The 66042-nt window shown below is 45.3% G+C and overlaps 2 protein-coding genes across 2 annotated transcripts; both read right to left on the reverse strand.

Moving 5' to 3' along the window:
* Positions 1–15199: 15199 nt before the first annotated feature.
* Positions 15200–23616, reverse strand: LOC106543654 (uncharacterized). The gene is made up of 3 exons (XM_087711223.1): positions 22758–23616; positions 19967–20096; positions 15200–17500 (listed from the first exon to the last, which is right to left on the reverse strand). The coding sequence occupies exons 1-3, from the start codon at positions 23472–23474 to the stop codon at positions 16068–16070; spliced, it is 2280 nt and encodes a 759-aa protein (XP_087567349.1). The 5' UTR covers positions 23475–23616; the 3' UTR covers positions 15200–16067.
* An 8865-nt stretch (positions 23617–32481) lies between these two features.
* On the reverse strand, positions 32482–59461 carry LOC148046983 (uncharacterized). Its single transcript, XM_087711781.1, is given in 5 exon segments — positions 32482–33965; positions 33968–34520; positions 49576–51469; positions 58041–58269; positions 59338–59461. Coding segments are annotated over 3 exon segments (3105 nt in total). The 5' UTR covers positions 51379–51469; positions 58041–58269; positions 59338–59461; the 3' UTR covers positions 32482–33216.
* Between the last annotated feature and the right edge of the window lie 6581 nt (positions 59462–66042).

Consider the following 66042-nt stretch of genomic DNA (forward strand, 5'->3'; position numbering starts at 1 on the left):
TGATCTGCGTATAAAAGCTATGCAATTATATTTCCTTTTCTGCTCTGAATACAATTTTGATTTTTCTTCTGGATTTTTTTTTTAGGTTTAAAATGTTTAATTAAACCTATGAAAAGAAATGATTTTGAGATATTTTGCTTACATTTGTATATGTTTTAACCTATCTCATTAAGTTTGTTTTATTTTGAAGCTGTTTTGTTTTACTTTTAAAGCTGTTCTTCCTACCTCCCTCTTTGATGTCGGAGTCTAAAGTGCTCCATCCTATGTCACTGTTTCTTTCTTTGTTTGTTTCTGATATCTGCCTTTGGAGAATTTGCTTCCAACTGAATGGAATCTGATATTTTGGAGTGTTGACTAACACTCCAATTTCTTCTTCATTTTTTATACTTATACTTTTTTGGAGCTGTTCTTCTTCCCTCTCTCTTTTATGCTTGGGAGCATTTTTAAACACCCCACCCTATGCTATTTTGTCTGTCTGCTTGTTTGTTTGCAACACAAGTTATTGTCCTTTTTAGAATTATTAGACATGAGTTGGAAATTACAATATGTTCTGGAACGGCAGTCACTGCGTCCTCGTGCCTACCACTCGTCATCATAAGCCTGCAAATATCATGGTCCACCACACTATCCCGGTTCCACTACAAAACCGCGTTCGACTAAACCGCGCTCGATGAAACCGCATAGCTGACGTCATCAACAGGGCGACAACAGCGCGGAGACAGAAGCACGCTGTAAACGCTAAACCTAAAATTAACCCCTAAACCTAAACCTAACCCCCCTAAACCTAATCCTAAACCTAACCCTAAACCTAATCCTAACCCTAAACCTAACCCTTAACCTAACCCTAACCCTTAACCTAACCCTAACCCTAAACCTAACCCTTACCTTAAGTTGAATCGGCTTGCTTTCAAAGCACTATTTAAAGCGCCCTTCTTTCTCCCAGCTCGCTGTTGTTGCCCTGTTGATGACGTCAGCGACGCGGTTTAATCGGGCGCGGCTTAGTCGAGCGCGGTTTTGTCGTGCCACGCACTATCCCTGCTGAATATGCACCCCCCATTCCTCATGATGGATACATTCCAAGTAAGAGTGTTTTCTTCACTTACTGTCACCTTGCAGTCTGGAATTAAACTGAAACAACCTAGTAACTCACTTGTAAATATAACTAGACGGAGTGGGTTATGTGTTGCAGTGCATAGCTGTGTCGGAACACGGATACAACAGCCGTAATGATTAACCATAGCATTAATCAGATCAGTAAAACAAACTGTTTTCCTCTATCAGTAAAACAAACTGTTTAAAACAAACTGTTTACCTCTAAGCATTAAGCAGATCAGTAATCACAGACTCTTAACTGTTTAACTCTCAAACATTAATTAAGGATTAGAAGTTTGCATGCTGGTAAAATATTTATTGACTATGGGTATTCTTTAGGTCTACATGGAAGTACATGAGTTACCATATACCATAAACTTGTACAACCATGATTGGTCCACATAGACCATGTGAATCCACCCTTTTCCTTGTGTATGCTCAATAAAAGAGGCCTCCGGATTCTATTCCGTGTCGGCCCATCCCGAGAGAGACCTGCCTCCGAGTCTTCTTTCATCATTGGCCTCATGGGCGACCCGCTGAGAAATCGCAGTTATGGACGGATGTGGTAACTCTTAATTTGCATGCTCCAGCTGGGTCATAGGGTTTGCCTATGTGCCTAGCCAATGGTTTGAAGCATGGGAACAGGGTGAATAGAATTATACGGACCCTGCCAATGCTTGCAATAACAACTAATGGAACTTCTAGTGCTCCAACTTTTAAAACAACAATATCCCAGAATACCTTTGCTTTACATGATTGGTTAACAAAAGGATGTCTCTGTGGAAAAAACTATCTCACAAATTCTGTTTACAGATCGATGACCAAGGAAAAGCTATGGAGGAAATTACTACTCGGATTAGGAAACCTGCTCATGTCTCTCTACGAACTCGGACTAGTGTTATCAAGTTTGACTGGTTTGCTAATATGTTCTCTAACTGGAAAAGGATTGGATTTTTTATCTTGTTGGCCTTTGGAGGTCTCCTTTCCTTTCTTTGCCTCATCCCTCTTTCCCAGGGTATACTTCAGTCTACCGTTTCTGGTATGACGGTCATTGCCTCCTCGGTGAACTCTGCCCCTCCTGGTTACCCAGCTAATATTTTGGTTCTTAGCACCATCCCTAAGGAATATGCTCCCCTACTTCATCGCCGACAGGTAGAAACCTGTCCAATAATAAAAAGGGAGGAATGAAGGAGTATATGAACCAATATGAATCAATATTGGCTTCTGCTTATATTATTGTATACTGTCAGAAATTAGTTGTTTTCTAGCATAGCAAATTGTAACAATATAGCAGTAGACTTATATACCGCTTCATAGGCCTTTCAGGCCTCTCTAAGCGGTTTACAGAGTCAGCATATTGCCCCCAACAATCTGGGTCCTCATTTTACCCACCTCGGAAGGATGGAAGGCTGAGTCAACCCTGAGCCGGTGAGATTTGAACCGCTGACCTGCTGATCTAGCAGTAGCCTGCAGTGCTGCATTTAACCACTGCGCCACCTTGGCTCTTGGCTCTAACCTTAACACTGGACTGCAAACGTTACCTCACTGCCGTGACCCGACAAATGTGCGAACGTCAAAAGCGCGCCGACAAAACCGCAGCGCTAAAACCGCGATGTCAAAAGCGCGCCGACAACAGTGCGCCGACAAAACCGCGCCAACAGAAGCGCGATTTAAGTTAAGGTAAGGTTTAGGGTTAGGTTTAGGGTTAGGTTTAGGGTTAGGTTTAGGGTTAGGTTTAGAGTTTGGTTTAGGGTTAGGGTTACAGCACGCTTCTGTCGGCGCGCTGTTGTCAGCGCGCTTCAGCGCTCATTCGTCGGTGCGGTTTTGTCGGCGCGGTTTTGTCACTGCGGACCGCGGTTTAGTCAGGCGCGCTTTTGTCGTTCGCGCATTTGTGGTGGAACCCCTCACTGCTGTGTCTCGCTTCTATTCTTGGCTTCAAAGCTTGGCACATTTTTGAGAGCTAGTAGAAGAAATTGTTACACGGGAATATCAAACTGTATAGATAAAGGAACCAAACTAGGGAGTTTTCCTGGCTCATCAATCCTTAAAGCATTTTTCCGAAAAACAACTTGGCCAAAGGGGGCAGCCATCCCCTACACAAGGCTATAGGGATACTCCATAGATAAGGTAGACAGAGACAGAAGCTTGAACAAAAGAACGCTTTAAAAATCACACCTTGGTAACAATTCTTTGTCTCTGATTGTGTAAGCTTTGTTTCTATCTGCCTAAAATGTCTGGAATCTTACACTATTCTATTCTATTCTATTCTATTCTATTCTATTCTACTCTACTCTACTCTATTCTATTGAAGCCTTTTCTTATATCTTATATCATTTGAAGCCTTTTCTTATATTCTTATATCATTTCAACTGGCCCAATTGGGCAACCAATCATAATTTAATCAGACCTAACCCTGAACAGGCAGATCTCTTTGAACAGCACTCTGTGCTTGTGGATTATTATCTAAAGCAATATCAGTTTTGTTTCACACTGATCGTCCTGCAGATTAAATGAGGAGGTTCTTTTTTTATTTATCTCCCTTAATTAAGAATTTCAGAGGCACCCTGTGCTTTAGATGGGAGCCTCTGGACACCATGTTCCCTAACAGACAATTAGCTTTACACAATTTTTGAAATGAATGCAACAGAATAACAGAGTTGGAAGGGACCTTGGAGGTCTTCTAGTCCAACCCCCTGCTTAGGCAGGAAACCCTACACCACTTCAGACATATGGTTATCCAACATCTTACAAACTTCCAGAGTTGGAGCATTCACAATTTCTGGAGGCAAGATGATCCACTGATTAATTGTTCTGTCACGAAATGTCTCCTCAGTGCTACGTTGCTTCTCTCCTTGATTAGTTTCCACCCATTGCTTCTTGTCCTGCCTTCAGGTGTTTTGGGGAATAACTTGACTCCCTCCTCTTTGTGGCAGCCCCTGAGATATTGGGGCACTAATATTACATCACGTCTAGTCCTTCTTTTCATTAAACTAGACATACCCAGTTCCTGCAACTGTTCTTCATATGTTTTAGCCTCCAGTCCCCTCATCATCTTTGTTGCTCTTCTCTGCACTTTTTTTTTACATTGTGGTGACCAAAACTGGATGCAGTCCTCCAAGTGTGGCCTTACCAAGGCATTATTATCAAGTGGTATTAACACTTCACGTGATCTTGATTCTAGCTTTCTATTTATGCAGCCTAAAATGACAACAGCATCAAGATTTCATGCCAAGCAGATTTTGCCATTTGGATTGTAATTTGGTAGTTTTGCTTTTGATGGTCACCAAAAGATTAGTTCGCCTAAAATTGTATAAAATCGCCATGATAACAGTGTTCCAGTATTGTTCTGACCTAGGCTTCCCGAGAAAGCATAAATCAGTGTCTTAGTCCCCAAAACCCTCTTTTTATTTTTACGGCTGTGAATTATGGTCATTCACAGTCCACAAGGCTTCACAAACAGTCTGTGAAGATTCCGACAGATGTCTGCTCGAGTTGCCACAGTCTTTCAGGGGAACGTTGATAAACACCCACCTTATTTCCCTTGAAATGCTGCCAGAGACCTAATTGCCAAATGCAGAGCAAGGCCAAACTTAGCACAGAGTCAAACAGAACTTTTCAAAGCTTGAACCAACCAGATGAACTAATTGCTTCCTGCAAAAGTTCACGTTCCGTTTGATCTTCTTTTATGTCTTATGGGAGGATGGCAATCATCTCCAAGCTTTGCTCCCAAGTGTTTTCTTAATTGTTCTTGCCTTCTGGTATCTCTGCGCATGCACACGTTGGGAACAGGCTCCCGCTGTTCTTCTGCTTTGCTGATGTCAGACTCTAGAGGCAGCAAATAACCAGAGGGCCTCGGTCCCCTCTCTGCCTCCAACGCAGAGCCCTTGTCTGAGCCTTCCCCAGACTCCAGGACTGGCCCATGTTCCTCCCCAACTTCCTCATTGTCCGACTCTAATGCCAGCTCTGCAATCCACCAGTGGACCAGAACAAGTATCTCAGGGGCTGCCACAAAGAAGAGGGAGTCAAGCTATTCCCCAAAGCACCTGAAGGCAGGACAAGAAGCAATGGGTGGAAACTTATCAAGGAGAGAAGCAACTTAGAACTGAGGAGACATTTCCTAACAGTGTGAACAATTTATCAGTGGAACAACTTGCCTTCAGAAGTTGTGAATGCTCCAACACTGGACGTTTTAAAAAAGTGATCGCACAACCAATCTGAAATGATATTGGGCAGCGGTCCCCAATTTTTGCAGCTTGGCAGCCCAGCTGGGAAGGTTGCGAATAGGCCACAGGTTTCCTACATGAGCTGGTGGGGGGTAGAAGACCTCCAAAGTCCCTTCCAATTCTGTTGTTGTTGCTATTATTATTAAAACCCAGAGCCCTGAATGCAGTCCTTTGCCCTTTCTTGATGAGGAGACTTTTGTAGATGAGACAAATTGCAACACCATATGTATATTGTGCATAATTTAAATGAGCTTCCAAGCTCCGTAAAGGTGCAGCTTGGACAGAAAGTTCGGTTGAGTTCAGCCTAAACATGTTAAGAGCAGAAATGGAAACACAAAGGCCTCTGATGCAACCGAAGAAGCAGGTTAATAGAATGGAATAACAGAGTTGGAAGGGACCTTGGAGGTCTTCTAGTCCAACCCCCACAACTTCTGGAGGCAACCTGTTCCACTGATTAATTGTTCTGTCAGGAAATTTCGCCTTAATTCTAAGTTGCTTCTCTCCTTGATTAGTTTCCACCCATTGCTTCTTGTTCTAACCTCAGGTGCCGTGGAGAATAGTTTGACTCCCTCTTCTTTATCTGCTGGGACAAGAAATGGGAGCTAAGGATTCGAACTGCCAAACTCGATCGACAAGCTCAGCATCTTAGCCATTGAGCCACTGCGTCCCCCCTAAAGTGTGAATACCACTTTATAAGGCCTTGGTAAGACCACACTTGGAATACGGCATTCAGTTTTGGTCGCCACGATGTAGAAAAGAATGTGGAGACTCTAAAAAGAGTGCAGAGAAGAGAAACAAAGATGATTAGGGGACTGGAGGCTAAAATGTATAAACAACGGTTGCAGGAACTGGGTATGTCTAGTTTAATAGAAAGAAGGACTAGGGGAGACATGATAGCAGTGTTCCAATAGCTCAGGGGCTGCCACAAAGAAGAGAGAGTCAAGCTATTCTCCAAGGCACCTGAGGGCAGAAGAAGCAATGGGTGGAAACTAATCAAGGAGAGAAGCAACTTAGAAGGAAGGAGAAATTTCCTGACAGTTAGAATAATTAGTGGAACAGCTTGCCTCCAGAAGTTGTGAATGCCCCAACACTGGAAGTCTTTAAGAAGATGTTGGATAGCCATTTGTCTGAAACGGTATAGGGTTTCCTGCTTAGGCAGGGGGTTGGACTAGAAGACAGCCAGTGTGGGGCTGGCAAAGCGCATGGAGGGACTAGGAAGAGAGTTAAAGAGGGGAAAGAAGGAAAGGCTGTTTCTACGGCTTCAGTGGCTTTCACTGGCAGTAAGTGAGGAGCGTCTGTCTTGGATAAGAATGGCCACAGCGATGGCTGCGGAAAATCCAGCCAGCAGGCAGGTGTTTTCCTCCCTGTTTTCACACAAAGGAGAGTCCCTTCCTTTTCCTAACCTCCCACCTTCGCACCCTGGCCAAAATTGCAGTCCATGATTTGGCTTTCCTCTGCCCAACAATTCCTCCTCCTGTGAACTTATCTTAGCTGGATGCCACGAAAGGCGTATACTTTATCTGCTCTAGGCAGTGGAGGGCAAGTGCCCAGCTGGGCCCTCGAGCTCCCAGGGCCCCGAGGCCCCACAGCCAGTTGTGAAATTCCAATTTTTTTCACTACTGGTTCTCTGGGCGTGGCATGGCTTGGTGGGCATGGCAGGGGAAGGTTACTGCAAAATCGACATTGCTGGGGCCAGCTAGAGGTGGCATTGGCCGGTTCTCTGAACTATTCAAAGTTTCTGCTACCGGTTCCACAGAACCTGTCAGAACCTGCTGAATTTCACCCCTGCCCACAGCGCAGCCCCTCTTCCCTGAAGGGGTGTCCCGCTGCACTTAACCTTCTCAAGGTTGCTGTTCTCGCTCTCCTTGACCAGGTTGCTCATGGTGTGCGCAGGAGAGGAAACTACGTGGCTCCCTCCCACTCCCGCTCCACGCAAGGAGACCTGGCTTCGTAACCCAAGCATCCTCAGTGATAGGATCGGAGACCACCAGGAGAGTTCAGGAGGAGCAGCCAAGGGGATGGTGAAAGGAGTAGCAGGGCTCCTGGTGGCCAAGTGCTAAGGCAGTGTTTCTCAACCTTGGGTGACTTTTAAGTCCTGTGGACTTCAACTCCCAGAATTCCCCAGCCTGGCTGGGGAATTCTGGGAGTTGAAGTCCACAGGACTTAAAAGTCACCAAGGTTGAGAAACACTGTGCTAAGGCAAGACTTCCCTCAGACTCTCCCTCCCTCCTTCTCATTATAACCTTCCTTCCTTTTCCTTCCCCCTTCATTCTTCTTTCTTCCTTCCCCCTCTTCTTTTCCCCTTCCTTGGTATCTTCCCATCTTTTTCTGTCTTTCCCTTTCTCCTCCCTTCTTGGATGCTCAAATGCAAAGGTGGGGGGATTTCTCCTTTTGTTTTGCTTTTAGTTTCTTTTGCTAGCCCTCCACCAATGAAAATGGAGCTTGGGGGGGAGGGTTCAGCCGCTACTGCCTCCTGCAGCCCTCTGCTAGTGAGAATGGAGCTCAGCGCCTGGGGGGACCGCATGCAATCCTCTGAAGCTGTTTTCACTGGCAGAGGCAATGCGGGCCGGTCCTTCGCTGTTTCCAGGATAGCTCCGTGGGCCTTGAGTTTGGCACCTCTGATCTAGAAGAGTTGATGACCCTCTTCTTTCCTTCTTCTTCTTCTGGCATTTGGGCAATGTAATCAGTCAACAAGACCGTGAGGGACTTTTGGGAACGGAAGATAATCCAGGGTAGGAAGAGCAATGAGATAACTATCTCAACAGCACTGATGATGTTATCTAGTTTGGTAATGAAATGTCTGCAAGAAACCCACAGAGCTCAGAGAGCACTAAGGACCCCCACATCTGAGTTTCAATGCTGATAATTGGATGTATTTACTAGGCTCATTTACAAATTCCCTTCCAACTTTTTTACTCACGAAACAGCTCTGTGCAAGAGTCCCATCTTAAAATCCCCGCTTACCAAGGAGCAAATTGTTTTATCATCCTAAAGGTAAAGGTTCCCCTCGCACATGTGTGCTAGTCGTTCCCAACTCTAGGGGGGCGGTGCTCATCTCCGTTTAAAAGCCAAAGAGCCAGCGCTGTCTGAAGACGTCTCCGTGGTCATGTGGCCGGCGTGATTGAACTCCGAAGGTGCAGGAAACGCTGTTACCTTCCTGTTAGGTAAGCTCCCTGTTGGGAGAGCGAGTGCATTCAGAGAAGCGTTGTGTTGGAGAACACACAAACCAGCATACAGAGACACTGCAGTTTAAATAGGCTTTTACTTTCGTGGAAAGAGAGGTATCAGAGTCCATCAAACAGTCCAAGTCATACACGGATAAGACAGTCAGTCATCAACGTCTTTCAGTTAAGGGATAATCCAAATGTCATAGTCCATAATCATACAAACAGCCTGGTACTCAAAGTTTGCTAGCAGTTGCAAAACTTACAATAGTGTGCTCACGGCACTTTCTAACAGCCAGCTTCCAAAACACTCAGATCAGATCAGCCCAGCATCTAACCGAACAGAGAGCTAACAGTCATTCTGGCTCCCTCTTATGGCTGATTGAGGAAAAGAGCAACCAATCACATTTTACAGTATGATTTAAAGAAACAGGTATAGCATTGTTACATGATTTATATATTGCCAATTCAACCGTTAGATTATATTCCTAACACTTCCCACCAAAGGTGGTTCCTATTTTTCTACTTGCATTTTTATGTGCTTTCAAACAGTTAAGTTGGCAGCAGCTGGGACAAGTAACGGGAGCTCATTTCTGTTACGCAGCACTAGGGATTCAAATCGCTGAACTGATGATCTTTCTGATCGACAAGCTCAATGTGTTAGCCACAGAACCATGGCGTCCTAGATCGTATCATCCTAGGGTAGCCTGAAATAAACAAGTCTTCTTGGAGTGGTGCCTTTGTTTTGCCATTTGCCAAGGAAAATACCATATTTTTCAGAGTATAAGACACACTTACTCCGTGCCCCCCCCAAAAAGTGTGTGGAAATGTCTGTGTGTCTTATACTCCGTCTTATATTGCAGTGGGGGGAGGGGCAGTTGGCATGGCAGTGATCAGCTGTTCGAGAACAGGTTATGGTGGCGGCAAACGGGCTGTACCAAACAGGCCACACCGACGGGCCACAGCAGTGGCAAACAGGCCAGAAGAATACCAGATGGATGCTGGGAGGCAGATTCCCCCCCCCCTTGTTTTCCTCCCCAAAAGCTAGGTGCATCTTATAGTCCAGAGCATTTTACAGTCCGAAAAATACGGTACTTTTAAAATAAAAGTCTTTGTTCAAGGTTACTGGAGAAGGCTCTAAGGCAGTGGTTCTCAACCTGTGGGTCGGGACCCCTTTGGGGGTTGAATGATCCTTTCACAGGGATCGCCCAAGACCATCGGAAAACACATATTTTCGATGGTCTTAGGAACCGAGACACCAATTTTATGGTTGGGGGTCACCACAATATGAGGAACTGTATTAAAGGGCCGCGGCATTGGGAAGGTTGAGAACCACTGCTCTAAGGGATATACCACTGATCCATTCAGCAAGGCAAAATCAGACTTTGGGTTGCATTGGAAAAGGGAGAGGGAACAAAGGGAAAAAAAAATCCAGTCATAGAAACATAAAACTGAGCAATTAAATGGCTTGAGTTAGTCAAATCACACGGTTGTTTTTAGGAAACCCCAGGAACAGGAGTCAAACAGAACAAAATAGACTAGGGATTTCCAAAGTTGGCAACTCTTTAAGACTTGTGGACTTCAATTCCCAGAATTCCATGCTGGCTGAGTGCCAGGTTTGGAGACCCCCTGATATACGCCGCTGAGCAGGACAGACTCCTATATTGCAATGGAGATCCCATAATTTTAAAGACACGTGATCCCCACCACGAAGTCTTGCCGCATTTTCTTTCTTCCGTTTGATTGAGACCCTGTTCGCCCACCTCCAGTTGACAAACAGATTCACAGAATTGGAAGGGACCTTGTGGGTCATCTAGTCCAACCCCCCACCCCCCACCCAAGCAGGAAACTCTACACCATTTCTGACAGAGGGCAGCCCAGTCTCTCCTTGAAAGCTTCCAATGATGAAGCTCCCACAACTTCCAAAGGCAACTTCTGTTATATTGGTTGATTGTTCTCACTGTCAAGAGAATTTCTCCTTATTTCTAGGTTGAATCTCTCCTTGTTCACTTTCCATTCATTATTCATTGTCTGGCCTTCGGGTGCTTTGGAACATGTCTTGATCCCCTTCCTCTCTGTGGCAGCCCTTCAAATATTGGAAGACTGCTATCATGTCTCCCCTGGTCCTTCTCTTCACTAGACTACCCATGCCCAGTTCCTGCAACCGTTCTTCATATGTTTTAGTCTCAAGTCCCCTCATCGTCCTGGTTGCTCTTCTCTGCACTTCTGGAGTCTCAACATCTTTTTTATAGTGTGGTGATCAAAAACCATGTTTCGGACACCCCCTCCCTCCCCTTCAACAGAAGACAGAAACAGATTTCACAAATGAAAAGGTTATGTGTCAAAAACCACAAGCACCATAAAGTAGATGGAACTGCGAATGACATTTTTATTTTGGAGACCTCTTAACCGGACAAAGCCACCCCCCTCTCTTTTCATAGGGCTGCTTACTACTTCCAAAATTTAAGAGTCCCGTATTTTTCGGAGTATAAGACACACCTTTTTCCCCGCAAAAAAGAGGGTGAAAATCTGGATGTGTCCTATAAACTGAATACAGCATTTCGGGCCTCCCGAAAACCCACCTCCTTCACCAAAATGGCCATGCAAAGCCTTTAGGAGGCTTCCAGAGTGCTGGGGAGGGCAGAAATAAGTGAAAAATGGGCCCTTTTTTGCTCATTTTTGTCCCCCAGCCCCCAGGAGCACTCTACAAGCCCCCTTAAGGCTATGCATGCTTTTTTTTTTTAACAAAAAAACAGACCTCTCAAAAATTTTCAGGTCTGCAGAGTACAAAAACTTTTTTTAAAATTTCCCTCTTCAAAATCTCAGTGCGCCTTATACTCTGAAAAATACAGTAATTCAGAATTCAGTTCCCAGAATTCTCCAGTAGCATGGCCATTAACAAAACTTCTGAGACTCTGGACTTCGATTCCCAGAATTCTTCTGTCAGTGTGGCCCGTTGCTAAGAATTTGGGGACTATAGATTTCTATAGAGTAGAAGTGCCCTCCCTCCCGCCCACCATCTGGGAGATATCAAATCAAATTGGGAGTTCCAGATTGCACCTGGAATGTAATTGAATACCTCACTTTTAAATCATGCCTCTAATCTAGAACCTGTAAGGATTTTATTTTCTTTTTAACCAACTTTCTTCATCTGTTGTTATTTAAAAAAAAAAAAAAAACCTAAGATTTTCTCCTTGTTAACATTAAAAATACGTTTTAGGACACTAAAACAATTTCAGTCAAATGAGAACTATGATATGTTGAAAGTAAGACTCGTTAAGAACTTTGACATTTGATGTGAATGTAAGTAATGATTGTGGAAGAAATGCAGGAAAGCTAATTGTAACCAATTGACACACTTTCTACAAGATGCAATGGAAGATGGTTATTTTTGTGTGTGTGTTGTTTGTTTAATAAAAATGTTTTAAAAAATTGTAAAAAATAAAAATACGATTTCTTATTTTTACCCAAATGCCAAGAAGAGAGTGGATCTGTTCAGTGGGGAAAACACTGGAAGCTAACTTCACGTTATGCTGCAGCCTGATTTTTTTTGATGCGACCACAATCGAGCCCAAAATTCCCATCGTTAAGTGAGACGCTTGTTAAGGGAGATTTGCCCTCGTTTTAATGACCCTTCTTGCCATAGTTAAGTGAATCGCTGCAGTTGGTATGCAAGTTCCTGAGCCGAGGGGGCGCAGTGGTTAGAGTGCTGTACTGCAGCCACTTCAGCTGACTGTTATCTGCAGTTTGGCTGTTCAAATCTCACCGGCTCAGGGTTGACTCAGCCTTCCATCCTTCCGAGGTGGGTGAAATGAGGACCCAGATTGTTGTTGGGGGCAATATGCTGACTCTGTAAACCGCTTAGAGAGGGCTGAAAGCCCTATGAAGCGGTATATAAGTCTAACTGCTATTATTGCTATTGCTATGGTTGTTAAATGAATCCAGCTTCCCCTTTGCTTGTCAGAAGGTCATAAAAGGGGAACACGTCCCATGTCCCCCCCGGACTCCGTAACCATCATAAATACGAGTCAATTGCCAAGCATCTGAATTTTGATCGCGCTACCATGGGGATGCTACAAAAATAGTCGCAAGTCACTTTTTTCAGTGCCGTTGTAACGCCAGTCACTAAATGAACTGTTGTAAGTCGAAAACTACCTACAAGTGGCCCATTTTGTACACTAGGCCAAGATCAAACCAAAGAAACTGCTGTCTGGCTCAACAATATATTGTGACTCCAATCAGAGAAGAACAAAAGTCCGATTAGGTAGGCCAACACACCAGGACTGAACCACATATGGGTTCCTGCACTTACGACCACAATTGGGACTGCAGCAGTCACTAAGCGAGGTGCCACATGTTTTTTTTTTGCAACCTTCATCAAGACTTTTCTTGCCATAGCCATTAAATGAACCGCTGCAGTGGTTAAAATTAGTGACACGGTTGTTAAGTGAATCGGGCTTCCCCCCCATGGACTTGGCTTGTCCGGAGGTGGCCAAAGGGGATCGCACGACACTCACCCCTGCCCCAGGGACACTGCAACCATCATACCTATGAGTCATTGTCGAGCATCCCAATGCAGAGCATGATGTGCCTGTGAGGATGCTGGAAGGTTGTAAGGGTGGAAAATGGCTATGTCATTTTTTTTCCAGGGCTGTCGTAACTTCAAATGGTCAGTAAGTGAACTGTTGTAAGTCGAGGACCACCTGTAACTCAGGCAGCATCCCCACAGCCACCTGGTCAAAATTCAGGCACTTGGTGACCACATGTGTAAAGGGTAGTTGCAGCATCCCAGGGCCACCTTTAAATCATACTGTAAAATGTGATTGGTTGCTGTTTCCTCAATCGTCCATAAGAGGGAGCCAGAATGACTGTTAGCTCTCTGTTCGGTTAAATGCTGGGCTGATCTGATCTGAGTGCTGTGAGCTATTGTAAGTTTTGCAACTGTTAACAAACTTTTGAGTTCTGAACTGATTGTATGATTATGGACTATGTTATTTGGATTATCCCTTAACTGAAAGACATTGATGACTGATTGTCTTATCCGCGTATGACTTGGACTGTTTGATGGACTCTGATACCTCTATTTCCATGAAAGTAAAAGCCTATTTAAACTTCAGTGTCTCTGTATGCTGCTTTGTGTGTTCTCCAACACAACTCTCACAACGCTTCTCTGAACGTACTCGCTCTCCCAACGGGGAGCTTACCTAACACTTTTTGTTACCTTCTTAGTAAAGTCAATGGAGGAAACCGGACGTTTGATTCTCTTTTAACAAATGCAGGGATTTTGCTTAACAACCTGGGAGGTGGGGGTGGGGGTCATAAAATCAGATACAGTACCCTTAACAGTTGTCTTGCTTAGCAACGGGAATTGTGGTCCCAATTGTGGTCGTAAGTCAAGGCCTACCTGTACGCCAATGCACTCAATCATATAACAGCTCCAGTCCCTGCAACTGGCCACGGTCAACTTTGAAGAGTTCGAATCTTTGGGTCTGGGAGTCATAGAAACCCTCTCGATTGGTAGAAAACCATTTCTGAAATATCTAAAGCAGTGTTTCTCAACCTTGGCCACTTGAAGATGTCTGGACTTCAATTCCCAGAATTCCCCAGCCAGCGAATGCTGGCTGGGGAATTCTGGGAGTTGAAGTCCAGACATCTTCAAGTGACCAAGGTTGAGAGACACTGATCTACAGAGATTCTCAGCCACCCCAGGTCCTGGTTGTACCAAAGGTGCTTTTTTTTTTCCCCAACAGGCAACTTGGACTTTCTGTTTTTTCTTTGAAGTCATTTCGCTTCTCATCCAAGAAGCTTCTTCAGCTCTGACTGGATGGTGGGGAATGGAAGGATTGAATAGAATAGAACAGAACAGAATAACGATTTGGAAAGGACCTTGGAGGTATTCTAGTCCAACCCCCTTTGCCTCCAGTCCTTCAACCCTAGGGAGGGTTGAAGGGGCTGAACGGAAAGGAGGGGAGGCCCAAAGGACAATACAATAGCAGAGTTGGAAGGAACCTTGGAGGTCTTCTAGTCCAACCCCCTGTCTAGGCAGGAAACCCTATACCGTTTCAGACAAATGGTGATGCAACATCTTCTTAAAGACTTGCAGTGTTGGGGCATTCACAACTTCTGGAGGCAAGCTGTTCCACTGATTAATTGTTCTAACTGTCAGGAATTTTCTCCTCAGTTCTAAGTTGCTTCTCTCCTTGATTAGTTTCCACCCATTGCTTCTTGTTTTACCCTCAGGTGCCTTGGAAAATAGTTTTGAATTCCCTCTTCTTTGTGGCAACCCCTGAGATATTGGAACACTGCTATCATGTCTCCTAGTCCTTCTTTTCATTAAACTAAACATAACTAAACAATAGTTTGACTCCCTCTTCTTTGTGGCAGCCCCTGAGATATTGATATTCCTTGCAGACAGCTACTCATAAATCCTCCCCTTCCCCACCATCCGGTCAGAGTTGAAGAAGCTTCTTCGAAGAGAAGCGAAACCTCTTCAAAGAAAAACCAGAAAGTCCATTTGCCTGTTGCAAAAAGCACCTTTGGGACATTTCTCAAATACTTCCCATACTTCTCCCTGTTCCTCCTTTTCTCTGGAGAGCCAGAGCTACAGGCAGGCCTGTTAAGTCAGCCAAATCAATCTTTCCAAACTTTCTAAAATTGGAGTCCTGTCTTCTTTTTTGAGGGGGGAAGGGAGGGATAGAACCCCTCTTCCCAAATAAGGTGGTGCAGTGGTTAAATGCAGCACTGCAGGCTACTGCTAGATCAGCAGGTCAGCGGTTCAAATCTCACCGGCTCAGGGTTGACTCAGCCTTCCATCCTTCCGAGGTGGGTAAAATGAGGACCCAGATTGTTGGGGGCAATATGCTGACTCTTTGTAAACCGCTTAGAGAGGCCTGAAAGGCCTATGAAGCGGTATATAAGTCTACTGCTATAATTCTGTAAATGTTAAGCCTTCAGATGATGAACCTGCGTCTACCCGCTCCTTTCAATTATTTCCCTACTTGAAAACTGCGGCAGCCCTTGACGTCAAAACCGAGATCGCGTGCTCTTCTGCTTCCCGTAAACTAGAATTCCCTCCTCTTCCAAGCGGAATTTCCTCCTCTAGTTCTAATAGGTTCTCCGGGAACTAAAAAGCCAACCGATCGGATCTTGGATCTCAAAATAAAAACGGAAGTCCTCCTTTACCGTAGACATTTTCATTCTACCCCACACGTGGCAGATTCTCCCTTTCTGGAAAAAAAGAGAAGATTCCCCCAGCCCCGCAGTGCAGGTGCGAAGGGGATTCTGAACAGAAGGGGTGTGATCATCTATCTACCCCTCTGATCAACTTCTCCAGGCATCACACCATCAGCATCTCCCCCAAACCTCACGTACTTTGGTCTGGGTAAATTGGTGGACACAAACACACACCTGCCAGTTCATTGTAGCATCAGTGTTGAGAAAGGAAACCCTTTGTTAGTGCACAATTGCTGAAAATGCGCCCCTTCTAGAGAAGAGGTGGAACTGCCGCCGAAATACGGAAGCCGCCGACATCTCCCTGGGAAAAGGAAGAGCCCACTAAGAATCCACAGAGGTCCACTTGAGGAGGATCTCAGGAATTGCCTTCTGTGTGGATTCGCTGGTGACTAATGAGGTTTGAGCTCTGAGTAAAGCTTTTCCCACAGTCCAGACACCGGTACGGCTTCTCTCCCGTGTGAGTCCGTTCGTGCGCCACCAGACTGGAACTGCCCCGGAAACTTTTCCCGCAGACGGAGCACTGGAACGGTTTCTCCCCGGTATGGATTCGCTGGTGAGTAATGAGGTGGGATTTGTAACTGAAGCTTCTCTCGCACACCACGCACTGGAATGGCTTTTCCCCCGTGTGGATCCTCCGGTGTGCGCTGAGGCGCGAGCTGACACTAAAGCTTTTCCCACACTCCCCGCACTGGTACGGTTTTTCGCCCGTGTGGATTCTCTCATGGCTCACCACCTCAGAGCTACGGAGAAAACTCTTCCCGCAAAAGGAGCAGCGGAAGGGTTTCTCTCCCGTGTGCGCCCTCTCGTGGGCCAGGAGATCGGAGCTCTCGCTGAACGTTTTCCCGCAGTCCAAGCAGACAAAAGGTCTTTCTCCCGTGTGGCTCCTTTGGTGCTTCCGGAGCCGAGAGCTAACGCTGAAGGTCTTCCCGCACTCGGCGCACTCGTATGGCTTTTCCCCCGTGTGGATTCTCTGGTGGCTGTTGAGGTACGAGCTCTGGCTGAAGCTTTTCCCGCACTCCAAGCACTTGTAAGGTTTTTCTCCCGTGTGGATCCGGTGGTGGGTAATGAGGTTGGAGATGTCGCTGAAGCTTTTCTCGCACACCGAGCACTGGTACGGCTTGTCCCCCGTGTGGATCCGCTGGTGACTCACGAGACCCGAATTGCGCCGGAAACTTTTGCTGCAGTACAGACATTTGTAGGGTTTCTCTCCCGTGTGGGTCCGCTCGTGAGCGATCAGCCCGGACTTCACGCTGAAACTCTTGGCACAATGGGAACACTTGTAGGGCTTCTCACCCGTGTGGGTTCTCCGGTGGGCGATGAGACTGGAGCTGACGCTGAAGCTTCGTCCGCACTCCGAGCAGGTGTAAGGTTTCTCGCCCGTGTGGGTCCTCTCGTGGACGATCAGGCGCGAACGAAGACTGAAACACTTTCCGCACACCGAGCATTTGTGGACTTTTTCCCCTGCGTGATCAGAACCCTGGCTGAAAGTTTCTTTGCATATGATGATCTTGACAGCTGGTTCGTCATCGGCGTTTTTCTTTTCTGTTGGGGCGACGCTGAGATGTTTGTAACCCTCCACCAAAGAAATGGAGTTTTGAACCCTCTTCCTTGGAGGTTTTCTCAAGCCAGCATGTTCTGGCTTCTGCTGGCTTTCAGAGATGGCTCCTTGCTCATCTGAAATGGGAAGAAAATCCGGGGTGCCTCCCTCGGATGCCTCGGGCAGCATCTCAGGTTCTCGCCTTGCCTGCTGGGGGATCCCAGCGTCGTTTTCACTCGCGCAGAGATCATCTAAAAGGAACCCCAATAAATTTGGACCAATGTTAGTATAAAATTGTTCTAGTTCTGTTCTTTCAAACCAAAAGGGCAAATGAGGAAATAGCAACAGCACTTACATTCAGGGGTGACTTCAAAAATTTCAGCAAGGGGTTCTCTGCCCGGTTGCTGGGTGGGCGTGGACATTGTGGGCGTGGCCTAGTCGGTCTCCTGTACCATTGGGGGGGGGGGCATTTTTGCCTTCCCCAGGGTCTGGAGGCTTTCTGTTTTCCCCCTCCCCGAGCCTTTCAATCAATAGGATAATATGAGCCTGGTTTATAGGTCATATGGCTGTAACTTTGTTGCTTTATCCTTATGATTTATATTGATTGTTTCCTAATATGATTTGATTGCTTATTTGTATCCTATGATGATCATTAGGTGTTGTACCTTATGATTCTTGACGAATGTATCTTGTCTTTTTATGTACACTGATAGCATATGCACCAAAGACAAATTCCTTGTATGTCCAATCACACTTGGCCAATAAATAATTCTATTTCTATTCTATTCCTATTTCATTCTATTCTATTCATATCTCATTCCATCTATTTTGTTCTATTCCATTCCTATTTCATACTATTCTATTCAATTCTTATTCTATTTCTATTCTATTCCTATTTCATTCTAATTCTATTTCTATTTCATCCTCTTCTATTCTAATTCTATTCTATCCCTATTTCATTCTCTTCTTTTCTATTCTCACTCTATTCTATTCCTATTCTAGTCTGATGGATTGATTTCCCAGCTGCAATTCTGGGAAAGGTGGAAATAAAGAGAAGAAGAGAGACACCGGCAGTGAAGGAGATGGATTCAATTACAGAGGTGATGTTGGCCCCAGTTATCATTGACAATGTGAATAATAAAATATCTCAACGTTAAGCCTCTTTTTTTTAATGGAGACATTTTTTTTTGCAAACTGGTTGGCAAATTCACCACCATCAGGGTGGTGTTGACTCTTTTAACAATCACACAGAAGGATTTCCTCCATGATCTTCTCGCTCAACCTGATCCTTCAAGTCAGGGGTAAAATCAACTTACCTTCGCTACCCGTTTGCAAATATGAGTGTACGGGCCACCTCCGTGCATGCACAGGACTGTCCGTGCATGCGCAGAGCATCAAAAACGGACGTGATGACGTCCGGGAGGGTGCATAGAGCCCGCTACTGAGAGCGCCTGCAAAGGTAAGTAGAACAGCGATGGGGTGAGTAGAATCCGCTATGCCACGCGATTTAGATTAGCTAGAAAACAGGAAATCCTTCTTTTCTAGCTAATATAAATCGTGCGTCGAAGTTGATGGTCAGAAATACTGGTTCGTCCGAACCGTTAGCATTTTTTAACTACTGGTTCGGGTGAACTGGTCTGAACCAGTAGCATTTCACCCCTGCTTCAGCTCTTCCAATGGTGCTTCATCACCACTGTAACCGAGCCCATCCTGTTTGGTGCTGGTTGCCTCCCCTCTTCTCTTTCCTTCCATCTTCACAGGCTTCTGGGAGTTCTGAACAGACATCACGTGTCCAGAATAGAATAATTTGAGCCCTTTGTGCCTCAAATGAGAACCATTTTTCCTGTCTGCCTGATGAGGCCTTCGTTTACTCCCAAAGCTTACCTTTAATTGAATTGGACTATTGTTAATTGGCACGAGTTCTCCATGTTCAAGAGGAAGATATTATGATAAGTGTTATGATAAGTAATAATTGGATATGAATATTGAATGGTACCCATGAAAGGAAGATTAGAAATCCTTTTGGATTATATACAAAAGTTAATAAAAAAGAATTACGTTAGATACAGTTAAGTTTTGATTATTAGGGGGAAAATTTTATGATACAGGATATAGTCAAATAAAGGAGGGATAATGACAACCTATATATATGTATGAGTATAATATAAGGAAACTAGATGAAAATTGCCAACAGCGATTTGGAAAGGAGGATTAGAAAACTTTGTTATTAAATATTATGGATGTTTAGCTAGAATAGGACATAAGGATTCAGTGTTATTGGAGGATTTTAGAAATATTAAATGAAATGCCAGTATGTGGTTATGTATTAAATCTTGGTATATTTTATGATGAAGGATGTTTAAACAATTATAGTCAGATGAAAATGGAGGTATGATGATGGTAGCATGTATAAATATCTGAGTTAAAATACTTGAGTTAATATGAATTATGCTTGATGACTTCAAAAGAGATGCATGAAAAACTTTTGTCACCAACTGATACACTTTCTACAGTATGTAAAGAAAGAAGATTTTATGTGTTGTGTTTGTTTTGAAAAGAAAAATAAATTCAATATTTTTTTTTAAAAAAAGAGGAAGATATTCCCAGCCTAAATGAATGAAATGGAATTTGGGTGCAGGAGAATCTCCCGTCAGAAGGTTCTGAGGCGAAGCGATGCGCTTCAGGGGACTTTGAATGCCACGCGGGTTGTGTCTCACCTAAAGACGAGTTCTCCAGAGGCTGCTCCTGTTTAACCTCCAAACACCGTTGACTCTGCTCGATGTCTGGCAAGGTTTGGTCGCTGGCCTTTGGGGAGCTCGCCCCCGTCTCCTCAAACAACTCAGGCACCTGGAAAAAGCAGGAGAAATCCCATTCAAGGATGAGGAGACCAGAGTTGACTGGAAACGTTCCATAATTGTGACCGATGACATTTCCCCCCCCATAACTTAAAAATCATTGAGAGCAATTATTCCTCCAACTTGGCAACTTTTAAAACAGGTGGACTTCAACTCCCAGAATTCCTCAACCCACCGGCTGTATGGGGAATTCTGGGAGTTGAAGTCTACGTCTTAATGTTGCCAAACTTTTTTAAAAAAAACACTGATCTAGAGAAATAAGTAGTCCTTGACATATGACCACCACCGGGACCAGAAATGTATGGTTAAGAAATAGGGTGGTTAAACGAGGCAACGTGTGACTGTGCCCAATTTTATGAGCTTCTTACCACAGTTGTGAAGCGAACCACCACGGCTGTTAAGCAAGACACCAGGTGACTATGCTTTGCAACCTTTCGAATTGCTGACTTTGTTGGAAATCGAGTGGGGAGGTGCCAAAAGGTGATCATATGACCCTGGGATGCTGCATCCTTCGTAAACGCCAGCCTGTTGCCCAGTGCCCAAATCACCATCGCATGGGCCATGGGGACGCTGTGACAATTGCATGTTCACAGCTAAGGCAAGCCCCCCTTTTTTTAGTGTTGATGTATCTTCGAATGGCCGTTTAAATGAATGGTCGTAAGCAAGGACTGCCTGTACCCAGCAGGAGGTTAGATAAACAGAGGACAATTCTAAATATCTTGGATTCCCTCTTCAGAATTAAGTAACAATTAGTTTTATCTTAATTTTTCTCTTTCTCTGTTATTTTAAAAACTGTTAAAACAAGGGGCAGGAACTTGCTTTCTTCCTCTGCCCGCCCCATAGATCAGAGTTCACCAGGAGTGAGTGGGCTTCAAAAAACGAAGCAACGGGTTTTCTGCCCCGTTGCTGGGTGGGCGTGGCCTCATTGGCCTCCTGCACCATGGTGGAGGCAGGGGGGGCGTTTTTCACCCTCCCCAGGCTCTGGAGTCTTTCCTTGAGCTTCCGGGAGGGCAAAAATTGCTTCCCCTGGGCTCCGGAGGCCCTCCAGAGGCCAGAAACAGGGCCATTACTGGAGTTCCGGAACCTCCAATAGGCCTGTTTCCCCCCCCCCCCCTGCTCCCCAAGCCTGTGTGTGTGCCCTGCACTTACCTGGCATGACGAATGGGCAGCGTGGATACTCCTGGGAGGGACTGGGTGGAATGGGAGGAAATTGCATGGCCAGCCAGGGGTGGCATTTGGATGTTTACCAAACTGGGCAGAATCCTAGTTAGAGGATGACCTGAACCGGTGCAATCTTTTCTACATTGGCAGCCCAGAATGTTTGGGGAGGGGCGGGGGAGAGCAGATGATTTTGTGGGAGGGGCCATCGCATGTGCGTGTGAGCACCCAAGATTTTTTTGGCGACACTTGCGCGAGCGGGGCCACAAGTGCCCCCGATGCTTGTATACAGGACAGCCACTCATGTGGCCCAGTAGAGATTGCGCCACGGCCCAAAGTTGGGGAACGTTGATGCAGATCTTTCCTTGCGTGTCATACCATTGACATTATAAGCAGCTATCATTCCACAGAATTACAAACTTTGTTCTTATTGACTTCTAAAGATACAGAAGGATCTTGACAAACTTGAACATTGGGCACTATCTAATAAAATGAAATTCAGTGGTGAAAAGAGTAAGGTTCTACATTTAGGCAACAAAAACGAAATGCATAGGTACGGTATAGGTGGTACCTTGCTCAACAGTAGGAACTGTGAGAGGGATCTTGGAGTCCTAGTGGACAACCATTTAAATATGAGCCAGCCATGTGCAGCAGCTGCCAAAAAAGCCAACACAGTTCTAGGCTGCATAAACAGAGGGATAGAATCAAGATCACGTGAAGTGTTAATACCACTTTATAATGCCTTTGAAAGGCCGCACTTGGAATACGGCATTCAGTTTTGATCGCCACGATGTAGAAAAGATGTGGAGACTCTAGAAAGAGTGCAGAGAAGAGCAATAAAGATGATGAGGGGACTGGAGACTAAAACATATGAAGAACGGTTGCAGGAACTGGGTATGTCTAGTTTAATGCAAAGAAGGACTAGGGGAGACATGATAGCAGTGTTCCAATATCTCAGGGGTTGCCACAAAGAAGAGGGAGTCAAACTATTCTCCAAGGCACCTGAGGGTAAAACAAGAAGCAATGGGTGGAAACTAATGAAGGAGAGAAGCAACTTAGAACTGAGGAGAAATTTCCTGACAGTTAGAACAATTAATCAGTGGAACAGAAGTTGCCTCCAGAAGTTGTGAGTGCTCCAACACTGGAAGTCTTTAAAAAGATGTTGGATAGCCATTTGTCTGAAGTGGTATAGGGTTTCCTGCCTAGGCAGGGGGCTGGACTAGAAGACCTCCAAGGTCCCTTCCAACTCTATTGTATTGTATTGACTAAAGATCCAGATAAACATGATTGAACAACTGTTAAAAAACTTCAGTATGCAGAAGGTTGATCAATTCAGTTGCAATCTATTTGGGAGGGGGGGGGAGAGCAGATCTGATTCAATATCCCCTTAAGGAGGAATCCCATCCCAAAGTGTTTCAACCTTCAAATGTTTTTACGCTTGGAGTGCAGAAGCTTAATCGTGCAAAACAAATCTATTCTTCTGAAAATCTATTACCTGCTGAGTCGGTCTCTCAACTTCTTGTTGGCTCAAGAGGAAGTCTTCAGCCAGAGTCACTGCCTGGGCACAAGTCTCAGGGCAGCCATCTTTGACCCAGCCCTGGATCTCCCTGGGCAGGATGGCCAAGAACTGCTCCAGGATCAGCAGCTCCAGGATCTGCTCCTTGGTGTGCCTCTCCGGCTTCAGCCACCGGTGGCACAAGAACCAGAGACGGCTGCAGGCTTCCCGGGGACCATCAACCTCTCGGTATAAGAACCGCCGGAAATGCTGCCGCTGGACTTCGGTGCTGATCGCATCCACCCGCAAGATGGCCGCCTTCACTTTCCCGTAGTCTCCAATCTCCTTGTCCTCAAATGCTTCCCCTTCGTCTTTGAGGCCTGGGATGAGCTGGGACATCCATTTCCCCGGGTGAGTGTTGATTGCCTTTTCGATGGAGGTCAGAAATAAATCGTCCCAGCATTGGGAAGCCGGGAACGGAGCATGCTCGGGTTGAGATGGAGACCTTTCCTCCATCCCTAGGGCATCTTTTCCGGGCGATGTTTTCTCTTCGTTTTTTAGCAGTCCGACATGGTTGCTCAACTCCGTTCCCTCAGAAACATCTCCAGGACTTGCCACACTCTGTCCTTCTGCTTTCTCCTCCTGCTGTACCACTGGGAGATAATCCTGTTGATCACGGGGGCTCATCAAGTCTTCCTCTGCCTCCTTGGAGGCCATTTCAACTCCTCCAGGCCAGCGTGACTTTAGTCCAGCTCGGTTTCCTCCCTTCCCTTTCAATTCTTTGGGTCTACTGGCGTTGGGTCCCAATTGGGTTGAGGTGAGAAAAGTCCAACCTTGGTTGGCTTGCCGCCACTCAAGAAATCTGCCTGCCACAAAGACATAAGTGTCATTACATTGGGTTATTTAAAAGAGCTGAGATAGAAGAACTATTATAGCCTTCTCCAATCTGGGCACGCACTAGACTTCATTTCCCAGAATTCTCCAGGCAGCATGGCTATTGCAGAGAATTCTGGGAGCATAGATATTGGTCTCAATTCGGGCCATGCTGACTGGACACTGACAATGGATCCCAGAGTTCTCCAGTTACGGCTGAAAATTCTGGGAGTACATACCGTATTTTTCGGAGTATAAGACGCACCTCCCCCCCCAAAAAGGCTGAAAATCTGGGTGCGTCTTATACACAGAATACAGCATTTTTGTCTCCTGAAACCTTAGGAACCTTGCAGAGGATTGGTGATATAATGTATAACCTTAAGAACATATTACAATGATATCTTGTTGTTGATAAATAATTTTAATAAGGGAATAATTAAAAATTGGTATATATATGTAGCGACTATTTAGAATATTTTGTTGTAACCAAACGACATGCTGTATGTGATGATGCTTTTTTTTTCTTTGTTTTTCTTCTGGTTTTTTTATTGTTGTGTGTATGTGTTGTCTGTGTAATAAAAATAAAAATTTGTATTAAGAATTCTCCAGTAGCATGGCCATTAACAAAAATTCTGAGACTCTGGACTTCGATTCTCAGAATTCTTCTGTCAGCGTGGCTGTTACTAAGAATTTGGGGACTATACATTTCTCTAGGCGAGTGTTATTCAAGTTTGGCAATTTGAAGAGATGTGAAAAATAGCCCTGAGGAATTCTGGGAGTTGAAGTTCATACATTCCCCCAGTTGCCAAGCTTGAAAAATACTGCTCTAAATTGGAAGCAGAAAAAACACTGAGCACCTACTGGTCCCTCTTTAAAGCAGCTACATCTTTTCCTGAGTTTGCACAGTGGCCCTTCGAACCCAAGACAGTGCATATTTGACTTAAGGAGGCATCATCCCGAAACCTCATTCACCTTGATGTACCTGTTGACAGCTGCTCAATTCAAATGATATTTAATACATAGAACTGTAGGCTTTGCTGAGCTAAAATATATACAAGCTTGTCAAAATTATGTCTTTGTCCAGGTGTTGTAGCTTAGTCCCACCTACCTGGAGTAGATGCCCATTGACGTTAATGGTGCAGGCAGGCAGGCAGTGATATTCTTCAAGTGTGCCTGAGCCCTGTGTCCAGCTATAACTCTGTGCCTCCAGGAGAGAATCACCTATAGAGGAAAAGATAAAAATAAAAGAGTGGGGGGGGAAACTTACAGGCACACCCTTTGCAACAAAACCATGGGAATTTATTGAAAAGGGAGGCGGCACTTTCAGGATGCCACATTGCAAACCAAGCCACGTTTCTGGACAGACTTCTGCTTGTTCCTAGGGCTGACTAAAAAGTATGGCCAAAGCATCTCTTGGCTTGAGCTTCATCATTATTTGGCTGGTGCTTCATCACTGGAAGTTTTTAAGAAAAGACTGGACAGCTGCCTGTCTGAAAAGGTATAGGATCTCCTGCTTGAGCAACTGAGTTAGACTAGAAGACTTCCAAGGACCCTTCCAACTATCTATTCTGATAGATAGATAGATAGATAGATAGATAGATAGATAGATAGATAGATAGATAGATAGATAGATAGATAGATAGATAGATAGATAGATAGATAGATAGATAGATAGATATGATAGGTAGGTAGGTAGGTAGGTAGGTAGGTAGGTAGGTAGGTAGGTAGGTAGATAGATAGATAGATAGATAGATAGATAGATAGATAGATAGATAGATAGATAGTAGATAGAGAGAGAGATGATAGATGATAGGTAGGTAGGTAGATAGATAGAGAGCTAGATAGATAGATGGATGATAGATAGATAGACAGATAGATAGATAGATAGATAGATAGATAGATAGATAGATAGATAGATAGATAGACAGATAGATAGTAGATAGATAGAGAGAGATGATAGATGATAGGTAGGTAGGTAGATAGATAGAGAGCTAGATAGATAGATGGATAATAGATAGATAGATAGATAGATAGATAGATAGATAGATAGATAGATAGATAGTAGATAGATAGAGAGCGAGCTAGATAGATAGATGGATGATAGATAGAGATGATAGATGATAGGTAGGTAGGTAGGTAGGTAGGTAGATAGATAGAGAGCTAGATAGATAGATGGATAATAGATAGATAGATAGATAGATAGATAGATAGATAGATAGATAGATAGATAGTAGATAGATAGAGAGCGAGCTAGATAGATAGATGGATGATAGATAGAGATGATAGATGATAGGTAGGTAGGTAGGTAGGTAGGTAGATAGAGAGCTAGATAGATAGATGGATGATAGGTAGGTAGGTAGGTAGGTAGATAGATAGACAGACAGACGATAGATACGTAGGCAGGCAGATGGTAGGTAGGTAGGTAGATTAGATAGATAGGGAGAGAGAGAGAGAGAGAGATGATAGATAGGTAGATGATAAATAGATAGACAGACAGATGATAGATAGATAGATACGTAGGCAGGCAGGCAGGCAGGCAGATGGTAGGTAGGTAGGTAGGTAGGTAGGTAGGTAGATAAGATAGAAAGAGAGAGAGAGAGAGAGAGAGAGAGAGAGAGAGAGAGAGAGAGAGAGAGAGAGAGAGAGAGAGAGAGATGGATGATAGGTAGGTAGATGATAGATAGATAGATAGATAGATAGATAGATAGATAGATAGATAGATAGACAGACAGACAGATGATAGATACGTAGGCAGGCAGATGGTAGGTAGGTAGGTAGATTAGATAGATAGGTAGATAGGTAGAGAGATGATAGATAGATAGATAGATAGATAGATAGATAGATAGATAGATAGATAGAGATGATAGATAGATAGATAGATAGATAGATAGATAGAGAGAGAGAGAGAGAGAGAGAGAGAGAGAGAGAGAGAGAGAGAGAGAGAGAGAGAGAGAGAGAGATGATAGATAGGTAGATGATAGATAGACAGACAGACAGATGATAGATACGTAGGCAGGCAGATGGTAGGTAGGTAGGTAGGTAGATTAGATAGATAGGTAGATAGGTAGAGAGATGATAGATAGATAGATAGATAGATAGATAGATAGAGAGAGAGAGAGAGAGAGAGAGAGAGAGAGAGAGAGAGAGAGAGAGAGAGAGAGAGAGAGAGAGAGAGAGATGATAGATAGGTAGATGATAAATAGACAGACAGACAGATGATAGATAGATAGATACGTAGGCAGGCAGGCAGATGGTAGATAGGTAGGTAGGTAGGTAGGTAGGTAGGTAGGTAGGTAGGTAGGTAGGTAGGTAGACAGTCAGTCAGACTGACCGATCCGCATAGAATCTGTCTCCACCCCCTCCATTGGTAGAATGCCAAGCAGAAAGAATGGATGTGGACAGGCAGAGAGACAGATCGAAGCCACACTTCGTGCAAGCGGGGCTGCAAAGCAAAGAAGCGGGAAAGATTCACTAGCGAATCCACCGCGAGGAATCGTAATCGGGATCCGGACAAGAGAGCAGGCAGGGCGGGCTGGCTTGCACCGACCGAGGATGCACTTTCCCCGCACCCACCCACCCACCCTCTCTCCCTCTCTCCCTCCCTCCCAAAACTCACCTCTGCAGCAGCACCGAACCCGGGTCCTGCCCGGGACAGGCGACAAAGCAAAGCCCGGGGTTGCAACCCACCAATCTCGTTTCTCTCTCTCTTTTCCTCCCCTCTCCCTTTGCAATTCGCCCCTTTTCTCCTCCCCCCTCCAGCCACCGGAAGGGACTGGGCGGCCACAGATCAGCAGCGCGAATTTCTTCCCGGCCCTTCTGGCCGGCAACAACCTCGATGGTTTTAACCCGTCGCGGGCGGGGGGGGAACAAAAGGAGGAAGAAGCCTTTGAATGCGTTCTTTGAAACATCCTGAAAAGAAAAAGAAACAAGGAAGTCCAGTCGCCTCCTGACACAAACCCCTTTGGGACAACCATGACCTTGGATGACAGAGAATCTTTACAGACTTTTAGTTAATGCAATTAGGGATGGAGACCCTTTGAATGGTGTGGGAGTATGAACGGACTACAGGAACCAGGAGCATCACTCAGGTGACCCTGAGGACACAGACAAACATCCAAGTGCTTCAAGGGCCCTCTAAAAGGATGCCAATGACCAGCTGTCTGCAAGGAATACTAAATCCTTCCATTCCCCACCATCCAGTCAGAGCTGAAGAAGCTTCTTGGATGAGAAGCGAAACATTTCAAAGAAAAAACAAGAGAATCCAGTTGCTTCCTGGAAAAAAAACAACAACTTTGGGGACAACTATGGCTTGGATGACTGAGAATCTCTATATACAATTCAGTGGGTGTTGGTTTGCACAACTGTGTCTCTAAAAGCAACGGCTTGGGGTTTAATGTGTCTTGAGGACGTAGATGAGATCTTTCCCTTCTCTGATTCTCTCCCGTGCACACATCAGGCAGTTGCTTTGTATGGTAACAACAAAAGCAATGGAGTTGGAAGGGACCTTGGAGGTCTTCTAGTCCAACCCCTTCTCAGGCAGAAAACCCTATACAAGTAGTCCTCGATTTACGACCCCAAATTGAGCCCAATAGTTCTGTTGCTATGTGAGACATTTGTTAAGGGAATTTTGCTCCATTTTATGACTTTTTCTTGCCAGCGTTGTTCAGTGGGTCACGGCAGGTGTTAAGTTAGTGACAAGTGAATCTGGCTTCCCCATAGGTTTGGCTTGTCAGAAGGTCACCAAAGGGCATGACCCCAGGACACTGCAACCGTCATAAATATTAACCAATTGCCAAGCATCTGAATTTTGATCACATTGACCATTGGGATACTGCAACGGTCTTAAGTGTGAAAAATGGTCAGAATTAACTTTTTTCAGTGCTGTTGTAACTTTGAACGCTCACTAAATGAACTGTTATAATTTGAGGACTACCTGTACCATTGCAGACAAATAGTTGTCCAATCTCTTCTTAAAACCCTCCACTGATAGAGCACCCACAATTTCTGGAGGCAAGCTGTTCCACTGATTAATTGTTCTAACTGTCAGGAAATTTCTCCTCAGTTCTAAGTTGCTTCTCTCCTTGATTAGTTTCCACCCATTGCTTCTTGTTCTGCCCTCAGGTGCCTTGGAGAATAGTTTGACTCCCTCTTCTTTGTGGCAACCCCTGAGATATCGGAACACTGCTATCATGTCTCCCCTAATCTTTCTTTTCACTAAACTAGACATACCCAGTTCCTGCAACCGTTCTTCATATGTTTTAGTCTCCAGTCCCCTAATCATCTTTGTTTCTCTTCTCTGCACTCTTTTGAGAGTCTCCACATCTTTTTTATATCATGGTGACCCAACCTGGATTCAGTATTCCAAGTGTGGCCTTACCAAGGCATTATAAAGTGGTATTAAAGTGGTCCTTACCCACGTTTGATTTTCACTAAGCTGTTTTGGGTTCCTTTGCTTTTTCTTGCTGGAGACGATTTTTGCCAAACTCCATGCCTTAGTTCTCTTGGACAAAAAATGCTGCCTTGTTGGCTGCATGGGGATAGATTTGCAGAAATGGATGAAGGTTAGCCCGATGTGTGTGTGTGTGTGTGTGTGAGAGAGAGAGAGAGAGAGGGAGGGAGGGAGGGAGGGAGGGAGGAGAGAGAGAGAGAGAGAGAGAGAGAGAGTGAGTGAGTGTGAGTGTTGGGAAATGCTTTCTTGCAACAAAATGGGTTAATTCAGAATCTGGATTAGAAATGCTATGTGCATTTAGTGCAGATCTGTTTTTGCTCCCCTTCACGTGCCTAAAGAGGAGGAAAGTCTCAGCAAAAGACTGGGTGGCTTCAAGGGATGAGGGTGGGGTGAGAGGTTGTGTGAATGAGAGATTAGCCTCCAACTTTTGGAAACTTTGCGGGTCAAGCCGACAGACAACTTGTTGGTATCATAACAGTTATTGAAAAGAAGAAAACTTGTGCATTTGATATTCCTATTGTGGGTAATGCTGGGACTGAGGAAAAACAGGATTTTTTTGGGGGGGGGGGAATGAAATAGTGGGACTTGCAGATAAAAGTTGAATGCTTCTGGGAAAAGAAATCCATTGTTATGCCAATTGTGTTTGGAACCCTATGAGGAATAGCATTGACCCCAGGACTGGACTTCAACCCAGTGTCACCACTGCCACTGAGAAATGCGGCCTAAATCCCCAGACCGGAGTCCTGTGCAACCTTGTGCCATTCTCCAAGCCGCCTGTTCAACAATGTTTCCAAGCAACGTGTCCCAAAGCATCTCTAAGCTTCTCCAGGAAGCCCTCAAGTCAAACAGGAACTATACCAGGAACTCTCATGGCATCCCCTACCCACTTAATTCCCTACCCACTTAAGGCAATCTCTTATTTGGGACCTGTTTAATGACCGGTGAAATTGCTTAACAGCCAGGAGTGCTGTGTTGCAGTTGTTCAGCAAAGCAATCAAGCGGCATCTCACTTAACGTCCATATCAATGACCAATTTCCAGTCCCAAATGTGGTCATAACACCAGGATTAACTAGGAAATACCAAAAATTAAGGCATTGCATAAGCAAAAGAGAAGAAAAGAGTTTGGCCCGCTCTTAAGCAATCCATTTTTTATTTGCTTTTCTTGCGTCTTCTGATTTTTGCACTTAGGAGCTGTGGAGAGAGATAGGAGGGAATGAGAAGAAGAGGAGATCCAGGGGTAAGTATCCAGTTACAGTGAAGATGGGGGCAACATTGGGGGGCTTGAAGGATCCGGTTGTGGGGGGGGCAGATCATCCTGGAGAAAACTTATCATGTACCAGTTGCTAAGAGTTGAGAGAGAGAGAGAGAGAGAGAGAGAGAGAGAGAGAGAGAGAGAGAGAATGTGAATGTATACTTAAAACGGTATGTAAGAGAGCCAATGTGGAAAAAAGCAAAAAAAGAAATCTCTCCCAAAAAGATAGTAAGAAAAAGAAACTTCCCCTCCGCATCCTCAGCCAGCAGGTTCAACACCAACACTTTTATCTCTAAATAACTTACCAGTTATTTAGCATCTTCATTCTACCCCTCACCCCATTTTCTGCTCTCTAAATCTTCAGTTCTGCTTATTGATCAACAAAGGTCCATTAAGAACGGGTGCCTTGACTGTAACAATTTATGACTGGAAATCCATTCCCACTTGTGGTCATAAGTCAAGGACCTCCTGTACTCTGCGAAACTTTACATCCTTAGACACTCATAACTCTTTTGTATAATCACTCTGTTACTGATGCTGTTTTGTCAACAAAACATCCTCACATTCTTTTGCCTCATTGTGTACTCTCTAATGAGATTTGAATTTGCTTCAGTAGAAAAAAAAACATTTTTCCCACACCAAAGTTTAGGATTTCCCTTCTGTCACTGAATTTGTATTTATTAGATTTATAGGCCGCCCAATCCCGGAGGACTCCGGGGGGTTTACAAAGGAGAAACACGCATACGATCAATCGGGGCTGGACCTTAACAATAGGGTCAACAGCCCCAGACCTGCCGGAAAAGCCAGGTTTTAATAGCTTTTCTGAAGGCCATGAGAATGGGTAAGGTCCGGACCTCTGGGGGTAGTTGATTCCACAGGGTTGGGAGCAGCCACAGAGAAGGCCCTCTTCCGGGGGCCCACCAGCCGACACTGCCCGGCTGACGGCATCCTAAGGAGGCCCACTCTGTGGGATCTTATCGGCCGTTGGGAGGCATGTAGCAGTAGGCGGTCTCGCAAATACGCTGGTCCTGAGCCACATAGGGCTTTAAAGGTAATGATCAACACCTTGAATTGCGTCCGGAGACCAATTGGCAGCCAGTGCAGCTCACGGAGGACAGGTGTAATATGTGTGTATCTCGGTAGACCCAATATCGCTCGCGCGGCTGCATTCTGGACTAGCTGTAGTCTCCTAACGCTTTTCAGGGGTAGCCCCATGTAGAGTGCATTGCAATAATCCAGACTTGAGGTGACAAGGGCTTGAGGTGACTGTGTAATGTTTCTGCTGAATTAGAAGATTCACAGATTGGATTGGATTGGGAAAAAAAACCCATGTTTTTCACATTGTTCACAACTAAACAGGTTTATCTCCGGTATGGACTTTCTGGTGCATTTTGATTTGCAATGAAAAGGTTTCTCACACTCCACGCATTTGTAAGGCTACTCTCCTGTGTGAAGTCTGGTGTGCATCTGACGTGCTGAAGGTTGGGCAAAACATTTCCCCCACTCCAGATATTTATACGGTTCCAAACAGCATAGCTGGCTGGGGGATTCTGGGAGTTGAAGTCCACAGGACTTAGTCGCCAAGGTTGAGAAACACTGGCTTAGGAGTCTAGTGGCCCACTTCAGGGAACTCAAGTTTTGCAGCAATTCTTCTGAGTCCCAAGGAACTTGAGAAATCTCTCTCTCTTTCTCCCCGTCTCCCTCCCTCTCTCTTTCGCTATCTCTCCCTCTCTTCCTTGCTCCCCCCCTCTCTTTCTCCATCTCTCCCTCGCTCCCTCTCTCCCCCCTTCTCTTTCTTTTACGCTCTGCTTTCTCGCTTTTTTTCTTGCTTTCTGTCTCTCTCTCTCTTTCTTCTTCAGGCAGAGGTGGTGAAAAACGAGCCATTTTTGCCTGGGTTTTTTTTGCCTCCTGGAACATTTATGTCCACTGTTTTTCACATACACTACACCTCCAGAAGCATTCTGCAGACCAAAATTGTTGGCCTTACCTTTCAGTTCCACCCCATGGGGGTCCCGAAGTTAAGTTCTGTGATTGGGGGAAAGGGGGGGGGGCGGGCGTGATGTGGGCGGGGCCACCTTGTCCTGGGTGTGCCAGATTAATGACTTCAGCGGCCACATGTGGCCCGTAGTTTGAGGAGCCATGATTTTCAGCAATACTTTTATTAAAGATTATATGCACAGAAAGAAAGTTAATACAAACATTTGTCTGTGAATATATGAAAAAAGGGAAAAAAAACCTTCCGAAAAATATAATAGGAAAAGAAAACTTTCCCTCTTCATCCTCAGCCAGCAGATTCAACATCAAAACTTTTATCACTAAATAAACTACCAGATTCATTCTGCTCTTCACCCCATTTTCCCCTCTGTAAATCTTCAGTTCTCCCCATTGATCAACAAAGCCTAGTAAAATTTAACAGAAAACCTGGTTCCTTGACATACAACTGTAGCAACTTATGACCAGAAATCCATTCCAACTTGTGGTCATACTTCAAGGACGTCCTGTACTCTGCAAACATTAAATCTACTCCCCACATACTTATCCCCACATACTTATAAACTCTTTTGTGTAATCACTCTGGTAAATTACTAATTCTGCTTTGCGGGCAAAATAGTCTCACACTCCCAACATTTACACCTTTTTGCCTCATTGTGAATTCTCTGAGGTTCCTTTGCTTCTGTAGGAAAAACATTTACTCACACCAAATAATTGTAGGATTTTCCTTCTGTCACTGTGTGAAGTCCCTGGTAAACATTAAGATGTATTGGAAAAAAGTGTTTCCAACGTTGTTCACAACTGAAAAGATTTATCTTTGCTATGGACTTTTTGATGTTTTTTCAGCTTTGATTTACTATGAAAAGGTTTCTCACACTGCACACTTGTGAGGCTACTTTCCTGTGTGACTTCGGGTGTGTGTGCGAAGTGTTGAAGGATAGACAAAACATTTCCCACACTCCAGACATTTATATGGTTTCTCTCCAGTGTGGATTCGCTGATGCGTCACAAGAGAATCTTTCCGTGGAAAACATTTATCACATTCTGAGCATTTATGGGGCTTTTCTCCTGTATGGATTCGGCTGTGACTTATTAAGTTACATGAATGAGCAAACGCTCTCCCACAGTCTAAACATTTGTAATTTTTTTCCCCTGTGTGAGTTTTCTCATGACTTTTAAGGGCTGATGAGGTACTGTAAAATCTTCCACAGTCGTTGCATTGATGTGGCTTCTCCCCTGTGTGGGTTTTGTGATGACCCAAAAGGCCTCGCTTGTCTACAAAGCATTTCCCACATTCTTCGCATCTGTATGGCTTCTCTCCTCTGTGGAACTGCTGATGGCGTCCAAGGTGTTGTTTTTGAGAAAAGCATTTCCCACACTCCCCACATTTGAAGGGCTTCTCCCCAGTGTGGATTCTCTGATGAATCTGAACTTGGGTTGGTGAAATAAAACTTTTCCCACACTCCCCACATCTATGGGGAAGGTCCCCTTGATGCATCTTCTGGTGTGTCTGAAGTTCATAAGAAGACACAAATCGTTTCTCACATTCTGAGCATTCATAGGGTCTCTCTCCAGTGTGACGTCTCTGATGTTGCACCAGGTTTGATTTCGAGGTAAAACTTTTCCCACATTCAAGGCACTTTTCGTTTTTCTCCCTGTGTGTGTTTTCTTATGACTCCGAAGAGCTGACCTCTGCGTAAAACATTTCCCACATTCAAGACACTTTTCATTTTTTTCCCCCGTGTGTGTTTTCACATGACTCTGAAGAGTTGAACTGCTGGTGAAACAATTTCCACACTCAAAGCATTTGTAAGATTTTATTCCTGCATGAATCTTCTCATGGAGCCAAAGACCTGAGTTCTGAGAAAAGCTCTTCCCACATTCCCAACACTTGTAAGGTTTCTCCCCTGTGTGGATTCTCTCGTGGTTTCTGAGTGTGACTTTTTCACGGAAAAACTTCCCACATTCCAGACACTGATAAGGTTTCTCTCCAGTGTGGATTTTCTGATGTGAAAGAAGGTTTGACCTTCGTCCAAAGCATAAGTCACATTCCACACATTTGTAAGGTTTTAGTGTTGAGGGGCTCCTGAGATTTTTGGAGTTTTTTGTCCTTGAAGTGCTTCTCATGTCTGATGGGGGATCCAAGAGATTCCCACCCTCCATGCTTTCTGGTGCCTGATGCCTTGGGCTGAATTTCTACTATATGTTGATAGTTGCCTTTCAGGTAAATCTTTGGCCAGAGCTGTTTTCCTGCTGGTGGAACAAAAAAGATGAGAGCATTATTTCCTTTCGAGAAATAAGGAAAATCACAAAATTGTTGAGGGCCAGATGCTGACATTTGTAAAGTGTGCTGTAAAGCACTATGCATCTAACTTGAAATGCTATTTCTAATAACAACGGCAACAGTGCGGGAGGAATTGCAGTTCTTGAGCAAAGCGGTTATGTGATGTCTCAAGTAATGACCACTTTGCTCAAGAAATGAGTTTGCAGCCCAGCTGCAGTCGTAACACGAGGACTGGCTATAGGAAACGCAAAAGTCAAGGCAAAAACTTTCACTCAATTGCCGTTTTGTGAAATAAAGATAAAAACCAAATAAAGGTGAATATATGTGTCCCAGGATGAAGTTGCAAGATCCAATATGGGTCGGTCACCGGGATCATCAGAGGTTTTGTCTTTTGAGTTTTCGGAGAGCCAATCCTCGGGGAACTTCCCTCCAGCGGAGTCTGTGATGTTCTCTGTGTGTGGACCAGTGGTGGTATTCAAAAATATTTACTACCAGTTCTGTGGGCATGGCTTATTTTGTGGCGGTGGCTTGGTGGTCATGTGACTGGGTGGGCGTGGCTTGGTGGTCATGCTCCCTAAAGGGCAGAAATGAGTGAATGAGTTAACTTTTGACTTTGACAGCTGATGAGCATCCCTTAACTCAGCCTGCATGATCTCTATCGGTCAGTTTAAAGCTCAGCCTCACATATTTAATATTTAAGAATTGAACAAATGTAGCATTTTGCAGTTCGTTTAGAATTAGACAGGATAAAGTTACCAAAAAAAAGCAATGGAGCTTGCTAAAATCATTAATTAATACTAACTGCCAAAAACAAATATTAATGTTTGCATCGGTGTCCATGTAGAAACATGCGTGTTTGAGGAGTGTGTTTATGAAAATCTTTTCCCTGTTCAAGGAGACATGTTAAGAATTAAAATCCAGGATCAAAACCAGAAGTTGTTTGAGGTGAGTGTGGCTGGCAGGGCCCTTGCTCACTTTTAACAAGAAGCTGCAGAAGGGGAGACAAACTATTATGAAATGGAGAATTAACCCAGATCTTCACCTTTATGATTTGCCATCCAGCAGGACTCAGGAAGTGTGATTTTTCTATAGCAGTCTCTGTCCTGGGGGGGATGCTGCAGCCCCCCCCAACCTTCTGGAAAGCTTTAGGGGGCTGTTTCCCTCCCCAATATCTGGGACAGAGGAAGGCTGGGGCTGGAGAATTAGAGTTTGGTTGTGTTTGTGGGTGTGTCTCAGGTACCTTATTGTTTTGGTTTTCTTGATTTTGGCTTTAGAGTTGCGAGTCCCTTTTCAGAGTTGTGTTTTATAAGACAACTCTGGACACAGAGTCCAAGTTCTTGCCTTTATACAATGACCCCCTTTTACAAGTGCCCCAAGATTTATCAGCGCTTTTATGACATTCAGTCCACAATTTACAGCATAGACGTTTCCTAACGGGGCAAAGAAGCTAACTTGTGAGGTGGGTGGTTTCCATATTTGGTACTAAATAAATATAAATAAATAACTGCAGGTGATTCCTCAACTTTCAACCTTAAGTGGGTCTCTGCACATTATGGATCCAAGTCATGAATGGCTTTGGCAGGTGGGGTCCATTGAAACTGTGAAAGGTGAACCCCCATGGCTGCCTCTGCCCTCCAGCTGTGCCTGATGGGCTCTGGGCTGAAAGGGGGGACCAACCCAAACTCAGCCTCTCCCACTTGAGCTCAGAAGGGAAGGAAGGAGAGAGAATCCCACACAGGAGGGGCCACGAATAATGAAACCCCCCCCCTTTGTTGGCAGGAGGAGCTGAAGGCTGGCAGGTGGAGATGGTGTGTGTGTGTGTGTGTGCGCGCGTGTGTGTGTGAAGGAATTAGCAGTGTGAAACAGGCACACTGGGCTCTTTTCCCTACTTCCAGTTGACCTTCCGTATCTCCAGGACTGGACTTTCTTCCCAGAGAGCCTGAAATCCATAAGGAGAAAGAGCCTCCATCGGACGTGAGGAGCATCCAGGTACCAGGCGCATTGGGGGAACCAGGTGTCCGGATCAAGGGGCTCACAGGGGGCGGGAAGATGCCAGAAGCCCCACTGAGGTAGCCAATAGGAATGGCAAATCCCAGATTCTGAGCATATCAACAACTATGTCACAAAGGACAAGAGGGAACAAACCACTTCTAAAGCAAAACAGCCAGGAAAACATTGTGCTGGGGAGGGTTGGGGAGGAGATGCCGTTTCATGGAGGACGGAGAAGGAGAGAATTAACCATGGTTTGAGTAAAGTGACGAATTTAAGTGAGTCTCCTTTACTGAAGCTACAAAAACATCACAATAAATTTAGACTATTTGAAGTGATATCTCTATGGAATATAAGGTAATTGCTTCCAGATCGATAGAAATAGGCAAGAAAAATATTTAATGTCACAAGGTATATGGATAATAATGAAATATCGTAGGAAGCGACTTAACAAGAATATCCTTAAAGGGATTTAAGTGTACTCTAAATTAAAAAAATGAGAAGCTTTATTTAATAATAACCCAGGCCAGGGGTGTTTTGACCCACTTTCGTGTTTTTGAAAAGTTTTCAGGATAAAACCCTTTTCGATGCTAAAAAGATTTCTAGGGGCCCCCTCTGAGGGGGACTCACAAATGCATTGTCTCATTTCAAGCAACGGATTTTCCACACACCAAGCTCTGATGTGGTTTGTCACCCGGAAAGAGGGTCCGACCATCCGAGCACCTGGAGGTTTTCTGGAGGGCATTTTTACCTCCAGACCCAGGTAGACAGTCCAGAAAAATATTTCCCACATAATAATTGCCTTAAAAGGGGGGGATGGGGCCTTCAGCAGTTTCAGGCAGCTGCCATTGTCCCCAGACCTGGACTTCTCCCCAGGGTCACCACTGTCACTGAGAGATGCGCCCTTAATCCCCAGACTGGAGGCCTTTGCAACCTAGCTCCATTTTCTAAGCTGCATGTTCCGCACTGTTTCCAAGCAACGTGTCCCAAAGCATCTCTTAGGTTGTCCAGGAGCCCTGAAGTCGAATGCGGCCTGTGCCTGGGAATCACCAGGCCTCTCCTGCTCCCTTCAGACAACCCCACATTCCTTACCTGGGACTTTGTTTAGCGACACGTGAAATCGCTTCACAACCACAATCAGGAGTACAGCGTTGCAGTCATTGAGCCAAGCTCTCCTGTGACATCTTACTTAATGACCACTTTGCTCAACGACCAAGACTCCAATTGTGGTGGTGAGTCCAGGACAAACTACAGAAATTACCAAAAACTAAGTGACCTTCTACTGCTGCACCACAAAGAGTATTTTAAGTTATTGCACCTGTGTTTGGTTTGCCAATTGCATGGAGGCAGATAGGACAGCACTCCAGAGGGTTAACATCATTGCCCAGAGGATCATTGCTTGCCCTCTCCCTTCCTTGGGAGAGTTTTTATAGCTCCCTCTGCCTTAAGAAAGTTCAAAACCTCCTTAAATATCCATATCCAAATATCCTGGGCACTCTTTTTTTTTTTTTTAACTGTTGCCATCTGGCAGACGGTACAGGATAATAAAAAACAAGACAAATAAGCTGAAAAGCAGCTTCTATCCCAGGGCAGTAACTAGAGTGAATTCTACTGTATAGTGGGGTGCCGCAGGGTTCGGTCCTGTCCCCCTCCTATTTAACATCTACATGAAGCCACTGGGTGAAATCATACGCCGGCACGGGATTAAATACCACCAATATGCGGACAATACCCAGCTGTATCTGTCTGCCCGGTGCCAACTCAGCGAAGCGGTAGAAGTGATGTGCCAGTGCTTGGAGGCTGTCAGGGTCTGGATGGGAACGAACAAGCTTGCACTCAATCCCGACAAGACCGAGTAGCTTGTGTTTTTCCATCCCAAAGATTGGCCTTGTATTCTACCTCTCAGGCTGGGGGTGAAATTATACACCCCTCAGAGAGGGTTCGCAATTTGGGGGTCTTCCTGGATCCACAGCTGACGCTAGAACATCACTTGTCGGCTGTGACCAGGGGGGCCTTTGCCCAGGTTCTCCTGGTGCACCAATTGCGACCCTATCTGGACCGGGAGGCCCTTCGGATAGTCACTCACGCCCTCGTCACCTCAAGACTGGATTACTGTAACGCGCTCTACATGGGGCTGCCCCTGAAGAGTTTTTGAAGACTTCAGTTAGTCCAGAATGCAGCCGCACAAGCAATTGTGGGTGCACCTAGGTACACCCACGTTACACCTATTCTCCGCGAGCTGCACTGGCTTCCCATTGGTCTCCGGACACGCTTCAAGGTGCTAGTCGTTACTTTTAAAGCCCTACATGGTATCGGACCTGGCTACCTGAGAGACCGCCTCCTGCCAATTACCTCCCAGAGACCTATTAGATCCCACAGATTAGGCCTCCGGATTCCATCTGCTGGTCAATGTCGGCTGGCGACTCCCCGGGGGAGGGCCTTCTCTGTAGCTGCTCTGGTCCTATGGAACGATCTCCCCGTTGAGATCCGGACCCTTACTACCCTTCCGGCCTTCTGCAAAGTGACTAAGACCTGGCTGTTCCGGCAGGCCTGGGGCTGTTGATTTATCCAGCCCCATCTTAAGTTATGAATGTTGTCGAATTTTTAATGTTGTTTGTATCCTGTGTATCCCCCCCTTCCCTTTTTTTACCTGTAAGCCTCCCTGAGTCTTCCGAGATTGGGTGGCATACAAACCAAATAAATACAAATACAATAGTGCAATATTAATGCAATATCCGGGGTTTTCAATTCAATTGCATAGAATGCAAAGAATTTTTTTTTTATAGTTATAGTATACACCAAAGATGGCATTTAATTTTGTTGTACGAGGTGCAATGACAATAAAGTAAACTAAGGCATCACATCAGCAAAAGAGAAGGAAAAAGAGTTCAGGCTGATGTAAACAACCCATTTCTGATTCTTATCCCCTTTTCCTGCTTCTTCTCACTTTGGCTCATATGAGCCTCATCCCACCATGACTTCTCAATCGGGCCTTCCTCGTGACACTTTTTGTACATTTTATAAAATAATGTTAAAAGGGGGAGGGAAGGGGAATTGGATCAAGGAAGATAAAAACCAAACATTATGGCATCAGTCCCTGGGAAGATCCTGGAAATGATAATCAAGCATTGGATCTGCCAAAGCCTAGAAACAAACAAAGCTATTATTACAAGCCAAAGTGGGTTTGTCAAAAAGAGACCACGGCAGAAAACCTTACTGCATTCTTTGACAAAACAATAACAATTCTGTCTACATAAAATACATGGACTTCAGTGAGGCATGTGACGAAGTAGACCCCAACCTAGTTCTTGCTGGGATAAAGAAAATGTGGCACAGGATCACCACCTGGTGGATTTGTAACTGGCTGACCAACCGCATTCAAGGTATAGTCCTCAATGGAACTACATTATACCCTCACCTTGGGAGCAAAACCCATTTTTTTCTGCATTGCTCATTTGTCAAACATAGATTTAAAAAATGGACGCTTGTTCTCCAAACCAAGATTTAACCCAAGATTTGTTTACTCCCTTTTAAAGTTACCATGAAGAGGTCTCTGGGCCAATCTATGTACAATTGGGAAAGGCAGCCTCCTGCCCATCCGCTTGTTATCTAGCAGCTGCTCACAAGAACCCCCCCTCAAAACTTCCTTTGTGCTTAGGAAAACACCCACCAAGGAGGGGCTCCTACATCCCAGCCTCTTCTGCGCAACAGAAGGAAAATACAAAGTTTAGAAATTCTACCCATCTTTTAAAAGCAGGAGCAAAGTAGAGATTAGCATAAAAACAAAGGGTTTTTCGCCTTTCAGAGGAAAGAGCTCAAAGAAAGAGGATCTCTTTTGTGGCTCAAGAAAACACCAGCTCAAGTCAACTAATTTAAACTTCTTTCCTTTCCCCTCCCCGTTGCAAAGAGGTCAGAGGGTGTTAATAACACATTACAAATCCCAATAAATGTTTTAAAGCGCAATTTACACTTTTGTTTTCCAAATGCACTTGCTCAGTACGCATGCTCAGAGACCTCTGGCGGATCACAGAGAGACCTCCTGAAACAACTTACCCAAAGCTGCTTCCCGGATTCACCCAGGGAGCCTTGGCCGGGCGAGGAGGGGGCAGAGCCAGCCGAGGGACGGAGCCCCCTTTGCCCCCCTGGAGGGAAGGGAGGGATCCGCTCCTTGCAGGCAAAGCCAGAGCCGGATCTCCCCGGGAAAATCCCCGAGAAGCCGAAGAGCTGAATCCGCAGCTCCTTCCTTCCTGGCGGGGGGAAAAATCTCCTGGGAGGAGGGGCAGCCTGGAGGCCGGAGGGAGAGCAACCTTACCTGCTCCGAACGGGATCCAGGAGCCTCTCCCGAGGGATCCAGCGCCGATCCTCGCCGGGCCAAGGGAAGCAGAGATCCAGCCGATGGGAGGCGGGGGGCGGGGTTTCTGGCTCCCTCTCGGGTCCGCCTATTCCTTGAAGCTCCGCCCTTTCACCGCCTCTTCTCCTTCCCCCCTCCCTTTCAGCTAGGACCACGTGCTCCGAAACGCTTTTGTGTGTTTTTTGTGATTATTTCTTTCTCTGTGTGCGTCTGTCTGTCTGAGCGCTCTGGAAGCTGAAGCTCTGCAGATTCCCCTGAAAGAGTTGTGCAAAAAGGCCCCGTAAGAGTTGAAGTCCCTGAGGTTGGTGGTTGGTTGCTGCTCTGATGATGTTACCCAGTTGGGGCAATGAGACGTCTCCAGGGACCCCCCCATTCCCACCCTCAGCTCTTCCCCTTGACTGATTTAGGGGCCTCTGGAGTTTCTGCAGCTGGAGGAGGAGAAGATGATGATGAAGAAGAAGAAGAATCCTAACCCAGTGGGAGAGCAGCCTCGAGGGGAACTCCGTCTCCCCTCCAGTTGGGGGGGGGGCTTCCCTTGTACTACAGTGGGATGGACTTCTGGGGAACTAGGTGTCCAGATCCAGATGTTCACAGAGGGCGAGGAGATGCCTGAAGCCCCACTGAAGTAGCCAATAGGAGTCAATGGCAGATCCCGGTTTCTGAACTCATCAACAACTATGTCGCAAAGGATATTTCTATGGGATCAAGAGGGAAGAGACCACTCCCCAAGTAAAACAGCCAGGAAAACATTGTGCTGGGGGGGGGGCTGGGGCTGGGGAGGAGATGCCATTTCATGGACAAGGAGAGAAGTAAGCCTGGTTAGAGACAAGGGACGAATTTAAGTGAGTCTCCTTTACTGAAGCTACAAACACATCACATTAAATTTAGACTATTTGAAGTGATATCTCTATGGAATATAAGACTAACAGAAATAATATTGAATGTAACATGGTATATGGATAACGATGAAATATCACAGTTGATGTTGATTTTATTTATATGCCGCCCTTTTCCCCTGAAGGGGACTCAGGGCGGCTCACAACTCAACCGGGGAAGGGGGATACAAACAAGAATTTAAAACGATATAAAAAACAATGCATAATTAAAACACAACAGTCATACCAATTTGAGACGTGGGGGCAACAGTTCTTTAGCCCCAGGCCTGTCGGAACAGCCAGGTTTTAAGGGCTTTGCGGAAGACCTGGAGGGTGGTGAGGGTTCGAATCTCCACGGGGAGTTCGTTCCAGAGGGCCGGAGCAGCCACAGAGAAGGCCCTCCTCCGGGTAGTCGCCAGTCGACACTGGCCGGCGGATGGAATTCGGAGGAGGCCTAGGAGCCAAGGTGGCGCAGTGGTTAAATGCAGCACTGCAGGCTACTGCTAGATCAGCAGGTCAGCGGTTCAAATCTCACCGGCTCAGGGTTGACTCAGCCTTCCATCCTTCCGAGGTGGGTAAAATGAGGACCCAGATTGTTGGGGGCAATATGCTGACTCTCTGTAAACCGCTTAGAGAGGCCTGAAAGGCCTATGAAGCGGTATATAAGTCTACTGCTATTGCTGCTATTGCTATATAATCTGTGGGATCTAATCAGTCTATTGGAGGTAATTGGCAGCAGGCGGTCTCTCAAGTACCCAGGTCCAATTCCATGAAGGGCTTTATAAGTGACGACTAGCGCCTTGAAGCGTATCCGGAGACCAATAGGCAGCCAGTGCAGCTCGCGGAGGATAGGTGTTACGTGGGTGAACCGAGGTGCACCCACGGTCGCTCGCACGGCTGCATTCTGGACAAGCTGAAGTCGCCGAATGCTCTTCAAGGGCTGCCCCATGTAGAGCACGTTGCAGTAGTCCAGTCTACTAAAACAAATACCAAGAATATCCACAAAGGAATTTAAATACTGTTGGAAGAAATGTCCTTCTGGGTTCAGCTCCAAGTGGGGAAAAAGACACTGGAGACATGGAGGCTGTTTGGAAAGATGGTTTAATGGTGGACAGGACCACATGGCTTGAGCTCCTGAACAGAAAAGGGGGATCACATGTTTCAGATGTTGGGTGAAGAAGAAAAGAGAACAAGATGTTGAAAGTCCCTGGCTTTATACTGTCTGTTTGACCCCACCTCTTTGTTTCCTGTTCCTGTGTAAGAAATGTATTCTGATTGGTTGTCAGACTCCAATTGGGCCATGCAGGGGCAACTCATTAGGTTGTGTTTGAGTCCAGGTTTAGTTGAGCATTGCTTCTTCCCAGGTGTCCTGTGGTGAGGTGGATAAAGGGTGAATACAATCATGCCTTAATCCCATCACCCTGGAGCTGAAGGGGGGAGATCTTTGTTATGTTGAATAGACTGGCTCAGTCATTTTAATAGCAGATTTTTTTATTATTTTTTCCCTTCTACAACACCTTACAGTCATTACATCAACATTGTTGTGTCATCATATCTGTACATGTATATAATATTTCACTTCTATATTTACACACTTTGTACACAGTTCTATATATATATATATATATATATATATATATATATATATATATATATATATATATATATAAATTATATATATATATAAATTATATATATAAATTATATATATATATATATATATATATATATATATATATATATATATATATATATATATATATATATATATATATATATATATATATATATATATATATATATATATATATATATATATATATATATATATATATATATATATACTTAAAGTCACAACCCCTGGTGTATATATATATATATATATATGGCTTAATTTTATTCCTGTTTTGCAGCCATTTGTACCAATTGTTCCAAATTTCATAATATTCCGACTCTTCTTTATCTTTTAATTTCAGTGTTAATTTGTCCATCTATGCACATTAAAGAATTAGCCCATTAAAAGGTGGAGCTATTAAGAGAGAGCCTATTTCCTGCCTAAAAACATGTTTCCTCATTTCCTATCCAGGGAAATATAATAATCTGCCTTTTCAATATTTCTCAGGAAATTTCATTTTTCTAGGAGAGGGGTGGGTGCTAACTTCTTACAATACAATCTAAATTAACAGGTTAACAGAGTTGGAAGAGACCTTGTAGGTCATCTAGTCCAGCCCCCCTCCAAAAGCTGGAGACACTACATCATTTCTGACAGATCAAATTAAAAAGATGAGAAGCTTTATTTAATAACACCCAGGTCAGGGAGCTTTTACCTCACTTTACCACAATTATGACCTGCTTTTATATTTTTTTAAAAAAAGATTTCAGGATAAAACCTTTTTCGATGCTAGACAGATTTCTAGGGGGCCCCTCTGAGGGGACTCACAAATGCAGGACCACCATTGTCTCCTTTCAAGCAACGGGTTTTCCACCCACCAAGCTCTGATGTGGTTTGTCACCCGGAAAAAGTGTCCAGGAGTCTGAGCACCTGGAATGTTTCTGAAGGTGCATTTTTACCTGCAGTCCCAGGTAGACAGTCCAGAAAAATATTTCCCACATACCAAAAGGACAATTTCTTTTTCTTATTCATCCTTTGGGGTCTCCAAAGGTCTCGGTGAAATCAGTATTTTTGCAATATTCCAAGTATTTATACACTGACCCCTTTTTGCAAATGCTCCAAGGTTTATCAAGATTTCATTACAGGTAGTCCTCAAATTACGGCAAGCATTGATGGCTCACAAACCAATTCTGGCCATTGTAAAATGTTGCCCCCTCTCTCCCTATGACCACATTATGAGCACTTGGCCACCGGCTGGCTTGTATGTGATATACCCGTGGTTCACTCATGAGGCCAATGTTGAGAAAAGACACGGAAACGAGCTTTATCGGGATGACGCGACCAAGATTGGGGTCTGGAAGCCCCTTTTATTGAGATAGGACAAAGGCAGGAGGAGCAATCAGCATGTGGTTTAAGACAGCCTGTCTAAACTACAATTGCTAATCTACTGCTCAGGGAAGTTCTGTCTATATATGGTCAAATCCTGGGTGTCGTTGGGTAGGGCACATCTAGAGTGAACTATCGGGATGTTATGTTATGAACTATCAGGATGTTATGGAGTTTGTTTTTTCCTGTGTGGTTCAGCGTGGCTGCGCATGCCCTGTTATGCACTGGGCCATGGGTGACCGCCACACCTATACAAGGAGTTATATGACAACACTTGTAGGAGAAAGTTTTGCTTTTATACTTAGGAATCCTTTTTACTTACTGACGACAAAGAATGTCATAAAATGGGATGCGGTCATATGGGTGCCAGAAGTACAACTGTTATCAACCTGTGACTGGGAATCTGTTCCTAATTGTGATTCTAACTGGAGGACTAGCTGTGCCCTGGAACTTTTACAGGATTCTGGATTCTCAAGATTATATTTAAGGTGACTTGAGTAGGACAAACATTTTTCCCACACCAAACAATTGTAGGGTTTCCCTTCTCTCACCGTCTGAAGTTCTTGGTAAAAATAGAACAGAGTAGAGTAGAGTTAGAGTAGAATAGAATAGAATAGAACAGAATAGAATAGTTTATTGGCCAAGTGTGATTAGACACACAAGGAATTTGTGTTTGGTGCATATGCTCTCAATGTACTTAAAGAAAAATGAAATAGAATACATTCACCAAGAACCATAAGATATAACAGTGATAGTCGTAGGTTACTAATAGGCAATAAGATGTGACTTTTGGGGAAAAAAATATTTCCTGCATTGTTCACAATGGAAGAGATTTATCTCTGCTATGGACTTTCTGATGCCTTTTTAGCTTTGATTTACAGTGAGGTTTCTCACACTCTGTGAGAAAGGCAATTGTGTGTGCGATCTCAGGTGTGCCTGCAAAATACTGAATGGTGGGTGGAGCATTTCTCACAATCTTTTTTCTACACTGTCCTGTATCTTGCTGAGGTGTCACAAAGTACTTTTTTCAGAAAAAAGTTTTGCACTCAGGCAGAGAATGAGTTCAGCAGCTCTGCTTTCTCTCTGCTGCCTGTTACTTCTTTGCAATTTTCTTTCTTTAGTGGACCGACTGTTGCCTTGATTTGGGGTACCCCCAATTCCGAAGTTCCAGGTGAACGCTCCCTTCCCCTCCCCCCCCCATCCAGACCCACAGATGCCGCCTCTAGGGCTGGGAGCATCTGTGTATTTCTCATCTCTCTTTGGGGGCGCTTGTGGGGCAGCATCCATGGGATGGAAACTGTGCACGGAGAGACTCAACCTGGGAATAAGGACGAACTTTCTGACAGGGAGAGCAATCAACCAATAGAACAGCTTTTGCCATCGGAGGTTGTGGGAGCTTCATCACTGGAGGCTTTCAAGAAGAGACCAGACTGCCATCTGTCAGAAATGGTGCAGGGTCTCCTGCTTGGGTGGGGGTTGGGCTAGATGATCTACAAGATCCCTTCCAAGTGTGTTAATCTGCATCTGTATCTGGCTCTGGTGGGATCCCCCCCCCCCATGCTGCTGGTGGAGGCACTAGCCCAGATCCCTGGAAGAGCGAAGGGGGGAAGGAGACACCCAGTAAGGAGGGGGATCCTCTGGGGAAGAGGCGGAGCAGGGAGGGGCCCTCATTGCTCCTGGGGGAAGGAGGGGGGAGAAAGAGGCGGGTATGTCAGTAGTGGGGAATGGGGTGGGGGTGGGGTAAGAGAGGTGGGAACCTGCAGGAGCCTCCCTCTTGCCCAATTTCCCTGGGCTGGACAAAGAGGAGGCTCTCCCCCCTTCCACTTCCCTAGTAGCCCAGATGAGGCAGGGGTAGCGGAAAGGCAGCTCATGTGGGATAAAAATATGACCACACACACACAAACACACACACCAGTGGCTGTGAGCCCAAAGTTTCTTGCATCAAGAGAGGAAGGAGACGGAAAGGAAGAGGGAAAGAGGGAAACTCAGGCATTTTCTGGCCTGAATCCACAAACTGCACCAAAAGTATAAAAAAAAAAAGATGCTTTTTTGGCAAAAGTGTTTCCGCAACGTCAGTTTTCCTTCTGAATCTCCATTTATTTCAGTGCGAGAAGAGCTGAGCTTTTATTCCCTTCTTGGGGGAAGAGTCTGAATTTGAGGAAAAGACCCAGAACCCCCCACCACATCATCCCCCATTGGTGATTCAGAACCTGGATGGGAAGTGGGAACTCAGGGAGAAAAATATTGGGGGGGGGTTGCTCCCCTAAATTGACTCCCCAAAACTATCCCTTTTGTGGAACTATCCCTTTGAGATGGCCCTGGGGGGGGGGGCTGCAGGGGACAGAGAAGAGACCTGAACCCCAAATTCATGCAAGGGCAGATAGTAACACTTTGGTTGTGGGGAGAAGAAAAGTTGGGTATAACCAGGGAATCTGGGGGTCCCCTTCTCAGAACCCCCAGGACGCCACTTCAGGTATACTACCCCCCCCCCCCCCAGATAATCTTCCAGGCAGTCTCTGCCTCCCCCCCATTGGTTAACTTCTAAAAAAAGCTCAGGACCAGCTACTGCTGGGAACTTCCTCCCCCCCCCCCCGACTGAGATGGAAGGAGCCCCAAAACTCTGCTTCTCTTCCCAAAGGTTCATTTCCCCCCAAAAGGCAAACTGGACTTTTTGGGGACTTGAAAATGTTTCGCTTCTCACCTAAGAAGCTTCTTCAGTTCTGACTGACTGGGAAGGGGGAGAAAGGAAGGATTGTGTCTCAAAGGAGAAGCCCATCAGGAGGAGAGGTCCATCTGCTCCTGAAAAGCCCTGGGTGGCTCTTTCTGGGACAGCCACGTCCACCTTCTGGACAGAGAGGAGCCCTGGATGGAGAGAAGGGCCAAAGCGGCCATCTTTGCCAAAATGAGGAGCCCCCCCACAACAGAGGGAGGGTGGAAAGGAGCCCCCCCTCCTACGGTCTACAACAGGGTCCTTTCAGCAGCCTCAGGAAGGCTCCGCACCCCTTTGCACCCTGATTCAGAACCAAAGGACTGCAAGGAATATCAATCCTTCCATCCTCCACCACTCAGTCAGAACTGGAGAAGCTTCTGGGATGAGAAGGGAAATGTTTTCGGGGGGGGGGGGGAACCAAGAAAGTCCAATTTCCTTTTGGAAAAGCATCTTAGGGACAACCATGACCTGGAGGATGGAGGTTCTCCATAGAGACCCCTGGCTCCACTTTCCCCTTCTGAAATCTCAGCACACACAGCCTGGACTGGTGGAGACCCTAAAAGACCTTAAGGGGCCATCTAGTCCACCCCTCCAGACACACAGAGAAAGGGAGATTCCAGTTGAGAGTCATTGGGGGGGGGCACAAAAGGAAGCTCACACTGCCCTCTGGTTCTGGCATGAAGGAGCTCCCTGAATACCCCCCTGAAGCTGCAACCCCCCCCCCAAAATAGAAAACCTTCCTCTCTCACCTTGTTTTTTTTTGGGAGGGGGCTGAGTTGTCCTTCCAAACTCCCCCTTTAGCAAAGGGTGGTAGGGCCCCTCCCTGTGAGATGGTCTTGGGGGGGGGAGGCTATTTGGGAGGGGGACAGGAAAGAGGCCATGAAAACCATTCAAATAAAGCTAGTGGGGATGAAGATTTGGGGGGGGGGAAATGGAGAAAAGTTTGGGGTATCCAGGGAAGGTGGGGGCTGAAGGGCTGGAAGAGCTCAGGATTATGGGTGTAGGTATCCTTATTGTGGCCCCCTCCCCAGATCCCCCCCCACAAGGAAGAGGGAGAGAGAAGCAGGAATATTACTTTCCTTGCAGCCCAGAGAACGCCTGGGGGTCTCTTCCCTTCCCTCGTATTTCCTGCCACTTTTGGGGGGCAAAGAGGCCCCAGGGGGATCCAAGGTTCCCTCCAGAGCGTTAGGCGGACTGCTGGACCAGTTGAACGTCTGCCTGCCTTTTTCCACCCTGGGAAGATGGAGGAGGTCGATCAGGAAGCACCTCCCCTTCCCCTAATTTTCCTCCCCCTTCCAGACCCCCCCCCACACACCAAAGGTGCACCCCTCTGGAACGGACACTTCCCCATCTCTCCTCTAGGGGGCGTCTTCCAGTAGCCTCTTGCATCAGGTTTCTCGCCCCTCCTGAGAAGCGTGGCTCCACCTTCTAGTAGCTGCTGGGAACCATGGGCCCTGGACTCAGTGAAGGCCTTCCTCCTCCTCCTCCTCCTCCCTTCCGCCCATTTCCTCATCCAGTGAAGTCCGAGAAGTTCCTCAGCCCACTTTGGCTGCACAAATATGTCACAATCTGACTGCCATTTTGTGTGTTGCAACCCCCCCCCAGTCCATCTCCTGAAAAAGGCCCTCTTGGTTATTTTGAACAATACTTTTATTAAGGATTATATGCACGGAAAGAAAGTTAATACAAATATGTGTGTGTGAATATAGGAGAAAGACAATGAAAAAAGCGAAAAAAATCCCTCCCAAAAAGATAATAGGAAAAAGAAAAGTTTCCCTCTTCATCCTCAGCCAGCAGATTCAACAACAAAACTATTACCACTAAATAAACCACCAGATTCATTCCACCCTTCACCCCATTTTCCCCTCTCTAAATTTTCAGTCCTCCCCATTGATCAACAAAGCCTAGTAAAAAATAATGGAAGTATTTGGTTCCTTGACTTACGACTGTAGCAACTTAAGATGTTAAGATGTGACTTAATGTTGGGGGGGGAAAGTGTTCCCAACATTGTTCACAACTGAAGAGATTTATCTCTGCTATGGACTTGTTGGTGCTTTTTAAGCTTTCCTTTACTACAAAAAGCTTTCTCACACTCTGTGCACTTGTGAGGCTATTCTCTTGTATGACTTTGGGTGTGGATGCGAAAGGTTGAAGAATGGGCAAAACATTTTCCACACTCCAGACATTTATATGGTTTTTCTCCAGTGTGGATTCGTTGATGCATCACAAGAGAATCTCTCCGTGGAAAACTATTATCACACTCTGAGCATTTGTAAGGTTTCTCTCCTGTATGGATTCGGCTGTGACTTCTAAGGGAAGATGAATAAGCAAATGCTTTCCCATAGTCTAAACATTTGTAGCTTTTTTCCCCTGTGTGAGTTTTCTCATGACTTCTAAGGGCTGATGATGTACGATAGAATTGTCCACAGTCGTTGCATTGATGCGGCTTCTCCCCTGTGTGGATTTTATGATGACCCAAAAGGCCTTGCTTGTCTGCAAAGTAATTTCCACATTCTTCGCATCTGTATGGCTTTTCTCCTGTGTGGAACCTTTGATGCCTTCCAAGATATTGTTTTTGAGCAAAGCATTTTCCACATTCCCCACATTTGAAGGGTTTCTCCCCCGTGTGGATTCTCTGATGAATCTGAACTTGGGATGGCGAAATAAAACTTTTCCCACACTCCCCACATTTATGGGGAAGGTCCCCTTGATGCCTCTTCTGGTGTGTCTGAAGTTGATAAGGATCCACAAATCGTTTCTCACATTCTGGGCATTCATAGGGTTTCCCTCCGGTGTGACGTCTCTGATGTTGCGCCAGGTTTGATTTCGAGGTAAAACTTTTCCCACATTCGAGGCACTTTTCGTTTTTCTCCCCTGTGTGTATTTTCTGATGAGTCAAAAGACCTGAACTCCAGGTGAAACATTTCCCACACTCAAAGCACTTGTATGGTTTGATTCCTGCATGAGTCTTCTCATGGCCCAAAAGATTTGATTTGCAAGAAAAGCTCTTCCCACATTCCCAACACTTGTAAGGCTTCTCCCCTGTGTGGATTCTCTCGTGGATTCTGAAAGTGGATTTTTCACGGAAACATTTCCCACATTCCAGGCATTGATAAGCTTTCTGTCCAGTGTGGATTTCTTGATGCATCACAAGAGAATTTTTCTGTGAAAAACTTTTATCACACTCTGAGCATTTGTACGGTTTCTCCCCTGTGTGGATTCTCCGATGAATCTGAACTTGGGATGGCGAAATAAAACTTTTCCCACACTCCCCACATTTATGGGGAAGGTCCCCTTTATGTCTCTTCTGGTGTGTCTGAAGTTCATAAGAAGACACAAATCGTTTCTCACATTCTGGGCATTCATAGGATCTCTCTCCGGTGTGAAGTCTCTGATGTCGCACCAGGCTTGATTTCGAGGAAAAATATTTCCCGCATTCGAAGCACCTGTCATTTTTCTCCCCTGTGTGTGTTTTCCGATGACTCCGAAGACCTGAACTCTGGGTGAAACATTTTCCACACTCAAAGCACTTGTATGATTTGATTCCTGCATGGATCTTCTCATGGGCCAAAAAATTTGACTTCCAAGAAAAGCTCTTCCCACATTCCCAACACTTGTAAGGTTTCTCCCCTGTGTGGATTCTCTCTTTGATGTCTCTTCCAGAGAAGGATTTTTCACCCTTCAATCCTTGACTGGATCCACTTCTCACATGGACCTTCCTGTGGGTCAAAAGGAGGGACCTGCGAGCAAAGGATTCCCCACACTCTAAGCATTCATGGGTTTTTTTCGCTGTTCTTGGAGGGCTGTTTGAGTCTGGTGGGGGATCCAAGAGTTTCCCACGCTTCATGCTGGCCCTTTGGCTGCTTCCTGGGGCTGAATTTCTACTATCTCTTGTTTGTTGCCTTGCGGGTAAACTTTTGGTCACAGCTGTTTTCCTGCTGGTGGAACAAAAAAGAAGATGAGAACATTATTTCCTTTCGAGAAACAGGAAAAAAATCACAAAATTGTTGAGGGCCAGATGCCGTCATTTGTAAAGTGTTCAGAGAATGCTGTAAAGCATTATGTATCTAAGTGCTACTGCTAATAACAAGGGTCCTCAAACTATGGGCTGTGGGCTGCATATGGCCCGCCAAAGCCATTAATTCGGCCCGCACAGGACCACGAGGCTGCCCCGCCCACATCGGCCCACTCACCCTTTCGCCGAGTGCAGAATTTACCTTCGTGAGTCCCATGGGCTGGAACTGGAAGGCAAGACCAACAATTTTGGCCTGCAGAGAGGTTCTGGAGGCAGGGGAGGTGAAAAACAGGGTACACAGATGCCCCAGTCCAAAATCCCAGCCGCTTTTGCCCAAACCCTGAGCCGTTTTAACCCATTTTGTCCTGCAGAGACATTCTGGAGGCAGGGTAGGTGAAAAATGGAGAGCACAGATGCCCCTGGAGGCAAAGAAACTGGGCCTTCTTCACCCATTTTTGACCTGCAGAATGCTTCTGGAGGTTGGGGAGATGAAAAACGGAGTGCAGAGATGCCCCAGGAGGCAAAAAAATGGGCTAGTTTAGCCCATTTCTGGCCTGCAGAGATGTTCTGGAGGCGGGGGAAATAAAAAAAGGGGTGCATGGATGCCTGGGAGGCGGGGAAAGTAAAAAAAGGGGGGAGGTCAAAAATGGCTTGTCAGCCTCTGCTTTGCTATCGCTTCGGCTGCCATGAAACGGGGAGGGAGGGCATGGTATTTGGGAGGGGTTACTCATTGTGCTGGAGGAAGGTTCTGGAGTTCACCGACTGATCGTACTACGCATGCGTGGGTGTTTCCCGCCAGGACTAACGGCACTGACATTCCATCTTTGTGATGCCTTTTGAAGTTATCTCACACCTGACACTTGGAAGAATTATGATTGGGCTGGAACTGTGATGCCAAGGGGTGGGGAATGGGCTATTCTATATATCAATTGCTTTCGCGCCTAAATAATCAGACTTCGCTTCGCTATTGCCTTTAATCATTCTTAATTAGTAAAAGTACACTTGATTTCCACACATGGAGTCTTGTGGTCTTTCTTTCCTAATTAATTAATGGAGAGGTGCTGACATGGGTCCATTTTTGACCTCCTCCTCCCCCAGAAGATATTCAGAGAAACAGAGAGAGACAGAGAGGAAGAGAGACAGAGGCAGAGATAGACAGAGAAAGAAAGAGAAAAAGGGGGGGGGGAGAGAGAAAGAGAGAGACAGGAAGAGGGAGAGAAGGGAGAGAAAAAGACAGAGGGATTGAGAGAAAGAGAAGGAGAGAGAGAGAGAGAGAGAGAAAACAAGAGAGAGATTTCGCAAGGTACTTGGGGCTGAGAAGAATTGCTGCAAATGTGGAAGTGGGCCACTAGACTCCTAGGGAACTGAAAAAAATGGTGTAGTAAAAAGAAAAGTCAACCAAAAGAGCAACATGCAAACAAAAGCAAATAAAACACCCTGAGGTGCAAAAAAATAAAATAAAGTTTATTTTGTGTGCATTAATCTCTTAAATTGGCCACACCCACGCAGTCGCATACCCAGTTCCTGCAACCGTTCTTCATATGTTTTACTCTACAATCCCCTCATCATCTTTGTTGCTCTTCTCTGCAATTTTTCTAGAATCTCCACAACCTTTTTACATTGTGGTGACCAAAACTGGATGCAGCATTCCAAGTGTGGCCTTACCAAGGCCTCATAAAGTGGTATTAACTCTTCACGTGATCTTGATTCTATCCCTCTGTTTATGCAGCCTAGAACTGTGTTGGCTTTTTTGGCAGCTGCTGCACATGGATGGTTCATATTTAAATGGTTGTCCACTAGGACTCCAAGATCCCTTTCACAGTTACTATTATTGAGCAAGGTACCACCTATACTGTACCTGTGCATTTCGTTTTTGTTGCCTCAATGTAGAACTTTACTCTTTTCACCATTGAATTTCATTTTATTAGATAGTGCCCAATGTTCAAGTTTGGCAAGATCCTTCTGTGTCTTAAGCCTATCTTCTGGAGTGTTGGCTAGTCCTGCCAGCTTGGAGCCATCTGCAAATTTGATGTTCCTCATTGATCCCCTCACTCGTCCAAATCATTGTTGAAGATGTTGAAGAGTACTGGGGCTAAAACAGAGCCTTGGGGTACTCCACTGCATACTTTCATCCATGAAGATGCAGTTCCATTGAGGACTATACGTTGAGTGCGGTTGGTCGGCCAGTTACGAATCCATCTGGTGGTGATGCTGTCTAACCCACATTTTTCTACTTTTATCTAGTAGGAGGTTATGGCCTACCTTATCAAATGCCTTACTGAAGTCCAAGTAAATTATATTGACGTCATTCCTCTGGTCCACTAATTTTGGCAATTTGTCAAAGAATACAGTAAGATTAGTCTGGCATGATGTGTTTTTGATAAACCCTTCTTGGCTTTTGGTTATTACTCTGTTTACTTCTAGGTGTTTGTTGATTCATTGCTTATCTTTTCCAGAATCTTCCCTGGTATTATGGTCAGGCTGATAGGTCTGTAGTTTCCTTGATCTATTTTTTCCCATTTTTGAAGATGGGAACCACATCAGTGCTTTTCCAGTCCTCTGGCAGTTTCCTGGTGCTCCAGGATCTCTGAAAGATATAGTTCAGTGGTTCTGTGATCTCATCTGGCAATTCCTTCAGAACCCTGGGGTGTAATCCATCCGGTCCTGGTGATTTGAACTCGTCTAGGGTAGACAGGTGCTCACTTAACATTTTCTTCCCTATTTCAACTTGTGTTCCTAATCTGTTTTTTTGTGGTGCTGTTTTTAATAGGATGAATGTAAGAATTCAAATCCACAATCAGGACCAGAATTTGTTCAAGGTGAGTATCCTCAACTTAGAGCATAGATGTTTGCCAACAGGGGAAATAAGTAACTGGTGATGTGGGTGGTTTCTATATTATATAATAAATATAAATAAATATCTACAGACTTTCAACCTTAAGTGTGTCCCTGCACATTATGGAACCAGGTCATGAATAGCTTTTGTGGGTGGGGTCCATTGTAACTCTGAAACGGTGCAGCTGGAGGACTGCCTGAGGTGAACCCCCATGGCTGCCTCTGCCCTCCAGCTGTGCCTGATGAGCTCTGGGCTGAAAGGGGGGACCGACCCAAACTTAGCCTCTCCCACTTGGAGCTGAGAAGGGAAGGAAGGACAGAGCCCCACACAGGAGGGGCCACAAATAATAAAAACCCCTTTGTTGGCAGGAGGAGCTGAAGGCTGGTAAATGGACATGGTGTGTGTGTGTGTGTGAATTAGCAGCATTAAATGGCAGAATGGGCCCCTTTCTCCTACTTTCAGTTGACCTTCTGTAGGGGCTCACAGTGGGCAGGAAGATGCCAGAAGCCCCACCGAAGAAGCCAATAGGAGTCCGGCAGATCCCAGATTTTGAGCCCATCAACCACTAAAGGAGCATTTCTGGGGCATCAAGAGGGAAGAGACCACTTTCAAAGCAAAACAGCTAGGAAAACATTGTGCTGGGTAGGAGATGCCATTTCATGGAGGACGGAGGAGAAGAAGGAGAGAATTAACCATAGAGTAAAGTGACAAATTTAAGGGAGTCTCCTTTACTGAAGCTACAAAAACATCACAATAAATTTAGACTATTTGAAGTGATATCTCTATGGAATATAAGGTAATTGCTTCCAGATCGATAGAAATAGGCAAGAAAAATATTTAATGTCACAAGGTATATGGATAATAATAAAATACCACAGTAAGAGACTTAACAAGAATATTTCAATGTCCCATATTTTTCAGAATATAAGACGCACCGGAGTATAAGACGCACCAAGGTTTTGAAGAGGCAATTTTTTTTAAAAAAGTAGGTAGGTAGATAGAGAGATAGAGAAAGAGAAATACAATAGGGAAAGAGAGTGTGTGGTAGATATGTAGAGGGATAGAGAGAGAAAAATAGAAAGATATAGAGAAAAATACAGTAGATAGGTAGGGAGAGAGAGTAGGTAGATAGGTATATAGAGGGATAGAGAGAGAGGGAGGGAGAGAGAGAGAGAGAGAGAGAAATATAGTAGGGAGGGAGGGAGGGAGAGAGAATAGGTAGGTAGGGAGATGTTTCCAAGTGTGTTTATCCATGTGCTGGAGAAGGAAATCGCTGACAATCTGTAGCACCTAAGACTTTGTTTCTGCTGGCACAGCACTTGAGCAATGTAATTCTCATCAATCAGATAAAAAGCTTTCCAAAGGGGGGGGGAGTTTTTGCAGTCTGCAAACCTCCCCAAAAGGGGCCCGTTTATTTATTTTTTTAAAGGTATGAATAGCGCGGGGGGGGGGGGGGGCTTGCAGAGTGCTCCTGTGGGGTGGGGGGCAAAAACAAGCAAAAAACGGCCCATTTTCCCCTCTTTCTGCCCTCCCCAGCCCCCAGAAGCTCTCTGAAAGCCTCCCTAAGGGTATGCACGGCCATTTGGGTGAAGGGATCGGGGTTTCAGGAGGCAAAAAATGCTGTATTTGGTGTATAAGATGCACCCAGATTTTCAGCCTCTTTTTTTGAGGAAAAAAGGTGCGTCTTATACTCAGAAAAAAATACAGTAATCTAAAGAGATGAGAAGCTTTATTTAATAGCACCCAGCCCAGGGAGCATTTTTCTTTATCATGATTTTGACCAGCTTGTGTGTTTTTTGAAAAGATTTCAGGATCAAACCCTTTTCGATGCTAAAAAGATTTCTAAGGGCCCCCTCTGAGCGGACTCACAAATGCAGGACAACCATTGTCTCATTTCAAGCAACGGATTTTCCACACACCAAGCTCTGATGTGGTTTGTCACCCGGAAAGAGGGCCTGACCATCCGAGCACCTGGAGGTTTTCTGGAGGGCATTTTTACCTCCAGACCCAGGTAGACAGTCCAGAAAAATATTTCCCACATAATAATTGCTTTAAAAGGGGGGATGGGGCCTTCAGCAGTTTCAGACAGCTGCCATTGTCCCCAGACCTGGACTTCTCCCCAGGATCACCACTGTCACTGAGAGATGCGCCCTTACTCCCCAGACTGGAGGCCTTTGCAACCTAGCTCCATTTTCTAAGCTGCATGTTTCGTACTGTTTCCAAGCAACGTGTCCCAAAGCATCTCTTAGGTTGTCCAGGAGCCCTGAAGTCGAATGCGGCCTGTGCCTGGGAATCACCAGGCCTCTCCTGCTCCCTTCAGACAACCCCACATTCCTTACCTGGGACTTTGTTTAGCGACACGTGAAATTGCTTCACAACCACAATCAGGAGTACAGCGTTGCAGTCATTGAGCCAAGCTCTCCTGTGACATCTTACTTAATGACCACTTTGCTCAACGACCAAGACTCCAATTGTGGTGGTAAGTCCAGGACAAACTACAGAAATTACCAAAAACTAAGTGACCTTCTACTGCTGCACCACAAAGAGTATTTTAACTTACTGCACCTGTGTATGGTTTGTCAATTGCACAGTGACAGATAGGACAGCACTCCAGAGGGTTTAACATCATTGCCCAGAGGATCATTGCTTGCCCTCTCCCTTCCTTGGGAGAGTTTTTATAGCTCCCTCTGCCTTAAGAAAGTTCAAAACCTCCTTAAATATCCATATCTCATCCTGGGCACTCTTTCTTTTTAACTATTACAATCTGGCAGATGGTACAAGATAATAAAAACAAGGACAAATAGGCTGAAAAACAACTTCTATCGCAGGGCAGTAACTAGATTGAATTCTACTGTATAGTGTAATATTAATGCAATATCAGGGGGTTTCAATTCAGTTGCATAGAATGCAAAGGATGAGTGTTTTTGTTTTATTTTATATAATAGTTATAATATACACTGAAGATGGCATTTAATTTTGTTGTACGAGGTGCAATGACAATAAAATAAACTAAGGCATCACATAAGCAAAAGAGAAGGAAAAAGAGTTCAGGCTGATGTAAACAACCCATTTCTGATTCTTATCCCCTTTTCCTGCTTCTTCTCACTTTGGCTCATATGAGCCCCATCCCACCATGACTTCTCAATCCGGCCTTCCTCGTGACACTGTACATTTTATAAAATAAAGATTAAAAAAGGGGGAATTGGATCAAGGAAATTAAAAGCCAAACATTATGGCATCATTCCCTGGAAAAGATAATCAAGCATTGGATCTGCCAAAGCCTAGAAACAAACAAAGCTATTATTACAAGCCAACATGGGTTTGTCAAAAAGGGCAGAAAACCTTATTGCATTCTTTGACAAAACAATAACAATTCTGTCTACATAGAATACGTGGACTTCAGTGAGGCATGTGAAAAAGTAGACTGCAACCTAGTTCTTGCCGGGATAAACAAAATGTGGAATAGGATCACCACCTGGTGGATTTGCAACTGGCTGACCAACCGCATTCAAGGTATAGTCCTCAATGGAACTACATTATGCCCTCACCTTGGGAGTAAAACCCATTTTTTCTGGATTGCTCATTTGTCAAATATAGATTTTGAAAAATGGACGCTTGTTCTCCAAACCAAGATTTTACTCAAGATTTGTTTACTCACTTTTAAAGTTACCATGAAGAGGTCTCTGGGCCAAGGCCAGGTATGACCCTCACTGCTGACCGGTTTGGTTTCTCCTTAATCTATTGGCCCTTTTTGTGCAGGAAGCCGCTTCTCCACCCAGGCCACAATTTCCGAATTCTCTAGAACGGAGTCCTGGCCAAAGGTTGGTGGATCACAATCCAGGAACTTTCTCCTTTGTGGGGTTCACAGCCACATCCTCACTGGTCTCCTGCAAAGAGAAATGAAAAAAAAAAGGCTCAGATGCCAACAGTGATATTGAACATAATCCGGAAGTGATCTGGATTCTGGAGCCAAAAATAAGAGTATTGGATCAGGATACAAAATAATGGAGATAGATTCAAGAAGATCCGAATAAGACAAAATGAAAGAAAGGCTGAAGTCCAACAGGGGCCAAAGCATAATTGTGCCTAGGAAATCTCAGTGGAAGATGGGGCAGAGCATGTGTGAAAAGGGCTGATCTTTCCTGGTCTTTTTAGAGGCTGCAAAGCAATCAAGATTCCAGTTAGGAATTTATGGAATGTATAGGAATCTATGTACAATTGGGAAAGGCAGCCTCCTGCCCATCCACTTGTTATCTAGCAGTTGCTCACAAGACCCCCCCCCTCAAAACTTCCTTTGTGCTTAGGAAAACACCCACCAAGGAGGGGCTCCTACATCCCAGCCTCTTCTGGGCAACAGAAGGAAAATACAAAGTTTAGAAATTCTGCCCATCTTTTTAAAGCAGAAGCAAAGTAGAGATTAGCATAAAAACAAAGGGTTTTTCGCCTTTCAGAGGAAAGAGCTCAAAGAAAGAGGATCTCTTTTGTGGCTCAAGAAAACATCAGCTCAAGTCAACTAATTTAAACTTCTTTCCTTTCCCCTCCCCGTTGCAAAGAGGTCAGAGGGTGTTAATAACACATTACAAATCCCAGTAAATGTTTTAAAGCGCAATTTACACTTCTTTTTTTTCCAAATGCACTTGCGGGATACGCATGCTCAGAGACCTCGTGATCTGACGGATCAGAGTGACCTTCTGAATCAACTTACTCAAAGCTCCTCCCCGGATTCACCCAGGGAGCCTTGGCCGGGCGAGGAGGGGGCAGATCCAGCGGATCCCCTTTGCCCCCCTGGAGGGAAGGGAGGGATCCGCTCCTTGCAGGCAAAGCCAGAGCCGGATCTCCCCGAGAAAATCCCGGAGAAGCCGAAGAGCGGAATCCGCAGCTCCCTCCTTCCTGGCGGGGGGAAAGATCTCTTGGGAGGAGGGGCAGCCTGGAGGCCGGAGGGAGAGCAACCTTACCTGCTCCGAACGGGATCCAGGAGCCTCTCCCGAGGGATCCAGCGCCGATCCTCGCCGGGCCAAGGGAAGCAGAGATCCAGCCGATGGGAAGCGGGGGGGGGCGGGGTTTCTGGCTCCCTCTCGGGTCCGCCTATTCTTTGAAGCTCCGCCCTTTCACCGCCTCTTCTCCTTCCCCCCTCCCTTTCAACTAGGACCACGTGCTCCGAAACCCTTTTGTGTGTTTTTTGTGATTATTTCTTTCTCTGTGTGCGTTTGTCTGTCTGTCTGTCTGTCTGTCTGAGCCCTCTGGAAGCTGAAGCTCTGCAGATTCCCCTGAAAGAGTTGTGCAAAAAGGCTCCGTAAGATTTGAAGTCCCTGAGGTTGGTGGTTGGTTGCTGCTCTGATGATGTTACCCAGTTGGGGCAATGAGACGTCTCCAGGGACCCCCCCCCCCATTCCCACCCTCAGCTCTTCCCCTTGACTGATTTAGGGGCCTCTGGAGTTTCTGCAGCTGGAGGAGGAGGAGGAGAAGATGATGATGAAGAAGATGAAGAAGAAGAAGAATCCTGACCCAGTGGGAGAGCAGCCTCGAGGGGAACTCCCTCTCCCCTCCAGTTGGGGGGGGGCGTCTTCCCTTGTACTACAGTGGGATGGACTTCTGGGGAACCAGGTGTCCAGATCCAGATGTTCACAGAGGGCGAGGAGATGCCTGAAGCCCCACTGAACTAGCCAATAGGAGTCAATGGCAGATCCCGGTTTCTGAACACATTAACAACTATGTCGCAAAGGATATTTCTATGGGATCAAGAGGGAAAAGACCACTTCCCAAGCAAAACAGCCAGGAAAACATTGTGCTGGGGGGGGTGGGCTGGGGAGGAGATGCCATTTCATGGACAAGGAGAGAAGTAACCCCGGTTAGAGGCAAGTGATGAATTTAAGTGAGTCTCCTTTACTGAAGCTACAAACACATCACATTAAATTTAGACTATTTGAAGTGATATCTCTATGGAATATAAGACGAACAGAAATAATATTGAATGTAACATGGTATATATGGATAATGATGAAATATCACAGTAAAACAAATACCAAGAATATCCACAAAGGAATTTAAATACTGTTGGAAGAAATGTCCTTATGGGTTCGGCTCCAAGTGGGGAAAAAGACACTGGAGACATGGAGGCTGTTTGGAAAGATGGTTTATTGGTGGACAGGAACACATGGCTTGAGTCCTGAACAGAAAAGGGGGGTCACATGTTCCAGATGTTGGGTGAAGAAGAAAAGAGAACAAGATGCTGAAAGTCCCTGGCTTTATACTGTCTGTTTGACCCCACCTCTTTGTTTCCTGTTCCTGTGTAAGAAATGTATTCTGATTGGTTGTCAGACTCCCATTGGGCCATGCAGGGGCAACTCATTAGGTTGTGTTTGAGTCCAGGTTTGGTTGAGCATTGCTTCTTCCCAGGTGTCCTGTGGTGAGGTGGATAAAGGGCGAATACAATCATGCCTTATTCCCATCACCCTGGAGCTGAAGGGGGGAGATCTTTGTTATGTTGAATAGACTGGCTCAGTCATTTTAATAGCAGATTTTTTAAATTATTTTTTCCCTTCTACAACACCTTACAGTCATTACATCAACATTGTTGTGTCATCATATCTGTACATGTATATAATATTTCACTTCTATATTTACACACTTTATACACAGTTCTATATATATTTATATATATAATTTTTTGGCTTAATTTTGTTCCTGTTTTGCAGCCATTTCTACCAATTGTTCCAAATTTCATAATATTCCGACTCTTCTTTATCTTTTAATTTCAGTGCTAATTTGTCCATCTATGCACATTAAAGAATTAGCCCATTAAAAGGTGGAGCTATTAAGAGAGAGCCTATTTCCTGCCTAAAAACATGTTTCCCCATTTCCTATCCAGGGAAATATAATATTCTACCTTTTCAATATTTCTCAGGAAATTTCATTTTTCTAGGAGAGGGGTGGGTGCTAACTTCTTACAATACAATCTAAATTAACAGGTTAACAGAGTTGGAAGGGACCTTGTAGGTCATCTAGTCCAGCCCCCCTCCAAAAGCTGGAGACACTACATCATTTCTGACAGATCAAATTAAAGAGATGAGAAGCTTTATTCAATAACACCCAGGCCAGGGAGCTTTTACCTCACTTTACCACAATTATGACCTACTTTTATATTTTTTTAAAAAAAGATTTCAGGATAAAACCTTTTTCGATGCTAGAAAGATTTCTAGGGGCCCCCTCTGAGGGGACTCACAAATGCAGGACCACCATTGTCTCCTTTCAAGCAACGGGTTTTCCACCCACCAAGCTCTGATGTGGTTTGTCACCCGAAAAAAGTGTCCAGGAGTCTGAGCACCTGGAATGTTTCTGAAGGTGCATTTTTACCTGCAGTCCCAGGTAGACAGTCCAGAAAAATATTTCCCACACACCAAAAGGACAATTTCTTTTTCTTATTCATCCTTTGGGGTCTCCAAAGGTCTCGGTGAAGTCAGTATTTTTGAAATATTCCAAGTATTTATACACTGACCCCTTTTTGCAAATGCTCCAAGGTTTATCAAGATTTCATTACAGGTAGTCCTCAAATTACGGCAAGCATTGATGGCCCACAAACCAATTCTGCCCATTGTAAAATGTTGCCCCCTCTCTCCCTGTGACCACATTATGAGCACTTGGCCACCGGCTGGCTTGTATGTGATGTACCCGTGGTTCGCTCATGAGGCCAATGTTGAGAAAAGACACGGACACGAGCTTTCTCGGGATGAGGCGACCAAGATTGGGGTCTGGAAGCCCCTTTTATTGAGATAGGACAAAGGCAGGAGGAGCAATCAGCATGTGATTTAAGACAGCCTGTCTAAACTACAATTGCTAATCTACTGCTCAGGGAAGTTCTGTCTATATATGGTCAAATCCTGGGTGTCGTTGGGTAGGGCACATCTAGAGTGAACTATCGGGATATTATGTTATGAACTATCAGGATGTTATGGAGTTTGTTTTTTCCTGTGTGGTTCAGCGTGGCTGCGCATGCCCTGTTATTTACTGGGCCATGGGTGACCGCCACACCTATACAAGGAGTTATATGACAACACTTGTAGGAGAAAGTTTTGCTTTTATACTTAGGAATCCTTTTTACTTACTGACAACAAAGAATGTCATAAAATGGGATGCGGTCATATGGGTGCCAGAAGTACAACTGTTATCAACCTGTGACTGGGAATCTGTTCCTAATTGTGATTCTAACTGGAGGACTAGCTGTGCCCTGGAACTTTTACAGGATTCTGGATTCTCAAGATTATATTTAAGGTGACTTGAGTAGGACAAACATTTTTCCTACACCAAACAATTGTAGGGTTTCCCTTCTCTCACCGTCTGAAGTTCTTGGTAAAAATAGAACAGAGTAGAGTAGAGTTAGAGTAGAATAGAATAGAATAGAATAGTTTATTGGCCAAGTGTGATTAGACACACAAGGAATTTGTCTTTGGTGCATATGCTCTCAATGTACTTAAAGAAAAATGAAATAGAATACATTCACCAAGAACCATAAGATATAACAGTGATAGTCGTAGGTTACTAATAGGCAATAAGATGTGACTTTTGGGAAAAAAAATATTTCCTGCATTGTTCACAATGGAAGAGATGTATCTCTGCTATGGACTTTCTGATGCCTTTTTAGCTTTGATTTACAATGAAAAGCTTTCTCATGCTCTGCACTCTTGTAAAAGCACTTTCCTTTGGTGCATATGTACATAAAAAAAAAAAATAGAATACATTGACCAAGAATCATAAGATACAACCGTGATAATCATTGGTTACTAATAAGCAATAAGATGTGAGTTTTTAAAAAAATGTTTACTGCACTGTTGACGACTAAAGAGATTTGTCTCTGCTATGGACTTTCTGATGCCTTTTTAGCTTTGATTTACAGTGAGGTTTCTCACACTCTGTGAGAAAGGCAATTGTGTGTGTGATCTCAGGTGTGCCTGCAAAATACTGAATGGTGGGTGGAGCATTTCTCACAATCTTTTTTCTACACTGTCCTGTATCTTGCTGAGGTGTCACAAGAATACTTTTTTCAGAAAAAGTTTTGCACTCAGGCAGAGAATGAGTTCAGCAGCTCTGCTTTCTCTCTGCTGCCTGTTACTTCTTTGCAATTTTCTTTCTTTAGTGGACCGACTGTTGCCTTGATTTTGGGTACCCCCAATTCCGAAGTTCCAGGTGAACGCTCCCTTCCCCTCCCCCCCCATCCAGACCCACAGATGCCGCCTCTAGGGCTGGGAGCATCTGTGTATTTCTCATCTCTCTTTGAGGGGGGGCTTGTGGGGCAGCATCCATGGGATGGAAACTGTGCAGGGAGAGACTCAACCTGGGAATACGGAGGAACTTTCTGACAGGGAGAGCAATCAACCAATAGAACAGCTTTTGCCATCGGAGGTTGTGGGAGCTTCATCACTGGAGGCTTTCAAGAAGAGACTGGACCGCCATCTGCCAGAAATGGTGCAGGGTCTCCTGCTTGGGTGGGGGTTGGGCTAGATGATCTACAAGATCCCTTTCAAGTCTGTTAATCTGCATCTGTATATGGCTCTGGTGGGATCCTTCCCCCCCATGCTGCTGGTGGGGGCACTAGCCCGGATCCCTGGAAGCGAAGGGGGGAAGGAGACCCCCAGTAAGGAGGGGGATCCTCTGGGGAAGAGGCGGAGCAGGGAGGGGCCCTCATTGCTCCTGGGGGAAGGAGGGGGGAGAAAGAGGCGGGTATGTCAGTAGTGGGGAATAGGGTGTGGGGGGGTAAGAAGTGGGAACCTGCAGGAGCCTCCCTCTTGCCCAATTTCCCCGGGCTGGACAAAGAGGAGGCTCTCCCCCCTTCCACTTCCCTAGTAGCCCAGATGGGGAGGGGGTAGCGGAAAGGCAGCTGATGTGAGATAAGATGACCACATAAACACGCACACCAGTGGCTGTGAGCCCAAAGTTTCTTGCATCAAAAGAGGAAGGAGACGGAAAGGAAGAGGGAAAGAGGGAAACTCAGGCATTTTCTGGCCTGAATCCACAAATTGCACCAAAAGTATATTAAAAAAAGGATGCTTTCTTGGCAAAAGTGTTTCCCCAACTTCAGTTTTCCTTCTGAATCTCCATTTATTTCAGTGCGAGAAGAGCTGAGCTTTTATTCCCTTCTTGGGGGAAGAGTCTGAATTTGAGGAAAAGACCCAGAACCCCCCACCCCATCATCCCCCATTGGTGATTCAGAACCTGGATGGGAAGTGGGAACTCGGGGAGAAAAATATTGGGGGGGGGTTGCTCCCCTAAATTGACTCCCCAAAACTATCCCTTTTGTGGAACTATCCCTTTGAGATGGCCCTGGGGGGGGGGGCTGCAGGGGACAGAGAAGAGAGCTGAACCCCAAATTCATGCAAGGGCAGATAGTAACACTTAGGTTGTGGGGAGAAGAAAAGTTGGGTATAACCAGGGAATCTGGGGGTCCCCTTCTCCTCAGAACCCCCAGGACGCCACTTCAGGTATACTACCCCCTCCCCAGATAATCTTCCATGCAGTCTCTGCCTCCCCCCCCCTTGGTTAACTTCTAAAAAAAGCTCAGGACCAGCTACTGCTGGGAACTTCCTCCCCCCCCCCTCCCCGACTGAGATGGAAGGAGCCCCAAAACTCTGCTTCTCTTCCCAAAGGTTCATTTCCCCCCAAAAGGCAAACTGGACTTTTTGGGGACTTGAAAATGTTTCGCTTCTCACCTAAGAAGCTTCTTCAGTTCTGACTGACTGGGAAGGGGGAGAAAGCAATAGCAGTAGACTTATATACCGCTTCATAGGCCTTTCAGGCCTCTCTAAGCGGTTTACAGAGTCAGCATATTGCCCCCAACAATCTGGGTCCTCATTTTACCCACCTCGGAAGGATGGAAGGCTGAGTCAACCCTGAGCCGGTGAGATTTGAACCGCTGAACTGCTGATCTAGCAGTAGCCTGCAGTGCTGCATTTAACCACTGCACCACCTTGGCTCAAGGTGAAGGATTGTGTCTCAAAGGAGAAGCCCATCAGGAGGAGAGGTCCATCTGCTCCTGAAAAGACCTGGGTGGCTCTTTCTGGGACAGCCACGTCCACCTTCTGGACAGAGGAGCCCTGGATGGAGAGAAGGGCCAAAGCGGCCATCTTTGCCAAAATGAGGAGCCCCCCCACAACAGAGGGAGGGTGGAAAGGAGCCCCCCCTCTCCTACGGTCTACAACAGGGTCCTTTCAGCAGCCTCAGGAAGGCTCCGCACCCCTTTGCACCCTGATTCAGAACCAAAGGACTGCAAGGAATATCAATCCTTCCATCCTCCACCACTCAGTCAGAACTGGGGAAGCTTCCTGGATGAGAAGGGAAACGTTTTCAGGGGGGGAAATCCCAAGAAAAAAAAAAACCAACCTAAAAGCATCTTAGGGACCAACCATGACCTGGAGGATGGAGGCTCTCCATAGAGACTCCTGAGTCTCCACTTTCCCCTTTCGAAATCTCAGCACACACAGCCTGGACTGGGTGGAGGCCCTAAAAGACCTTAAGGGGCCATCTAGTCCACCCCTCCAGACACACAGAGAAAGGGAGATTCCAGTTGAGAGTCATTGGGGGGGGACACAAAAGGAAGCTCACACTGCCCTCCGGTCCTGGCATGAAGGAGCTCCCTGAATACCCCCCTGAAGCTGCAACCCCCCCCAAAA

This window comes from Thamnophis sirtalis, unplaced genomic scaffold (genome assembly GCF_051295495.1).
Source record: "Thamnophis sirtalis isolate CommonGarterSnake01/CBP01778 unplaced genomic scaffold, rThaSir2_p1.2 scaffold_3, whole genome shotgun sequence".
NCBI lineage: Eukaryota > Metazoa > Chordata > Lepidosauria > Squamata > Natricidae > Thamnophis > Thamnophis sirtalis.

Bases quoted from the DNA above. Each gene is read 5' to 3' on its own strand.
- LOC106543654 (XM_087711223.1), bottom strand. From the start codon at position 23,474: ATGGCCTCCAAGGAGGCAGAGGAAGACTTGATGAGCCCCCGTGATCAA. The intron at 20,097-22,757 runs GTAATAGATTTT...TGCTTTTTCCAG, and splicing joins TTGAGAGACCGACTCAGCAG to GTGCCTGAGTTGTTTGAGGA. The intron at 17,501-19,966 runs GTGAGACACAAC...GGTTCCTTTTAG, and splicing joins TCTGGAGAACTCGTCTTTAG to ATGATCTCTGCGCGAGTGAA.